Source organism: Melitaea cinxia, chromosome Z (genome assembly GCF_905220565.1).
Source record: "Melitaea cinxia chromosome Z, ilMelCinx1.1, whole genome shotgun sequence".
In the NCBI taxonomy this organism is placed as follows: Eukaryota; Metazoa; Arthropoda; class Insecta; order Lepidoptera; family Nymphalidae; genus Melitaea; species Melitaea cinxia.
The window spans coordinates 20,115,698-20,187,786 of NC_059424.1; the positions used below are offsets into that span (position 1 = coordinate 20,115,698).

General features: G+C 34.0%; 1 protein-coding gene across 1 annotated transcript; it reads left to right on the forward strand.

Annotated features, from left to right (window-relative positions):
• The first annotated feature begins 6,602 nt into the window (after positions 1-6,602).
• Positions 6,603-56,202, forward strand: LOC123668913 (forkhead box protein L2-like). The gene is made up of 10 exons (XM_045602605.1): positions 6,603-6,650; positions 7,588-7,696; positions 32,876-33,026; positions 33,199-33,533; positions 34,272-34,488; positions 41,411-41,558; positions 47,818-47,887; positions 52,793-52,909; positions 54,855-54,989; positions 56,132-56,202. The coding sequence occupies exons 1-10, from the start codon at positions 6,603-6,605 to the stop codon at positions 56,200-56,202; spliced, it is 1,401 nt and encodes a 466-aa protein (XP_045458561.1).
• Positions 56,203-72,089: the final 15,887 nt, after the last annotated feature.

A 72,089-nucleotide genomic window follows, 5' to 3' on the forward strand; every position in this document is an offset into this window, starting at 1 on the left:
TCTACAAGAAGAAAGAGGTCTATGCCCGGCAGTGGGATGTTACAAGCTAAATCGAAACATTACATCCATGGCTGCTGTTAGAAATTAGACTTATATGATTTACTAGCTGACCCGACAGACGTTGTCCTGCTTTAACTATGAATACTGAATTCGAATTGGGATGATTAAATATTAAAAAAAAAAATTAAAAAAAAAAGTGTTATAACCAATCTTCTGTCAATTCTATGTCAAACGTCATAAGGTTACATTAAAATTAAATTATATTGTCCAAAGCGCTATTTTATACGGTGGGTAAGGATTCTTAAATTTTCTAATTTTCCGCGTAACTTTCTTAATTTTTTCTTTCATAAGAACCTTCTCCTGACAATAACAAACACAACAAAAAAATAATTAGCGAAATCGGTCCAGCCGTTCAGGCGTGATGGCGTGACCAAGCGAAACAGGGATACTATTTACTATATACATTATACCACGTATATAGATTATACCACGTATAATTTTCAAGTTTCATTTGAATATATGTATAGAAAACTTTTATTATGTATATTAGTTGATATTTCATTCGAATAAAATTAATTATTTTAATTAGATTAGACGTGAAACAATTTTGTGTTGTTATGACATCTATACTAACGTTGGTATCTCGTGTATACCAACATTTAGAAAAACATTTTATTATTCATTTCCAATATAAAATAAATAACAAACGCTTCACAATCAATGGTCCCCAGTAGGATATTCTTTTATGTCGGGGTCCGGAAACATAAACAATAGACAAGCACAAACGCCCAGACCACGACAAACATCTATATGGCCAATACAAATGTCTGTCGTGAGCGGGGATCGAACCAACAACGGCCAGCCAGCCAGTCTTGCGACCGCTGCGCTAACGCGTCGTAATAATTATCTATACTTGTTATAGAACAGTTTCAAATCCTTTTCTGTATATTAAAGACACGCTGAAATTATTTTTCAGTCAAATTAAAAATCGAAAATAAAAAATTGTTTTATTCAAATTAGCCTCATATCATACATACAAATCACCTTTGAATCGTTGTCTTACAAATTAAAATTACTATCACGATCACAATTCAGCCTGTAATATCCCACAGCTTAGTCATAGTTATAGGCGATTGCAGTTCAATCCACCACGCTGCTCCATTGCAGGTTGGCGGATATATTTCCCTACTATGAGTAACGATCGCTATCAGGTGATTACGATAACAACTGGGCTTAACGTGCTCTTCGAGGTACGGTGGGGAGACCTACAAGGACAATCTTCCAAACTGGAAAGCAATATTTGTACAAATACAAGTATAGATCCCGAGCGGGAATCGCAGCGGTAATCATATATAGCGATAGCGATCGTTACTCATGATAGAGAATATATCAGCTAACTCGCAACTCGCTTTGTGGACCAAGTTCCGATCCGATCCGATTCTTCTAAATTGAGAAAGAGTTATATGAGCAGCAGGGAGATATTGCAAGCTGAATCGTGAATTGAATATTTTTAATCGAATCTATGCACGATTTGAGTTTATGTTACTTGCTTGGATATTTTTTAGGTCGATTCGACCAAGATTAAAAATTTAATTAAAAAAAAAAAAACAAAATTGTATATATATTTTTTAATTTTTATAATGAAAATAAAGAACCTTGTTTTAAATTTTTCAATTTGACTACAGACTTTGACAATCAACAAAAGAGTATAATTAATATACGTGTGTGTGTGTGTGTGTCAAATACATGGTAGTGTGTGTAATGTTTTTGTTATTGATTTAATATATTTGTATGCATAATTAAAAAAAAATAGTATTCTGCAATTCTTTTCTATATAAACTATAAGTGTGAATTTCATACTCCTCCGTCCGCGCAATTTACCTAAAAAGGGATACAAAGTTATGCTTCACGTATTAATCTTATATATAAAATTCTCGTGTCACAATGTTAGCTAAAATACTCCTCCGAAAGGGCTGGACCGACTTTTATGAAATTATGTGTGCATGTCGGGTAGGGCTGAGAATCGGCCAACATCTATTTTTCATACCCCTAAGTTATAAGGGGGGAGGGTTAAGTAATAACATACATGGCAAAACATCGTTTGCGGGGTCAGCTTGTATATATAATTATAGCATTGTAGCTTATATATACAAGTTATTTGGTTTGTTATTATAGAAATTACGTACATCATAAGTCCTCTGTATTAGGTCCAAAAAACTTGAAACCCGATAACAACACAAAGTTTTGAGCGTACGGTTTAGTTTAAGTTGGTTTTTCTGATATAGATTTGATGATTGGATAGATTTGGTGAGAGAACTAATATGTAAATAACCTAATATGTAGTTTCCGATACTTGCTTATCTACAAGAATTGTGATGATTTTTACTTTGCCAATTCCTGTCAATAGAATGTAAATTCGAAATAACTATATATTCATATATAATACGATGTTTCTTCTCAATAGAGATAAAGATACATAAACATAGGTAAAGCCATTTAACATAACAAACAATCATTATAATATAGTCTTTCTTTTTCGTATTTATGTCTGTAATATCCCACTGCTGGGCATAGGCCTCTATGCCTATATAAGACAAGGGTCAGAGTATATATTCTCTACTATTAGTAACGATCGCTATCAGATGTACATGATAACAAGCGGGACCGACCGCTTAACGTGCTCTCCGAGGCACTGTGGGTAGATCCACGCACGGCACACGCACCAATCACCAATTACACCAGAGTGGTCATCATCATTTCAGCCTATTACAGTCCACCGCTGGACATAGGCCTCCACAAGTTCGCGCCAAAAATGGAGTAAACCTATGTGTTTTGACCATAGTCACCATAGTCATGCTGGGTTATTAAAAATAAATTCAGTAGTTTTTCAGATATTCTTTTTTAAATTTAATTACGTTTTTACCGCTTCACGACTAAGAGACGAAGCGAATGTTTCTTAACACAGACATATATTTTTGCTATCACCATATAACGCCATTACACAATTTATATGACATAAAAGCTTGTAGCGAAATTCATCTACGTAGATAAACAAGTAAATTAAATAACTTTATCTAATTGATTTTAATTTTTATAACTTTTAAACTAAGTAAACACTAGTACTTGAATCTCGCAACATATTTTTTATTATGTAAATTTTATAATGACGTCATATGTTGATAGTAAAAGTTTTAAAGAAAAAGCTTATTTTATTATTTTTAGCGTATTTAAAAAAAGTTCTTTTTTCAAGATTTCTACTTTAATTTATTTTATCAGTGCACATAAAAAAAAAAAAGAAAAAATACAATTATCTTGCCAAAAATCATCTTTATATAGATTAGAAAAATCGTCCGACGACGTCGAAAATTTTTCACAGCGGTATTTTCTCTTGTGTCATGATGCAGCGTTTATATATGGTCGAATTCGTTTTGAATCGATCTCGCTCTGATATAAATGATTCTTAAATTTTATCTCTTTCGCCCTAATAGCCGCCTGACAAACATGTATCAGCGGTTAATAGGTGCGCGAGCGCAGCTGTTGCGTACAAATCAGTTCCGATATAGCTGACTCTGTCAAAAAGCTAACACTTTGCTCCGTGGGGGAAGCGCGGAGCGATCCGGCTTTACTTCTGTACGTTGATCTGTCCGAAGTTATCTTGACAAACTTCATTATTTATTTACGTAACACTAGATGATCAGGCAAAACTTTTTTTGCCACATTTTTTTTCTTTGAAAAAAAATATACACCTCGCTTGTAGTAATAGAATTTCTTGGAAAGTACAGATTAAGCTTAACAAACTAAACTAACATAGAGTAAAGAGTAATTTCTAAATAAGCACTAATTACTAGGGCGTCAAGTCTATTTTCATTGATATCACAAAAGACTATCAAAAAGAACATAATTAATACATCATTCATCATCATCATAATCATCACTTCAGCCAATTACAGTTCACTGTTGGACATAGGCCTCCCCAAGTTCGCGCCAAAAATGGCATGAACTCGTGTGTGTTGCCCATAGTCACCACGCTGGGCAGGCGGGTTGGTGACCGCAGGGCTGGATTTGTCGCACCGAAGACACTGCTGCCTCTCTTCGACCTGTGTATTTCAAAGCCAGCTGTGTTAAGTTACAATGTGGTAGTCATTATTGGCCTTAGTCGGTCTATTGCAGGCGATTTAGGTAGTGTCAGACAGACACTGTGTCGTCTAGGACACTCTTCAGGAAAACGCAGAGTTGTCTAAGCTCTGTGCCACTCTCCGACCTCACTGGCTAGGCCCACAGGAACGACGAGTCAATACGTGTGAAGCCAGTTCGGCTGCAGGAGTCTTTAGCATTTTAGTGCTATGTCACGAATGCTTGACGGAGACCCCATACCGGGTTTCAAATTAAGTTTTCCTTCTCCAGGACCCTGATAATATTGTTATGGTTTATCCCTTGGTCGCCTTTTACGACCCCTACGGGAAGAAAGAGTGTAGTGCTATTCTACTCGGCCGACACCACACGGCATAATGTGGTAGTGGAACTGTATTATCCCTTCGTCGCCTCATACGACACCCACGGGAAGAGAGGGGGTGGGTGTATTCTTTAATGCCGTAGCCACACAGCTAATTAATTAATACTTTCAAATAACAACAATTTCTTTTCGTAATATCCGCTTACGTAAATACGTACGTATCTCTTTGTCCATACAAAAACATTCGCTGTTTACGTTTCTGTCATTTAAATTGACAAGAAAATTAAAAAGATTTCATTCATTTCAAAGAATTATATTTTCCCATCGTATTTTAAGGATTAACTTTATTGATTGACAATACAGTTCAAGGGTAGCCATTTAATAGATTAAGTATTACATTTTGTGTACAAATTATACTGTATTGATGACGTTCGATATCTTCATAAAATAAACTTTTACTTATTTTGCAATTAACAAACGCTCTGGTGTAGTTGTGGGTAGGTATTTTTTTTGTACAAATATTTCTTTTCGCTATTAAATGATTAGTGTAAACAAGTAATATGCGTTAAATGGTGTCTCTGACGTAAAATTATCCACTTCGTTTTCTCATCACGCGAATAATCGACATGTTTATTTTAGTCTAACTTGACTTTTATTGATTAATTTATTTTTTAAATACTATATAAATATACGTAACACTATCTTAAAATGTAACGACGCTAAGCAAAAAGGAATTTTAAAATAGATATAATTCTCCGATTGGAAATTAAAGTTAAAATTATAAAAAAGTAAAACCTCTTTTGAACCGACTTACAACACTGGCCGAAAACAATTAATCATGCTAGCGAAGAAAAAAGAAAAAATAAAATAAAAAGAATACGTAAATCAGTATTAATTAATCGCTGACGCGGCCGCTAGTCTTTTTAACATTGGGCGGTGTTGCAAGAACATTACGCAGAGGGTCGACTGTCGTTCATTCAAGATTGGAGAAAGCATCCCACGTATTTAAAAATAGATATCACTGTATATTTATTATCTATTCAACATTCGATTTAATATTAACATGAGAAAAATATCGAGGGCACGTGTTTGTTTGATGCCGGCTTATTTTGTGTTATTTGAAATGTACGAATTTGGTTCTAAGGATACTTTGACGCTATTTAACCGACTTCAAAAATATTTTTGTTGAAAAAGAGATATCCTAAGTGTAGTACCATGATAAGGATAGCAGGATCTGATGATGGGATCCCAGAGAAATCGATGGTAACCCTCGAAAATCCGCATAACTTTTTACTGGGTGTACCGATTTTGACGATTTTTAATATAATCGAAAGCCGATGTTTATCATGTGATCTGATTACAACTTTTAGAGTAATCTTTGATAATGCGTAATTACTTGACTATTTTTTCGTCTATCTACGTTGTATTACTTGTCGATGTAATAGAAGTCGTTTTTTTTTCGTTCGCCAGCAAACACAGTTATTATTTACCTATCTTGATTTCTATTGAGATTTCGGAATATTAAAAGAAATACTAGCTTTGACGCCCACTTAATTTTATTAATATAAAGCTGTCGTAACCTTTATATTTTCTTCACCTTACTATAAATACCTATTACAAAAACTGCACGTAACTATAAATATCTTACTTTTAGGCAAAGTTCTATCTGACTACTGATATAGCTAACTTGGTTTGTCATCGATTAAAACTCAATGTTCCTTAGTCGATTAACAAATATGTGTAAAAATTTCAACTAAATTATTTTATTTTTAAAAATGAAATAAAAAAATATATTTTCAAAAAGAATTCTAGATTTCAGCAGATCTGACTATGATTTCTCTTTTAATCAAAACCCACGTGTTCTTTATTTATTTATTATTTTATCAAAATAATTAAAAGATTAGAAGATAAAATGTTTTTACTAAATAGGGGTGAAGAATCGTTTATACCGCTCAGTCATTAAACAAAAAAGTCTATATTAGTAATTCTTGTTCGTTTTCTTCAAGATCGAATGTCGATTACAAATAATTACACATGCTTGCGGAATTTTTTCTTTTTTTTTTTGAAATGTTTTATTCTAATGCCATTATTATATTTGTTTTAATTGTTTTAAAAATAATATAAAAACGTATGTACACGGTTGTACATCATGAGACTTTACAGAAAGAATTTTCAAACACAAAATAAGTTTGTATTGGTATTTAACATTCCTTGGACAATATTTTTTATAATTAGAATCTTGTTTTACTATTTTAATTTCTGAAAGCATTCTTTCTGAGATGGTCATAATTCTTTGTTTCAAAATTTGTGTCTTTCAACAATTTTCTGATATCAGGTCCCGTGAATACTCCTTCTTTGAACTTACCAGATAAAAGTGTTGTCATCTGGGGGCTTAACAAATTGCGTGATTAAACCAAATTTGATGTAAAGTGGTCTAAGCAATACTGTACGGAGATATTTCAAAGTCGGGTTGATGACATTTTTTACTTCAACTTTTTTTTTTTTTTTCATGTCACTAGTTAGGCAAACAAGCGTACGGCTCACCTGATGGTAAGCGATTACCGTAGCTTATAGACACCTGCAACACCAGAAGCATCGCAAGCGCGTTGCCGGCCCAATCCCCAATCCCCCCAGGAGCTCTAGTCACCTTACTCACCAACAGGAACACAATACTGCTTGAAAACAGTATTATTTTGCTGTGATCTTCTGTAAGGTCAAGGTACTACCCCAGTCAGGCTGCTCCATATTTTGAGCAGGAAATTCCTGCTGTGCCCTACCTCAGTTCAAACTTCCAATTTTCCTCAACTTCCAATTTTGTTTTATTATCTCATTTACAAATATAGATTGATAAGGTTTTATACCCTAGAAAATGTATAAAAATGCTAATTAACCGCTATAAAGTTTTTTACCATAGGTAAACTGTGTATGGAAAATTTATTTCAACGTATGCTAATATAAATAAAATTAAAAAAAAATATATATATATTTGCAATAAAGAGATAAATATATATATTTCCATACAAAATTTTTACAAAAAAAAAAACTGTTTTATCGCAGACAAATGTTATAATGAAAACCTATTTGTAACCTATTTGTTATACATGTTATAATGTAAACCTATTTCACTTGTACAGGAGCTGTCAATTCACGCTGTCTCAACGCACGATCTTTTGAAGCCAAAGGATGAGCCAACTTATAGTTTGGCGGCAAACAACATGTGTACGGTTACCCTGCCGCAATCAGGTATGTCCTATATAATTTGTAACTATTGGGAATCGAAGGTTGGAGGTTGGTTGCTGGAACTTGTTGGTAATTGGGTGACTGGTAAATATAGTTTAAAAGGTTAAGTGATTATATGGGCACTGCGAATATATAATTGGAATATTGGTGTATTTGACGATAGACTATTTGGTGAGTGTAAAAAAGTTACGTGGTTTGGCTTTGGTGCGTTTGTTTGTCTTGATGATTGTAAATACTCAGTGACATTATATTTCTATACTTTCTTCGGCTCTGTAGTATGAGTATTAGAAGTACATTTGTACTTCTATGTGACGTAAATCAAAATTCTCCTCGTTTATTGAATTCGTAAAAAACTGAACTTAACCCTCAAAAGTACTAATCGTTTTTAACAATTTTGGTGTTTATTAAGTATGCTAAAGGGATTTAATACCGTAGACAAAAAGGTCTAAGATTAGGAAATCTCGTAGCCCCAAGACAAAAGTAACAAGCGCCTGCACGGTATCGCCTTACCATAAAGGAAACGTCTAATTATGTCTGACTAACTTATCCTCGCGGCGTTTGTTACATTTACGTTTAATAGCAATATTATATTCGCCAATCAATTAGTGATATACTGTTTCGAGGGATATTAGAAAAAAAACTCTGGCAATAGATCGACTACAAAAAGATTCCTCTTAGTATTTGTGGAAATGTTAGTAGTACCTATAAAACTACTTATCTATAAATATCTTTTAGTATAATTTGAATTTTGTATTACAAATGTCTAAAATGTTTTGGTATTTATCCATTACCAACAATTTAGGGCTTAAAATATTAATAGATAATTCTTTGCTAGCAAATGACCAATGGACAAGAAAACGCATTATTAAGGGTAACTCAAAGTATTCTTGCCAGATATCGATCAAATTTAAATGGGAACACACGGTAAGCACTAACTTTTGATTAACAAAAAATAATAATCTAAATCGGTACCCAGTAACAAGTTATTTATATTTATCCACATAAAAAGACAGTCGAATTGAGAATCTTCACTTATTTTTGAAGTAAGTTAAAAATCTTATATATAAAATCGTCGTGTCACAGTGTTAGTTAAAATACTCCTCCGAAACGGATGGATAGATTTTTAAGAAATTTTATGTGTTTATTGTGTAGTTCTGAGAATCGGTCAACATCTATTTTTCATACCCTCAAGCTATAAGGGGGGGGGGGGATTAAGGGGGGTTAATAATAAATATGGCAAAACAACGTTTGCGGGGTCGATTGGTAATTAAATATAATTGATTATGACGTTCTATTTTATTCTGACTACAGAATTCTAGTCGAAAAAAAAAACATTTCAAATTATGACATATTGCAAAGCGATATTAGTTTAGTCGTATTGACTTTAATTTTTGAACTATTGACAAAGTGTTCAACGCCATTCCCTTTGTAATCAGTTTCGACTAAATAAAAACAGAGCAAATAGCAATGTTGATTATATATATAAAGTTATATATAAAACCTGCCCAGGTACGTATTGCACTACTATGCATAGTGTTCCGAATAAAGAAAGAAGAATAATAAATGATAATAATAATAAAAAAACACTTCACACTCAACAGCCTCCACTTGGATTTTCGCCTGTCTCGGAGATCCGGAAACACATATATACACAATCACAAAACGCCCTGACCACGACTAAAATCTCTATGACCAATACACTCGACTCGACGACTCGAAACTCGAGACCGCTAGTGCAAGCCACATTCTAATATTTAAAACTTCATATAATGTAATAGTGTTAGGTATATATTTAAAAATGCGATACCCGGTTGTTATATACGAGTTATACATGTATATGACACCTAATAGTGGCCAATTAGTGGTAGTTAATTTATTCAATAAGTCGCGGTGGAGTATGGAGTGAGACCCTTACTGTTCCTTATCTTATAGGTCCTTTTAATCTTGTCTGGAGAAAGAGGCCTTTGCCCAGCTGTGGGTAATTACAGGCTAAATCATCGATCACCATCATAAAAAAGAATTCTGCTTCTCACAGTCTACTTTTAGCTGCGCAGTGCTGAGTTCCATCTGCAGATCCCCTTAAATTAATTCACAAAGCGGTCAAACTCCAAAAATAGCAATTAAGTGCAAGTCAGACCGGACGGCAGTAATGATCGCGCAATTTACCCCGGGTATCAAACCGACTATTTCTGCCCTGAAACCTATCAATGAGTTTCCGGCAGTTGACACATATTGGCAATCAAAATCGAAGTCAATGAACAATACACGGTCGTAAATAATGTTTCAAGTTCGCTCTATTCAGCGCTTTTATTGCTTGAGATTTTGAGTTATTACTACACTTGGTTTTGTTCGTTATTATTTTCCACTTATTGATTAAGCAAAACTAGTTGATCTGGAAAATTTCGTACCCCTATAATTTTTGTCGAATGGATTTATTTTTAATTAAAAAAATATTATATACCTTACCTGACAGTCACGAATAAAAAGAAAATATCTGTCCACTTTAGTGTACTATTTGAAAAGTGATTCGTGTTTTATACATTTCAGTGGTTTGTTTTATACGTATGATGTGTTTCTCCTTTTATACTGTGTATAAACATATTTCTGACATTGTAAAAATACTTGAATATTTCTAATTTTAAAATTAATTTAAAACTAAATGAAGTTTAGAATTTATTACCAAAGACATTTTAGTGATTTTGTGAAATCTTAGGTACTATAGTTTTCTAAATATCGATACTAAGTCTTATTCAATATGGATAAAACCTAAATTGGAGCTCCCCTAAAACAATCTGTACTTGTACTTATACCCTCCGAGGTCAAGAACGAACTCCTAGACTACGAAACAAAGACTCGTAAAGATAAAAAGTGTGTGCGTGGGTGAGTGTTTGGGTTGGGAGTTTCTGTGTGTGTGTGTGTGTGTGTGTTGAAAAATATATCAATCTCTTTAACAAAAGAGACATTGTGCGACTTTTTTTATTCGACTAGGTTGGCAAACAAGTGCACGGCCAATCTGATGGTTACTGTATCTTATATACGTCTGCAACAGCCAGAAACATCGCAAGAGCGTTGTTGACCCTACCGCTGACCATCTCCAGGAGCTCCAGCTACCTTACTCACCACAAGAACACAAGACTACTTGATGGAAGTTCTATTTAGCTTTGATGCTATGTACGTTGAGAGTTTAGTCTCAGGGCAACCAGCGTTACTGATCCACACGCTTTCCTTCCCCACATTTTTCATACCACGGGCCATGTATCATTTTGAAGTAAAAATTCTTTACGCACGCTTGACTTGAGGAGCCGATGAATGCATGACGAGAGCGTTACGAAAAGTGTGATCAATAGAGCAAGAGAGAGAGGTGCGAGCATACATTTTGTTTCTCTCTTTTTCTCATAGCCAGTTTACGTTTCGTATATCTAAGACGCAGCGCAGGCCTAATGTGCAGAAGTTTTACTTTAGTCGTATGGTTCAAAGCATCTCGTTTTCTTTAAGGAGTAAACACCAAAAATATCCGCTTTCAGCGGAACATGAACACGTGATCGTCAATGTTAAAGATATCATCAAATGGAACATATTAAATGACAAAATCGCATATAATTATGAAGTGTCTTTGTTTATATTAACCGACACCTTTTAAGGCATAGTGACATCATATGATAGTTCATACCTTTGGCCTGACGCGCTAGAAAACCTCTTTAAAGTCTTGATATCTATTATTATAAAACTGTACGTATAATACTTTATATTTTAAACAGCTAGCTTTCATTTGTTTTTTTATTGTTTTATATAACTTTCATACACGGTCGTTTGACCTTACGGTAAGGGGCTAGTTTTGTTTATAAGGTAATTTACACGTATGAATATAATTGTATGCCTCCTGTATCTAGTGATCGTCTGTTCAGTAATCATGAGATGTTCGAAATGTTTTTATGAGTATATAAATAATCTTAAGCCCGATATACAATACTTAAATAAAATTTTTAGGTTTATCGCTGTAATTATTATTCGTGCAAATATGTTATATCCACACTAAAATTATAAAATAAAACTTATAATCTAGACCACAATACAAAATACCGTTGTTGATATTTATGACATTTTATTATAAAACTAAACCTTTTTTTTTCAATTTATTAGCCAATACATAACAAATACATTATACTTTGCAATTCAAGTACCACGAAAATCTCGCGGGTTTATCTGGGCACAGAGAGTCACTCAGTTAATTCCCTTTGTTTTTGTAAAAAATATTATTTAAAACGTGATTTGTTTTTTTTTGGTACTCTTATATAATATTTCTTGCAGTTATCTGGGCAGTTCGTTAACATATCCAGGTATTACATAGTCGTCAGTTCTCTTTCCATACTTATTGTTAGTTTTTGGTAAGTGATATTTAAGGTTAACCTAAGCAAGTGATGTAATTATTAACTTAGGTAAAACTCAAATATAAATAACGCAAATACTCTGGCCATAAAGCAATATAAACAATTTAATTTTAATTACTATTATGTATGTAAGTTTTAGGTTAACATTTGTCAAGACCTAATGGTCTATCATCTATATATAAATATCATCGATATAAAAAGTTAAAGAAAATTTAATCAGACGATATCGGAGTTGTACAATAATTAAAAGTTGTAAATGTTAATATACTTTATCGATAAAATCAGTTGTACGAGTACATACAGGATCGTTAAATACAAGCGAACACAAACGAAAAATTTATGTTATGCAACTTGTACAAAAGGTAAAAAGATTTTCATTGTAAAATGGAATACTTGGATTTGATAAATCATACATTGATGCATCTCGGGATTTTTTTCGGAATACTCTTAAATTATTAACATATGAAAGAGTGATGAATATTATAATTTCGTTTGCAGTATTCATTTATTTATGGGAAAGTGTTCTAAGTGAAGATTATATACGAAAAAGTTTTTGTTAACTATGTAATTATGAATGAAACAAAATATTGTAAGTCTTGAATGTTGTACGTAATTAAAAAAAAAGTGACTACGCGTTGGCGCAACGGTCACAGCACTGTTTTGTGGTTGTTGCGCTAGCGTTTGTAGTTTCGATCCCGGCCACATGACAAACATTTTGTATTGGCTCTACAGATTTGCCGTGGTCTGAGTTTTGTGCGGTCCTTGTGGGTCATAAGTATATGTCTGTGTTAAAAAAAATCACTACGTCTTATAGTTATGAAACAGTAAAAACGTAATTAAAGAGAAAAATTCAATTTATTAATTATATTTATGGCAGATTAAGCTCGAATCCTTCTTCTACATGGGGTAAAGAGGCCTATGCCCAGCAATGGAATATTACAGGCTGTAGCGAAATAAAATGTCTACGTTTCTTTCTGTATGACTGAGTTAGGTTTTAATTAAAATTGTTATTTACTTATAGAGGAAAACTTAAAACATGTCTGGGTTTTAAAACTTTTCTACAAAATGGATGTGTTGACGCGAAATTAAGATGTTTTAATGCCTTTATCTTTAATTTAAAATGAATTTGTTAGTAATTGAAAAGTAAATGACTGTGAAACCTAATGGATATCACTACAACGAAACACAAAATAGATATCATACCAATCAATCTAATCAAATCTATACAAATAAATAAAATTGGAATGTCTGTTTGTAATATTAAAATAGCCGCTTTTTACTAAATGCTCATACACGGTACATATACCAAAATAACATTTTTTAAAATTTTTGTCTGTCTGTCTGTCTGCATGTCTGTTTGTACCGGATTATCTCTGAAACGGCTGGACCGATTTTGACGGGACTTTTACAGGCAGATAGCTGATGTGATAAGGAGTAATTTAGATTACTTTTATTTTATTTTATAACTGCGAACTGAATAATATTTTTTTTTGTTAAATTCCACGCGGGCGAAGTCGCGAGCACAGCTAGTAATAAATAATAGGTTAATTACTAAAGACGTAATATTTGAACGACAATATTTTTTTAGTGCTAATGCAGTATTTCTGCAATTTATAAGACTATTTCTTTAAACAATCGTGCAAACCAACAGACTCCTCAACTTTACTGTATGATTATAAAAAATTAAACGTATGTACGTGTTTATGTTCCGTGCAATATAGGGCATGCCATACTACAGTTTACACATTAATCGATTTAACATCGATTGTAATCGATTAGACGCGTAGCGATTATTCGTTTACGATCGCTTTATCATTGCTTCCTAATCGCGAGCGAATTTGCGGAACATCAGGTGTGAAGTTTTATTTGTTGATTGTATCTTACAAAAAATTATGAATGCAAATTGAGGTAGGGCTAGGTAATTGAGGTAAGGAAGTACCCTCAATCTTGGAGAAGATAACAGCTATAGCTCTGCTCTCAAGTATTGTATTCCTAGGCTTAGTAAGGTAACCAGGCCTCTTGGGGAGAGTCGGGGCTTGGGTCAGCGACGCGCTTGAGATCCTTCCATGGTGTTGTAGGTGTCTAAAAAAAGGCGTGTTTGCCACCGTAGTCGTATTTAAAATTAAATCCAAACCTTGACTTTGTAAGGACTTGCAAATATTAGAACGTAATAATATTGGAACTTTAAAAATTATCGGAAATATTTGAACGTCTTCAATAGCAGAAATCTGCCCAGCTGTAGGGTGGTTTATAGTAATACGTTGTTAAAATGTTCTTCGTTTTAAGCTGGACGTTTTATTTGGTAGCTAATGATAACTGGATACACGTAAAACTTACCATAGAAGTGTTGGCTTAATAGTCTTTTAGAAAAAAAAATACTGCTCGTTTGTTTGTTTTTTCTCTTTGGCCCAATAAGACAAGTTCTCGAACGTTGTTTAATATTATTCTGATTTTCAACTATTTCTAATTAATTCTGAATTATTAAATAATTAAAAAAAACTTAGTAAGTTCATGTGGTAGAATTTAGCACCACTCAAATTGTTCTCGTGGATATCGTAAGAGGCGACCGAGGGAAAATTCCAAAGGACGGGCAGCAGTGTCTCTTGAGTATTATACTATCAACTGCAGTTACTGACACGCAGTGCTAAACGCGGTGACTACGGCAAAACGCTCTATAATAGGCACGAATATACCGGGTCGACCCCGCTATCGCTGCACCAGCTTCCATGATCACGGCCGGATAGGGGTACTAAGAATGTCCAGGCAGATACGGCTGTCGAAGAATTAATCGACCTCTGCACCTAGGAAAAAACACCACAAGGACACTGAGGACCGACGAGAAAATACATGAATTGGAAGAAGAGATAGACAATTTAAAGTGAAGCATTATAGGATTATCCGAAGTCACATCGGAATCCTTGAATCCTGTAACTTGATCTATCACCGGGTTAGTGTGTTAATTCTCTTGATAATTAAAATAGTGTATCTTTCTATAACTATTCTATCAGAATAAATATAATGAAAAATGATATAAATAATAAATATGTATTATTTAAAATGCGCGAAAGAAAGAAAAGTAAACGAAAAATCGTAAATGAAAAAAAAAAACAGAAACAAAATTATAACGATACATGAGTGCAGTGATTACAAAAATATAAATAAAGTAAAAATATAATTGGGGGTCGGGTCTCAACGGCAAAATTCCGGCTGCAATTCAATGTCTGCCTTTACTGAAGTTTAAAAAAAAATATTAAGCAAATTTTATATAAGCCTATATAACAGCAATGAATACCCCAATGATAAAAAGGCATAGGATTAAATAAAGCTCGACCAGGCTGTGTCTATGACCCGCCCTGTAAATAGATATACTTACAATTAATATTGTGACAAGGTATTAGTACGATTGGCAGTCTCGAGTTCGTCCTATATGACTTTAAATTTTAAAAGAGTACCGTAATTTTTTTCGTCCAGCTTTTGTTGTCTCTCGGCCTACACACTATTACATTATTTAAAAAAAACCGAGGATATAACAGAAACGTAATGTCTACCGAGAGATTAGGATTTTGAGTTAATTAAATATTGTGTCTAAGTTAAGGTTGCTGGATAGCACTAGATGTCCATTACCTTAGTTTATAATTACCTTATGTTTATATGTATTTTTTTATTGATAGAAGTTTTGCTACCCACCTTTCTTTTAATAATTTTGCTGTTTTTTTTGGAAATGTAATTTATTTGATGTTCGTTAAGTGTTACTTTATGACGAAATAAATATTTTCATTTCTAAATTTCAACGTACTTGTGATGCTTCTAGACGTTGACGTTGTGGGCGTCTATAAGCTACGGTAATCATTTGCCATCAGGTGTAAGCTTGTTTTAGATAGATGTATATAAAAAAATATGATCTTCAATCGTGGCAAATATTTTTAATCCATACTATATCTATTTTCCATATCTATCTATTATTCTTATTTTACATTATCTATATTTATCTTTGTTTCAGTTATATTTTCCCGAGTGTAAGGCGTTTATTCCTAGACTTTGGTAGTAATAATTATGCCTGAAAGAGATTTTTATCGGTTTGGTTGAAAACATCATTTTTCAAATCTCATAGGAGAGGATAAATTTCACCGCGATTGATGTCACAAAATCCTCTAATAATAAAATTAGCATTTTTACTTTTGTAACCGACTTTTATAATAACTACTCCTCATTTAAATACAAGTGTCACAATTGTATACACATTTGGAATCCCATAGAATTCATACTGCAACGTTTAGGTCAATATTGCAAGGTGAACTGTCAGGACAGGATTAATTTACCTTGAAATAAATTATAGTATTCGAAACGGGTCCTCTAGTTAGTCTCGTCTAGTACTGGCTTGGACCAGTTCAATCAAGTTTATTCCAGTGTAATCCGACCGAACCAAACCGAATAACTACCGAAAACTCTTTGCTAGATATTCAGTGTGGTTTTTCGATTTGAAACCAGCGAACCGATTATTCCTATATTCAAGTTTGATGCGGTTATTAATACGTTTATTTTGTAATTTTTGTGTGATAGATGTTAAAAATATCATTTATGTTTAACTTGTAACTAGCGCGTACTTACGACTTTGTACGTTAGTTTTTGTTTAGAAATCATGATGAAAAATGTAAAGCCTTAACAGTTAGTATAACTATGAATATATTGTATCCGTTTAAAAAATGATGAAATCAAAAATTTGTTAATATTTGAGAATGAAAGGGACGTCTGAAATTTTTTATCTTTTTCGACCGCGCCTCATTTTCATTAAAGCAGGTACATTTAGGAAATTTGCGTGGAGATAATAAAGGAACTGGCTTAATTGTTAATATGCCTTCAACATCGTCGTTAAAGTTCTAATACCACGGATGTAAAAATGACCATTTTTCAGGATAGCGAAACTCTGTTTAATTTTATATAGACACGTTATTGAACGTTTATCAATAGAATATATAAATTAGGCGTTTCCATTTTTCTAGGAAATATACAATTTGCAAAATTTCAGATATATTATTAACGTGTTGAAACTTTAATAATGATGTTTATTTTTACCGACCTCAAAAAGGAGAGGATGTTCCTCAATTCAACCGTATATATATATATATATATACTTATATATTTTTATGTATGCTCGGAGATAACTTCGGCGTTTATGAACCGATTTTGATAATTCCTTTTTTGTTGTAAAAGAGATATCCCAAGAGTCCTGATGATGGGAGGATTTCCCAGAGAAATCCAGGAAACGCTCGAAAATCGTAGAGACGACTAGTGCGCTTGTTAATTTTGTTCGTCTACTTACGTTTGTATTACTTGTCGATGTAATTGTAGTCGGGTTTTTTCGTTTGCGAGCAAACACAATTATTATTAAGCCTAATCTTGAAAGTCTCGGTCACACTACATTGTAACGATTATATGTGGATATTCTTTATTGCAGTTAAAATTTTTGTACAGTTATTCATATACTGTGTGGTTACAGCAGAAAACGGCTATATTATTTCTCTTCCCGTGGGTGTTGTAAGAGCCCATTAAGGGATAGCACAGTTCCACTACCACTTCGGAACTTAAAAAGCCGACCTATGGCGGAATAACAGTCCGACTGCTTGCTTTAAGTACACATGCCGAAGACGGGCAGCAGCGTCTTCGGTGCGACAAAGCCAGCCCTGCAGTCACCAACTCGCCTGCCCAGTGTGGTGACTATGGGCAAAACACATGAGTTCAAGCCCTTTTTGGCGTGGACTTGGGGAGGCCCATGTCCAGCAGTGGACTGCGATAGGCTGAAGTGAGTGATTGACTGAACTCGACATTTTTTTTTTTACTTTAGTAGTCACAATGTCACAGCCTTTTTTACTTTATATTAAACAAAAAATATTAAACTTATTACCTACTAATAGCATTAAAAACTTAGGAAATTTATACAAAATGCTTATTATGGCTATGTCCTGCAGGGGACTGCTATAGGCTGAAATGTTCATATACAAATTTAGTTAGCAACGGTGGACATATCTCTAGAAGAGATCTCTTCCAGCCAACCTGTGATAGTGAGACTAATGTTACACAGCAGGCTAAGAAAGTGTAGTAATGTAAACAATATGCAGATTCTTAAAAAATAAAAAGCTAATTAAATAATATTCATAATATATACATTTATTTTATTAGGTTCAAAAGAGGCGTCGTCGTCTTTGATTGGTATACGTATGAATACTTCACTTTTTTTCAAGTGGTTATCTAACACTTATAGCCTTAACTAGAACTTAGCGATATAAAGCTCAATTGTTTGAAAGAACAATCGGCCTTTGTACTGCTATCGGTACTATTTGCGAAGTAGGCGCAATCTTGAAATCATATGAAATATGATTTAATGTCGTTCAACATCTGTTCAATTCTTTCGTAACAGATGAATTTACTTTTTTCTCTTTTGCTTTATGTAAGTGGTTTTATGTGACTTATATAATGGAGTACATTGTTTGACGTATCTACTTTTTAACCGATTTCAAAAAGGAGGAGGTTTTTCAATTCGACCGTATATATATTTTTTATGTGTGTTCGCGGATAACTTCGTCGTTTATGAATCGAGTATGATGATTATTTTTTTGTTAGAACGGAGATATGCCAAAGGTGGTACCATGATAAGGAAACCAGGATCTGATGATGGAATCCTAGAGAAATCGAGGGGAATCTTTGAAAATTTTAGTGTTTTTGTTAATTTTTTTCGTTTACTTACGTTGTATTACTTGTCGATGTAATTGAAGTCGGTTTTTTCGTTTGCCAGCAAACACAATTATTAACGTAACGATTTTTGTAAAAAAAAAAGTGATGAAAAATCGAATATTTCATTACTAATAACTGGACAGTAAAGAATAGTCAACCAAATGTTTGCATTTTCTACAGGTTTCATACTGTCAGTAGGTAATAAATTTATTTCTTAAGCTCGTAGGTGCGTTTTTTAATGATATTAATGATTTTCAATTTTGAATCTAATATAGCCAGGAATTTTCAGTTACCACTTTCGCGATTATTTTTCTACTATACTAAAATAACTAAAAAACATTTTTTATTCATTAAGCAAATGGGTGGAAACGTCTCTAGTTCGGATTTTCTACTAATTGCTATAGAAAACGTCAACAGCGAATCCAAGCAATTAGTCGTCTGTTTTGGGTTGAAAATCTCCGCTTATTACAAGTGTTTTGTATGTATTCATAAAAATGTTACTCGTGATGTTGTTCTTTGTGCTTTCTGACCCCCGACACCGAATTTTTATCGTAATGGGGTCCAATCGATATGAGTTGAGCTGATTTTTTAAATGTAATTTTTTTTGGACCCGTTCGAAGGTGGATGAAACTTTACAAAAAACGTAAATCTCAGAGTTCTTTATTAGTGATAACACGAGCGCAAGATGTGCAAAATGTTGATTTACGCAATTAAGCACTAGTAATATTGCATTGCCAAACAAGGTTAGATATATCCGGGTGTATTCAGCTAACCGGGTAATATTAGCTGATATATCAGACTAATTCTCGAAACGGTTTCTAGGTGAGCGAACCCCTAAGCGGAGCACCCTACCCTGTCGCTAATTGAGTATCGCATTTCTATCTCGATGCCGTAAATAAGAAATGATTTTTTTTTTTGTATACAACTGGTTCACGCCAAAAATGGCAAAAATGACGTGAACTCACGTGTTTTGCCCATAGTCACCACGCTGGGCAGGCGGTTTGGTGACCGTAGAGCTGGCTTTGGCGCACCGAAGACGCTGCTCTCCGTCTTCGGCCTGTGTATTTCAAAGCCAGCAGTTGGATGGTTATCCCGCCATCGGTTGGCTTTTTAAGTTCCAAGGTGGTAGTGGAACTGTGTTGTCCCTTAGTCGCCTTTTACGACACCCACGGGAAGAGAGGGAATTGGCTATATTCTTTGATGCCGTAACCACACAACACAACAGCAAACAATTGTTCGGTTCACCTTTATTATCGTAGCTTACAAATGCTTGCAACACTAGCAGTATCGCAAGCGCGTTCCGGCCTTACACCCCAATCCTCCCCAGGAGCTCGGTCACCTTACTCACCACAGGTACATAAGGCTACTCGAGAGCAATATTATTTAGCTGTGATTTTATGTAAAGTCGAGGTACTTCCCCAGTGGCTCCCCGCCGGGCTGCTCCAGATTTTAAGTAGGATATTTCCTGCTGTAGGCACAGCATCTTACCTCACGTAGATTTTATCGTTATCAAAAATTTAGTTTATTTTTTTTGCGATGGTACAATGGATACTACTGGCTATTGCCGCTAAGGTTTCAGATTCAAGGTATCAATCCCTTATCCCGTCCCGTCCGGGCGCGTGTCTGCGTTTTTGAATCTCAGGTTTGATTATTATACTAGGAGCGCATGGTCATTAGGGGGCTATTTTTTATTATTTAGTAATCTATATATTAATATGTGAAGCTATAGAGAAGGAGTGCAGAATGCTAATATATATATTTTTAATTATATAGGTATATATACTACCATCTATTTGACACAGACATGCATTTGTTTAATGTTCAAACTTATAATTTTAATTATTTATGGACAAATTTCGACCACTGGGTGACCACTAGTAAATGGTAAATTGATATTACTACAGTTTTACTACAGTTTGTATTGTGTTTATGTTTTCGTATCCCCAATTTGATTGAGTTAAAGATTTAATCCTACTAGGGGATCATGATCGTAAAGAGGTCATTTGTTTATCAATCGATTTAAGCGGTGTGGTAATCTAAACATATTTCCTAATAAAAACTTTACTGGAAGGACCAACAGTATTATGTAAGTAAACCATAATTATGTCATATAAGTGTCGATGATTCTCACATCGCACCCGTAACATACACGAACAAGACTAAAAGTACGTATTACCAGAGCCTGGGTAATTCTCGCCGAACTAACATTTCACAATTGTTATTTGTTATTAATTTCGCGAACGATATGGCTGTAATGTTTTATAAATACGCATTGTTCATAGCATACAATGCCCGCTCGAACACGATACCGACTTAACGCTGTCTGACGCATTCTTTGCGTGCACTGCTCACATTTTTTTATATAGAACACTTTAATTATTAATTTTAAACAAGAATGAAATTAAAATTTAAATTAAATTATCGCCTTACAATCAACGATCACTAGCATTATTTCCTTTGTCAGGGGTCCGGAAACACGCAATACACAAACACAAACATCTCTTAACACCAACCTGCAGTGAAGCAGCTTGATGGATTCAGCTGTGACCCTTCTCCTATACTGAGAAAGAGGCATATCCCACGAGGCTGAATCTACTTACCAATTGTTGGTTGGATCCAATTGTAATTGCTGATAATCAATTAAATAATCCATTTGAAGTTTTAAAGTTAAACTATTGTAAATATCAAGCCTATAGTAAACGCATATAGACATATTGCCATTTCATAAATTCTTAAGGATTTTTTCGGGTGAGGGCTGTACTAATTTAAGCCATTTTATCTATATCTATACATCTATACCAACAGCGACTGATCAAGAGTTCTGACCGCCCTAGGCTAGTTATGAGGACGCGCTCCCACCAGGTGTGTTACGGACGGCCTAAAAAGTAGTAAGTAGGTAGAGTAGTAGTGTGAAAATTTTAACATGGTTCGTACTACCTATAAAAGTTTTCAGATCGATCTGCAAGTGAAACTAACGCCGTCCTTTAATCTGCATGACATTCAACCTTAGGGTGGCAAACCATATTTTAGCTGGACCGTACATAAAGGCAAAGTACCTCACGTATTATAAGACCAAAATCATGACAAGTGACTGCAGGCTACCAAGTAGAAAACCAAATCCATGTCGTGTTTGGCCGCATGACTTGTATTGGCTTAGCCTTTATAGACAATTTAGTTGCCATTGCCATTGACTATGAGCGTGGTCATCTAATGTGTGAAGTTGCTTCGACTTGAGTATTTTTAAATATTTACACTAGTTATTGTTAAAAAAAATAGGAGAGACATCATACAGGTGAAACATTTTTGCAATTTATTAATGATTTACTTGAAAATTATAGTCATTGAGTATAATTATTATTGGATTATAGTATATCCTCGTCATTCCGCGTCAAGGCTATATCAGCTATATCTTCAGCTGCTTGGGACGACATGTTATCATTTAGTGTGTCGTGTGGTGCCGCCCGAGTAGAATAGCATCACCCCCTCTCTTCCCGTGGGGGTCGTAAAAGGCGACTGAGGGATAAAACAGGCTCAAAATCATCAGGGTCCTGAGAAGGAAAACTATATTTGAAACTCGGAATGGGGTCTCCATCAAGCATTCGTGGCATAGCTCTAAAATGCGAAAGACCCCTGCAGCCGAACTGGCAAAATCAAAATCAAAATTAGCTTTATTCAAACAGCTCCAAGAGCACTTTCGAATCGTCATGGCTCCATTAGTATCGACTCGTCGTTCCTGTGGGCCTAGCCCGTGAGGTCGAGAGGGTGGCGCAGAGCTTAGGCAACTCTGCGTTTTCCTGAAGAGTGTCCTAGGCGACATAGTGTCTGTCTGACACTGTCTAAATCGTCTACAATAGACGAACTAAGACCAATGATAGTGTATAATAATATAATAGTTAGCCGCTGCAGTTGGTAACACTCATTGTCAAAAAAAATCTTAATATTATCTCTACATTCGGGAACATGTATGAAATATTAAAGCTTTTTATTAACTGGAAACCCTTTGGGGTTCTGGCAGAAATAGAATGCTCGGCCTAGGTGTCAGATTTTAAAAACTACGCCTAATGGTTGCATTCTTCTGCAAAGGTTTCTTCTAAAACAGAATATATGCAAGAGTGTGATATGACTGACGGACGAACGACGGTTTCGAATGAGATAAGACAAATAAATTAAGCACGGCAAAGTATACTATTAGCCATACCGGGGAGTCCCCGCACACCATAGATGTGTTTCATTGCGCATAGCAAGCTGCGCTGAGTGCCTAGTGCGAGTTTTGTTCACAGAAACGCGTTTATATTACGTAAAGATTATTTTGTATGGGAATTTAAACAGTGCAGCTTAGACGATAAAGAATAGAATATGATACAATCGATATAGAGTCATCTAGCGGCAAACGCGAGAACTAGGTTGGAATCCCGAATTTCCCATATAAAATGAAGTTAAAATTTACGCCCGTTATTGCGTGCCGGATTAAACAAAACTCGCACTAGGCACTCTGTTGCCAGCTTGATCACTAACCAATTCGAGTAACAAGTCTGTGTTTGTTTTACCCGTGCTTTTTAACCGACTTCCAAAAAAGGAGGAGGTTCTCAATTCGACTGTATTTTTTTTTTTTTTTTTTTTTTTTTTTTTTTTTTTTTTTTTTTTTTTTTATGTATGTTACATCAGAACTTTTGACCAGGTAGACCGATTTCGACAAATTTTGTTTTAATCGAAAGGTGGTGTGTGCCGATTGGTCCCATTTAAATTTATTTGAGATCTAACAACTACTTTTCGAATTATATCTAATAATGCGTTTTTACTTGACGCTTTTTTCGTCGACCTACGTTGTATTATACCACATAACTTTCTACTGGGTGTACCGATTTTGATAATTCTTTTTTTGTTGGAAAGGGGATATCCCTAGTTTGGTACCATGATAAGGAAACCAGGATCTGATGATGGGATCCCAGAGAAATCGAGAGAAACTCTTGAAAATCCGCAATAACTTTTTACTGGGTGTATCGATTTTGATAATTTTTACTTTAATCGAAAGCTGATGTTTATCATGTGGTCACATATAAATTTTATCGAGATCTGATTACTACTTTTTGATTAATCTTTGATAACGCGTATTTACTTGACATTATTTTCGTCACCTTACGTTGTATTATACCTCATAACTTTTTACTGGGTGCACCGATTTTGACGTTTTTTATATAAATTAAAAGCTACTATTCGTCACGTGGTCCCATTCAAATTTAATTGAGATTTGATTAGTAATTTGTGAGTTATATCTAATATTGCGTATTTAGTTGACGGTTTTTTCGTCACCCTACGTTGTATTATACGTTATATCTTTTTACTGGGTGCACTGATTTTGATCTTTTTTGTATAAATCAAAAGCTAATACTTGTCATGTCGTCCGTTTTAAATATGATTGAGATATAATGAGCAATTTTTGAGTAATCTTTGATGACACGTATTTACATGACGATGTTAAGACGACTGTGGTCATGTTCAATACTTTGCCACAACGCCATCTATCAAAATGTAATGAAATTACTTCGTTCACTATCGATCAAATTACAATATTCCACTAGAGTAGAGAGTAGCAGTTTATTCGTTATAAATATATTTGAGCTTTTAATTTTTGAGTTATCGCTAATACTGGGTATTTACTTGGCTATTTTACGTCGACTAACGTTATATTAACCTCATTACTATTTTACTGGGTGGACCGATATCGATGATTCTTTTTTTAATCGATAGGTGGTGCTTGTCATGTGGTCCCATTTAAATATAATTGAGATTTGACTCGAACTTTTTGAGCTATATCTGATATGGCGTATTTACTTGACTGTTTTTGGAGTTTTCTCCTTAAGAATCGATTTTCATTTAAGGCCCCGGAATGAAAAAATTGAACAGTAAAATCTACTGAACGAATGACCTTGTTAGAGATGGCGTTCAGACGTTTTCTAATAACGCAATTAGGTTCCGATAGATGGCGTTATTGCATTCATTTATTTACAATTTGATATAGTAATAATATATTTCTTAGACTAGTAAGCCTTTTTGTGCCTATTTAGACAGTTGATCTGAAGGGGTAAACTCCAGTCGTGCACCGGAGCTGTGTGAAAACATGAACATTACATATTTTTAATAAAAAAGACATAAACCGTAATTCAATATAAATCCGCTTGAACTAAAAAACCCGCCGTAATAAGCGATGTCAGCGCTTCGCGCGAATCGACGACGGGCCTTTTATGAAATTTCTGCCTACAATCGCTAACAAAATGTTAGAAATAACAGTAGAACATTATATAATTCTACAATTTTATAATGTCGCGTTATATGGAATACGAACAAAGTATTACTATTTTTTCGTCGATCTACGTTGTATTACTCTTCGATGTAATTGAAGTCGGTTTTTTTTTCGTTTGCGAGCAAACACAATTATAAAATGTATTGTTAAAATCAAGGGATTTCAATAGACCAGTGCTATTAGCCTTTGAAATTGGTATAAAGAGAAAAAAAATATAGTAGGATGAAACCCATTGGAAAAGGAAGAGGATACAACGAAAATGAAAGGAAAAATAAATTACGGGCGATCTGAGGTCGGGAAATGGTGGAAAGAAAATATTTACCATAGTAATGTATATTTTTTTACACCATTAAATGTAAAGATTTCAAAAAACAAAAAACCCACTTACCTTTTTAAAAAGGCTGATATTTTGATGTGAAAATTTTCAATTGAAAATGTGTGTGCTTTTTCGATATTGAGGTCAAAATAAGGTAAAAAAATAAATACTTTAAATCAAAAAAATTACAGAGTGTTTGGAAAATAAAAAGGTAAGTTTTTACCAAAATTTGTTAAAAAAAAGAATTTTGTAAAAGATAAAAATAAAAAACAAAACAAAAATGGGTTTTTTTAATTTTTCACATGAATTTTGAGGTTATGTGAAAAAGTGTAAATACGAAAGTTGTAGATCTTTTTACTACCTACAAATTTGCCATTGAACTTTTTTTATAGGACTTGTAGTTTAGCCGGAAATCGAAATAAACGTTTTTTACCCTTAAACCCCTCCCTACCACTTCCCGACCTCGGATCGCCCGTAATTTATTTTTCCTTTCATTTGCGTTGTATATCCTTTCTTTTACAATGGGTTTCATTCTACTATAATTTTTTTTTTGGTTTCAAAAGCTAAAAGCACTGGTCTACTAGCGTATTGGATTTAAATGTTTTGTCTCGGTCAAGTTGAAATATGTAGGATAGACGCAATGCTAGATTAGTGCATGCGAAGATACGATTTCAGCGCGCCCCCCCGATGCAGTCTAATTAGCCTAAGGGTTAATCAGGCCCTGCATACCAATAAATAAAATTGCAGTGTCTGTTTGTAATATTAAAATAACCCCTTACTTACTAACTAAACTAAATACTAACTTACTAAATGCATATTATGGATGCATACACGGTACATATATATACCAAAATAATTGTGTTTGCCGCCAACGAAAAACACCGACTTCAATCACATCGACAAGTAATACAACGTAAGTAGACGAAAAAAATTAACAAACGCAATAGTCATTCCTACGATTTTCGAGGGTTTCCCTTGATTTATCTGGGATTCCATCATCTGTCCTGGTTTCCTTATCATGGTACCACACTTGGAATATCTCCTTTCCAACGAAAAAAGAATTATCTAAATCGGTTCATAAACGACGAAGTTATCCCCGAACTACATATACGGTCGAATTGAGTAATAAATACTCCGCAAGTCAAACGCGCGTAAAGAGGTTTTATTTTAATAGAATAAATAATACTAATCGACTTACATACATACACAAACACAGCTCACTCATACAAAAACGAATAAATCAAAGTTAATTTTCCAATACAGTATTTGACATTTAATAAAGTTATTTACAAACAAGTTAATACAACAAACGTTCAATACGTAAGTATGTTAATTACTTAAACTGAATGATTCCATTAATTTAGTAACACGTCTATTTACTATAAACGGAAATTTCGATTTGCAAATTCCTAGCTTCGATAATTTTGCGAGGGTAATATCAGGTGGTCGATCTGTAGGTCTGCTCGCCTCCGTTATATAGGGAATACGTATGTTGAGCTATCCGTCAACAACGTTGAATAATCCGTTGTAACGACGTGTCTAATACATTTAAAACAGTAATTCTTATATATATTATACACACATACACACACACACACACATATATATACGGTTCTAACGATTTTTAGAAAATTTATATATAAAATATCATTAGAATACAAAGGTAAATTTCGCATCCATTTACAAGGTCATAATAGTTTAGGTGGGAAATCGGGCCCTGAAACCAGAAGGCATTGATTTTTTTTGTTTGGTTTTATAAATTGATAAAATTATGTGATCTATCTAAATGATTGTGAATTTTGAGCGAATGCAAAAAAAAAAACAGTTTAGTGCAGTCAGTCAGTTCTAAACTAATGCCCGGCAAATATTTTATATTTATTTATATAGATATCTTCGCTTCAGCCTGTAATATCCCACTGCTGGACATAGCGCTCTTTCTCCGTGTAGGAGAAGGATCAAAGCTTAATCCATCACGCTGATCTACTGTGGGTCGACGTATATATTGCATACTGCACCACGTTGCTCTACTGAGGGTTGGCGTATATATTCCCTACTATGAGTAACGATCGCTATCAGGTATACATGATAACAACTGGGACCGATAACTAAACGTGGTTTCCAAGGCACGGTGGGGAGATCCACAAGGATTAAAAACCAGATCGGAAATAAATATTGTATATATATTAAACACAAATATCAACTCCGCGCGGGAATCGAACCCGTGACCGTCGGTGTTTCGGCGTCGCCGACACGTCACACGCACCATTACACCATAGCGGTCGTCAATTTTCTTTATATTAATAGAAAAAAAAACGCTACACATACATAATCTAATCTAATACATAAAATTCTCGTGTCGCGGTGTTTGTAGTTAAACTCCTTTGAAACGGCTTGACCGATTCTCATGAAATTTTGTGTGCATATTGGGTAGGTCTGAGAATCGGCCAACATCTATTTTTCATACCCCTAAATGTTAAGGGTAGTCCACCCCTAATGTTTTTTTAATTTTTAGATAAATTATTTTTTATTTGATTATGATTTGACATTAAAAATACATACCATAAATTGTTACCCTTCTTCTACTTACCCCTATTTACATTTACATTTCATTGCCCGTTTAGCGGCAACACAACGTTTTCCAGGTCAGCTAGTTATGTATATTTTGTATAAACACGTTAGTGAAACAGACTCTGTCAGTGTGGTGCTTGCGCACTTTAATGAAAACGAAAAAAAAAAAAAAAAGAATATCGTTACAGCCTACCCGTAAAGTAACATTTAACCCACACACAGCGTTCAAAGCGTAAGGATAATGATATAAATAAAATATTATGTGTACGTTCATTATACATGATGTCCACGAATGATGTTAACCCCTGTATGCCTTACTATCACTTATTAATTCTGTTGTAGCATGAGACGCAATTCGGCATGCGTTTTATCTTACAAGGGTTCAATGATTGATCGGTGATTTTCGGTATCTGTTTCAGTCTGGACGTTCTGACGGCTTTTGTCGCATTTAGACCTGACATTGACGAACGTATGTTCAAGTCGTACCTGTGAACCAGTGAATCATATTCGATGTAGTTCATTGAGACCAGTTTAATTTGAACTGTACGTATATTTGACGATGATTGTAAACACCGCGATAGCGAAAGGGTCTCAGTAACTGACTTTTACTCTAGCGGTCATGTGTTTGATCAAAAATATTTGTGTAGGCCATATATAGACCGTGTTTGTGGTGGTCGTTTGTGCGTGTATGTTGAGTTTTCAGAGCTCTGACATGACATATGTTATTACATTCTGTGACTCGGAACTGCAAAAATACAGTAAAAGGATTTTTTCATTAATTGACTAGCCCGTTGGCGCAGTTTGTAGAGCTTCCTGCTCCACGGTTAACGAGATTGCTAACCGCCTGAATCTGGGTGTAATATTTATATTTATCTAATTATGTATTATTTCTATGCTACACCAGTCGGTTGCTACCTATAAAACCTAAACATTAAGGCTTAAACTGTCATTTTCATACGAACTGTTATCTCTGGTAAGCTATTCCTCCCTCTCGTCGATTGATCGCTTCGAAGCTGATCGATCGCTTTGAAGGATAAGATTGCTTACCGTCGACAAGTTTATTGGGTCAGTAAAATGAATGATAGATAGATATTTCTGTCTCTAGTAGGATAAGCCAGAGACAGACTGAATATTGGGTTCGGCCGTTAGTTGCTTACCACAGGCACGTGACCGTGTGTGTATGTAATAAGAAATTTATGAGATTATTTTTTAAGCCCGCATCGACATATTCAGAGTACCGTATCAAGACGCATGTGAAAATTGGAACTCTTAACTTTAACATTTAGAGGTCGTCAAAGATTTCTATGTTATGTATAAATAACATGGGATTTATTGACGTGGTAACGTCTTATAAATCGATGAACACCGGCTGCACGCACGAAAGATCGTCACGTTCGCCTGAGCCTGAGCGTGCAAGCGAGAGCGCGGAACAAGCGATAGAGAGGCACGATCGGTCTAAGTGTTGACTTGTGATACATTCTCGCGCGACGTCAGAGCTAGAAGTTCGAAATAACTCAGTGATAATAATTCACTTCAATTCATAAAATTAAGAAATTTTTCATCAATATTTTTTTATGACGTTACCACGTAAAACTATCGTCTGTAAACCGAATTTATAGACAGCCATTTTTTTTTTTCAATATTATAGTTCACAAACCAATCAACGGATTCCTTTGCGCGATACAGGTTTTTGTAAAAAATTGAACGCTCAACGAAAAATGTTTCTTAGATTTTACGATGAACCGACGCGTTTAAAAGTTACCTATTCAAGGATAATGGTTTTTGTTGTCTTTATTATTATTAAACAAAATTAGGTTGTCACCGACCGCTCCTGTGTAATTGTACGTGTGCCGTGTCGGCGGCGCCTAAATACCGACGGTGTTCGATTCCCGCTCGGAGTGTATATTTGTGTTCATACCGATATTTATTTGCAGTCTGGTTGTTAGTCCTTGTGTCTCCCCACCGTGCCTCGGAGAGCACGTTATACGATTGTTATCATGTACTTACACCTGATAGCGATCGTTACTCATAATATGGAATATATCCGCCAACCCGCATTGAAGCAGCGTGGTGGATTAATCTTCACCTACATGGGGAAAGAGGCCTATGCCCAGCAATGGGATATTTCAGGCTGAAGCTTTCATTGTCAAAACATCGTCATGCCTTCGATAGTTATTGTGTTATTTGGAATAACTTTAATTTATCGTTTTACATAATTGCTATTTACAAATAATCTGAAATATGAAAGCTTTCGTTGGAATAATTTTTGTATTTATTTTAAATAATTAATTCATATTTACGCTTCTATATGATGATTGATTTAATAAGAAATAGCTGTTTGTGATATAGCCATTCAAGTATTACGTAACGTAAATTCTAAAAAATTTTGAGCATCCTACTCCTCTATGTAATGCACCGTTTATCTGTAAACAAGACGCTCCTCATCTCCCCAATTGCGTAGGCACACTCCATAATAATAAGACAAAAAACATTAATGACAAAGTGAATAAATTACCAAAAAGATTTACATATTATAAAATGTATATAGTTTGTAAGACCATATAATAATAATAATGATAAACACTTAACATATAACAATAATTGTACACTACAAAGAAACGTTACAAAAAAAGTAATACATACGAAGAAAGATGTAGAGAGGCGGTCTTTTAGGTCGGTTTCCTTTTTTTTTACTACGTAAAAGTGTTTGATTATATGTATGCAAGAAGTAATAAATAAATAAATAAAAATATGTACATATACAACATATAATACATACATACACATAATTTACACATATACATATATAAATCAAATCAAATCAAATCAAATCAAAAATAGCTTTATTCAATTTAAATTTTAATTATACACATAATTATACATTTATACATACACTACATATTCATTACTTCATACATATACTATATATGTATACTACATAAACAAATACTACGTAATATATTGCGGAGATGATACTTAAGAGTTATTTAGTGACAAAAAATGAGCCTTTAAATATTTTTTAAAACAGAACCATATGTAGGTATTGTACACGCATCACTTCAGCCTATTGCCATCCACTGCTGGACCTGGATGGACAGGAGGGCCTCCACAAGTTCGCGCCAAAAAATGGTGCAAACTCATGTGTTTTACCTATAGTCACCACGCTGAGCATGCTGGTTAGTGACCGCAGGGCTGGCTTTGTCTCACCGAAGACGCTGTTGCCCGTCTTCGGCCTGTGTATTTCAAAGCCAGCAGTTAATGGTTATTCCGCCATCGGTCAGCTTTTTAAGTTCCAAGCTGGTTTTGAAACTGTGTTCTCCCTTAGTCGCCTCTTACAACACCCACGGGAAGAGAGGGGGTGGCTATATTCTTTACTGTCGTAGCCACACATTAGGTGTACACATATCTTATATTGATTTTAGAACTGATTTTCAAAAAAGTTGGAGGTTCTTAATGCGATTGTATATGTTACCTTAAAATACATGAGTTCATGCCATTTTTGGCGCTAACTTGTGGAGGCCTTTGAACAGCAGTGGACTGTATTAGGCTGAAGTCAGCCCTAACCCCCGGCCGTTTGATCTCCCTGCCGGGGCGTAATCCTCCACCCGCTTATATTTATATATGTAAGTATAAGTAAATTTACTTTATTATCTATATAAGTAGTTATTATAATATATGTATCTATTATGTATTGGGCGGGCGGAGTGACTTTCAGTGAAATAATAATATTCTTTATTTAAGTAACCGGTGACTCATTTTGGTTAGCAAACAATATTTCTTACATACTATGTTAAGTATTTGATTTATTACAATTTAATTAAACCAATCAATCACTCAATCAATGGATAACGCCTATTCCCTTTTTTTCGTCTCACGCTGTATTACTTGTCGATGTAATTGAAATCGGCTTTTTTTTTCGTTTGCTAGCAAACACAATTATTTTAAGTTCTCTTAATAGAACATTACGAGTATAAACAAAATTGCCAACATTTGAGATATTTGTTTGCATTGCAAAACAGAAGCAATAAATTTGTATATTACACACCAAATCTTAATTATAGACCCATATACAATGATAAGTGTTATAGTTACCAGGGGCAAAAATGTTTAGGTTAGCGGCTACGAACAATACTAAGCGACGTATTCCAAGAAAACCGTATTCGGAATCACGTACGCGTGGTATCGACAAAATCTCGAGTATTAAATGTTAATGTTACAATAACAACGTTCTAGACAAAACGTTCGAAACGTTGTTGGTAATTTGTGATTGAGATTAGCTACTTATACTCGTATTAGGTACCTCGTTCTGGTTCATTTGTTGTAGTTGGTCATTCGATGTTTTTATTTGTCTATATAAATAAAATGAATCCCTGAAATATATGAACGAATGTATCAAATTAGATAATTCATTTTTGAAGTAAATCCCCCTTACGCACGCTTGACTTGGGAAGTGAGCTGGTGAATGCATGACGAGAGTTTACGAAAAGTGTGATCCAGCAAGGTGAACCGAAGTTGAGAGGGAGATACAAGTTAGTGAAGATAGAAAGAGAGAGAGCTACGTTTCTTATATTACTGCAAGAGCAACCAAAGCAGTTCTACTTCAGTCCTCTGGTCTCAAGCACACTCGTTTTGTTCCGTTTCCTTTTTGCAGGATATGTAATTTAGCATATAAAAAACAGGTTCTATTAGTTTAGTTTATTTATTTTATTTATTTATTTAACAATTTTTATACGTACAGGATTATACACAATATTTTGTCATGGAGACTCACGTATAATGGGTGTGCTTATCCCTGTAAGAGATTTCTTTTATATTTGTGTGAAAAGAAATGTATATATGTACTAGGGATCGGTATAGTAATGTAGTATTTTATTTCACAGGATCATCGCCGTACGACGCTCGTCTCTGCCTTCAAGGTGGTCCTGACACATCTGATAATTCTATCATAAAAAGCGATGAGGAACTATCAAGGGTATATCAGTCCCTGTCCTTGCCACCTATTTCGAGGGACGACGCAACCAACTCAAATAGGTAATGTAATTTTTACGATATTCAATAATTATTGCGAACGTGGTTTACTGTGTGATATGTGATACCCCAATTATTTGCACCTGCGAAATCATTATTGTTCATTTGCCATAATTATAAATCCAAAGTTGACAGTAGCGTGTGCATTTAGTTAATAATCGGGAATTATTTACAGCAGTGATACAAAGAGCAAAGCAAAGACACCAACCCCGGCCAGTCCAGAAAACACTTCAGAAATGAAACCTCAGTCCACGACGCCAACATCGCAGGTTCTGACTAAGCCACCCTACTCCTACGTGGCTCTTATCACAATGGCTATACAGAATAGCCAGACCAAGCGTGCGACCCTAAGTGAGATATACGCTTACATCACGAAAGAATTCCCCTTCTTCGAAAAGAACAAGAAGGGCTGGCAAAATTCTATTCGACACAATTTAAGTTTAAACGAATGCTTCATTAAAGTTCCAAGAGAAGGTGGAGGGGAACGAAAAGGCAATTATTGGATTCTTAGTGAGTTAAGATTTATTTAAATTGTGTGTGAGAGTGATTCTCAATCTTTAATATATTATATTAATATATTATATCTTAGTTATATTATTTACAGACTTAAAAACGGTTCATGAACAAAACAATATTTATTTTGTTGCTTATAAACGTGATTTTAAAGATTGAGAATGGCTACTTTAGCAGTAGTTATTTTTATATGGGAATTATGGATAATATTTAATATCTATACATAGCGAAGATTTATTCTACCATTATTAATATCAAATATTTATAGAAGTGAAGGTAATTTAAGTTATAAAACTGTTTGCGAACGTGGCAACATTATAAATCTTAATTTCTATGAATGCGATGCGATGAGCTTGCGAAAAATTTCCGCGATAGGCTTGCGAGAATAAAGACAATATTTTAATAACTTTTGTTCCTAAGGATTAAGTTATTTTAACATTGTTATTTTCCGATTTCAAACAAATATTTTTTTTAATTGTTGCTGCTAGTTTTATATTTATCATGAGATATTGATTTCTGCGAAATTTATTGCTTTCACCTGTGCTGTAAACTCAGTTAATGAAGGTGATCAGAATTCTGAAAGCGGTTAGGTGCATTCAACGAGATCGGTTTTCTAAGAATATTGAGCTTTTTCTTTTATTATCCCGCAAAATCACCTAACCGGTTTCGGCTGAAACCAGAAATACGGTTCAAAAGCACAATGCTTCAGTTTTTATGAACCTAGATCTCTTTTAGATCCGCAATGCGAGGATATGTTCGAGAACGGAAATTTTAAGAGGCGGCGTAGGATGAAGAGGCCCTTTCGAACTGCTCCCTATCCCAAGCCGCTGTTTGGAGATGGATACGTGACGCACGTAGGGCAGCATCCACACATGCAGTCCATCCCATTAGGACACAGGAACTACTTCGGATCGACCTCTCCATATCCACCGTCGTATCCTCGTTATGATACGTAAGTAATTTTTCTGATATTCAATCTTCTATATATATGCGCTGTCCTATACCCAAAGGTTGTCTGGAAGAAATCGCTCTTTTAGCGATAAGACCGCCTTTGTACATCTTCCTCCAATTATACTACTTTTGTTTGTATCTTTCAATGGTGTGCAATAAAGAATATTATAATAATAATAATTATTATTACTTATTAACTTAACTCATACTTAACTTATTTATAAAAAAATCAAGAGATTTTCATTGAGGTAGGGCATAGGAATATCTGCACAAAATATGATTCAGCCGGACTGGGGAAATGCCTCAAACTAAAAAAAGATTACAGCGAAATAATATTGCTCTCATGTGCCCTCAGTAGGTTCATCTGGTGAGTAAGGTATCACACTTAAAGAGGGTCAGGTTAGAGTTGCTCCTGGAATTGCAGGTGCTTTAGGCTACGGTACCAACTTGCCATCATCATCGTACTTGTACGTCTGTTCTGGAACGATATTAAATGGCGTTTTTGTTCTAATTTTAACTCTTATAGACCAAGGTCAATTAGATAAGGCAAGGTAAGTTCTGTTTCTGGGTTAGACAATAAAGAGAACTAAATATTGCCCTTAATATAATTTCTACACTGATCATTTTAAAATCTATATAAAAAAGTTTGTTTGTGAATTCTTTAGTAAGCATTCGAGTCCACTGTTTTGATTCCAATATTATTTTCCAAATCATTTCCCTAAGAATTATGTTTCATAAGGTTTTCAAATAATTTTACATCTTTACATCCTATTAAGCGTTTTGTTTGGCCAAAAAAGTTAATATTGTGAGGGATCTATTACAAGTTTTACTGTCTGTCTTCAAATGTATTTCATATGTAATAATTTCGATATATTTTTACAATTTGCTATCAAATATCTTGTTTTGTCAGAGAAACATTAGGTGTTCTTAGATTTATATGGCTCTTACCACGATTGAAGTCTTTGGAGAGCAGTTCTGTGATGAATTACAAGGCCACCAGAATTTTGTAAGTAAAAGATCGTTTTGAGTAATATTGGAATAGATCAGGATTTGATCTTTGTTTTTTGAAATCTTCGATAAATATGCCCTTAGTAAACACGTTGTCTTTCATTCATAAAATAACGTTATCAGACCCTATCGAGGATAAACAATTACCGGGGATTTCAGTTAAAAAAAATGTGGCATTCACTGAAATTTTAATGAAATTCGTAAATCTATCCGTAATACTCGTACAAAAAATTGTTTTCAATCGAAATATTTAATTTACATAATAAGAAAAAACTAATTATTCGTACTAGGAGTGGATAAATTAAAAATGAATAAATAAATAAATCTCTTTAACAGTTTCGATTTACTATTATTTATTTAATTATCGAACGAAGAAACTCAACTCAACAAACTCATAATTACAAGAAGCAAAAGGAAACCACTGAGATTTGTGCACAATGCTTTACGAGTTTACATTTTGTAGCGGCAAAAAATCATAGTAAATGAAAACCTAACTGAGGTCGGGCACAGCAGGAAATATCCTGCTCAAAATCTGGAGTAGGCCGACTGGGGAAGTACCTCGATCTTACAGAAGATGACAGCAAAGTAATACTGCTTTTAAGCAGTGTTGTGTTCCTGTGGTGAGATAGGTTAGGTTAGGATTGGGGGCAGGGACAGTCCCCACGGAGGAGAAGTCTGGCCTTTTCGCCGAGGCCAGCCTGTCGCTGGAGGGATCCTGTTGCCTGCAGATCCGGGACCCTGCAATTAAAGCGGCTGAAGGCTCCCGCAGGGGTTGTGGTCGGTAGTGCACTCCCAAGTGCTGAAGCCGACATTCGGTCTAGGAATGCCTACCCGGGCATCCTGGATATCACCCGTAAATGGGTTACCCTGCGATATCAAAGAAAAAAAAAAGGTTTGGGGGCAGGGTCGAAAACGCGCTTGCAATGCTTTTGATGTTGCAACAGTTGCATTGCATTGCAAAACTGTCGCATTCAGTTGGTATTTAATAAACGATTAGACGTGAATACTTACATGCGACGTACTTTCATCAATAACATTTTAAATGACAGTAAATTTTGAGAAAGGCATTTCATAGGCTATTACCAATATTTTAGCCATAATCTCGGTTAACTAACATTTAGTTTTATCTGTGAAGATTTTTAAGTTACACCGGTATCGAACAGATAACCGTGCCTGCTCTATGCTCTCATGCATATCCAAACTTACTCTAATCTATTATCGGTTTATAGTTCATCATCATTATTACAGCCTATCAAAGTCCACTGCTGGACTCATAAGTTTACGCCAAAAATAGCGTGAACTCATGTGTTTTGCCCATAGTCACCACGCTGGGCAGGCGGGTTGGTGACCGCAGTGCTGGCTTTGTCGCACCGAAGACGCTGCTGCCCGCCTTCGGCCTGTGTATTTCAAAGCCAGCAGTTGGATGGTTATCCCGCCACCGGTCGGCTTTTTAAGTTCCAATGTGGTAGTTGAACTGTGTTATCCCTTAGTCGCCTCTTACGACACCCACGGGAAGAGAGGGGGTGGCTAAATTCTTTAGTACCGTAGCCACACAGTACTGGTTTATAGTTACTTACAAATTTTTCTTACGGATATCCAATGGTTTAGATTACAAAGCTTCTTAACATAAATACTTAATATCTACCTTCTTGGAAATATTCTTATCGCTTATCAATGTTTTTTATGTATTTTCATATGTATTATGTAACTGACGGAGATATTTCGATCAGGTATATAACCTTATTTTTAATAAGGTCATTCCGACACTTGGCAACCGATTGCCAACACGTGACCGATAACCGTTGCACGGAGGTCAAATAATGCAAAACTATGGCTTATCAACGACTTTAGAGAAACTTTTAAGATAATAATTATCGATATATAGGTACGTCATATATTTTCAGATTTTTTTTTGTTCTTAGTGTCATTGTTTTTCTTCTCTAAATACTGAAGTGGGAAAACTAAGGACCCTGTCCATTTCTTATTAAATATCTTGTTTTAAATATGTAATCTTTTTTTTATTAAACCAGATCGGCAAACAATAAGCGATTACCGTAGCTTTTAGACGTCTGAAATACCAGCAACCGCGTTGCCGACCCAATTCCCCCCAGGAGCTCTGGTTACCTTACCTACAGGAACACCAACACAACACTGCTTGAAAACAGTATTATTTAGCTGTAGTCTTCTGTAAGGTCGAGGTATTTCCCCAGTCGGATTGCTCCATTGTTGAGCTGGAAATTTCCTGCTGTGCCCTACCTCAGTTGAAACTAGGGAGCATAAAATTTTCATATTTAAAGACATCATACAAAATAAACTTAGATCGTTTGCATTTACTTAGGGAAAAAGAATATTAAGGTATTTATTAAAACGATAGAAAACAAACAAATATTATATTATTAGTTGTTATTATGTTAATAACCATGCTATATGCTAGCTTCATACTATAAATAAAGACATTCTGTAGTATATTTAGTATCAGCATTGCACCCGCGCGAAGCCGGGGCGGGTCGCTAGTATTTTATAATCATTAACATCTCTTTCAGCGCGGCTTATCTAGTGTTATATAAAAATATAAATACAGTTCTTTCGTGAAATATAGTATATAGATAATGATTATAATATTATTGGGTAACGTTCAGTTAGCGTGACTTAATCTCATTGGTCGAGACACATGTAGGCGGAGTTAACACAGCTTTTCTTATATTAATCTAGCGTAAGGCTTCTCGCGATTCGAAACTAAGGGACCCGATTCACTAGATGCTTGAAGTATTAACCCTGTGAGTTACTTTTCGATGGGATTTATCAGCAAAATTAAAACAAGGATATAAACAATTAGCAAATGTATTAAAACAAGGATATAAAAAATTAACTAATATATAGTATAAACAAGTGTCGCACATTTTTTTTATGCAAAGCTTTGTAATCATACAAATCGTTGTAATCAAACACTATTCAAAACCATTGGAATTAAATTAAATTAAAAAAAAAAAAAAAACATAAAATCAATTCGATTCTTTATTTAAAAATAATATCGATTATTATTAAGTGTTTATAACAACCACAGAAGGCTTTAAGGTAATCGCCGAGGCTTGCTTGATAAGCCTATGGATAAACACACTGCATGCTATATATACTATGCTAGTCTTATATCTATGCATATCTTTATGTAGAGTATTACGTTAATACTATAATTATTTCATATTATATTGATTATATTATGTTATTACAATAACTTTTACTATTTATAGTTTTACTACTACATGTTTAAATAAAGGCAATGGATTTTTTTTGTCGTTAATCGTAAATAAGTTGCAGGTTCTAGTGATAAAAAAATATTGATAAATTAACCTTACATGTTCGAAAATGGGTGAGAAATTTTCATTTATCATCGTTGAAACGCAGAAAACAATGTACTTATATGTAATCCTGTTGCAGCTTTCATTAATAGCTCTTGTAAACACTAAAAGCTTCTACGGCTTACATAACAGGAAATACGCTATTCAATAAGGTATTCTCTAGTTTCAGATTTGAGTTACAATTTGTTTGGGTATACACGTGATCGATTCTTTCTATTCCAGAAATCTATTACTAGAACTAGCTCAGTATGTAAAGTTAAATTCTCAATTTATCATCGATTTGCTTTCCTTTTTTTAAAGTTGGGAAATTTTGTATCAAGTAACGACAAGTTTGTGATCAAACAAGAAATTTAACTTCATTTATTTTCCTGCCTATGTGACGGATACGTACATCTCATAAGTTTAAAACAAGGGCCTAACTCTTGTATATTATAGCTTTATATTTCACAGCTTATTTACTACCGATCATCCAAATAAATTATTATTTACTAGCTCTTACCCGCTGCTTCACTCGCATTGAATTTTTTTTCAGTAAAAAGTATCCTATATTACTTCCAATACTTCCAAGAATATGTGTACAAAGTTGATCGGTTAAGTAGTTTTCGCGTGAAAGCGTAACAAACAAACTTACATTCACATTTATAATATTAGTAGGGATTTGTGAAATTGACTATACAAATTCTATACTTTTTTTAAAGGTTTTATGGAGTCTGTTAATCTTATATATAAAATTTTCGTATCACAATGTTAGTTACAATACTCCCCCAAAACGGCTGGATCGATTTTTATGAAATTTTGTTTGCAAATCGGGTAGGTCTGGGAATCGGCTAATATCTATTTTTCACATCCCTAAGTTATAACGTGGGGTATTAAGGGGGTTAATAACATGTATGTTAAAACAAGGTTTGTGGAGTCAGTTAGTAATAATATATAAATCGAAACAAGTGGTGATAATCTTCAAACATTATACTCTTAAAAATAAAATAGAAAATTATTCTATTTTATTTTTAATCATAATAATAAATAATGAATATATCGACTAGCCCGTTGGCGCAGTTTGTAGTGCTGCTGCTTTCTGTGCCGCGGGTTGCGGGTTCGATTCCCGCCTGAGTCTGGTTGTAATATTTGTATTTATATATTTATATATGTATTATTTCTATGTATATTTATAAAACGAAAATAGTCAGAACAGTCGGCTGTTACCTGTAACACAAACATTAAGTTACTTACCATAGGAACAGACGACCGTGTGTGTATGTTATAAGATATTTATTTATTATTTATTATTATTATTATTATTTTAATGAACTATGATTCTAATATACAACATGAAAATGTCAATAAATTCGATGTTAATTTTGAATTCTTCTCATCAGCTTTAACGAATTGACTACTGAGTGCCTTGTGCGAGTTTTGTTTAGTCCGTCTCGCAATGACGGGCGTAAATTTTAATTTCATTTTGTACGGGAAATTCGGGATTTTAACCTAGTTCTCGCGTCTGCCGCTAGATGACTCTGTATCGATTGTATCGTATTCTATTCTTTATCGTCTAGGCTGCACTGTTTAAATTCCCATACAAAATAATTTTCACGTATAAACGCGTTTCTGTTATGTTTCTGTGAACAAAACTCGCACTACGCACTTCGACTTTCAAGCTGTAGAGCTCTGTTTCATAGCCTGCGTTATAAACAAATGTGTAAGCGGCTAGTTTCAAAAAGTAGGTACTCTATGTTTCGTGACTTGTAGCATTCTTAGAAAGTGACAAAATACAGATTTTTTTTTTATTACAGTGGAAGTAATAAGAAGTAAAGCCACGGCTTTATACAACAACAAAAAAAAACCGTCAAAAGGCGGAAAAAATTTATATTTGTCAACTTTTGGGTTAAGAAAGTTATGCTAATAAAACGAAAATAAAATGCACTAATCATTACTGTTTAAACGTGTAGTATTATCGTTCTGTTTATTTATTTATATTGATAGGTATAATAATTATGCACATAGTTTATAGGTACGAATAATAACATTTAAAAAAAACACAAAGGTTGGTTGGTAATGCAAAGAAATAAAAATTCAGCGTCAGTCGCTCAGCACCAATACAAATAGTCACAAACGGTGTCGAAATTGATCTGTCATAATTATACGAAATACGTCCTAATTATGCAAAGCTATATAGTGGGATTTATGATAAATGTCAATTCACCGAATTAACACAAGATTTATACAGTGTACTGAGGTAGGGCATAGCAGGAATTTCCTGCTCAAAATATGGAGCAGCCCGACTGGGGTAGTACCTCGACCTTACAGATCACAGCTAAATAATACTGTTTTCAAGCAGTATTGTGTTCCTGTTGGTGAGTAAGGTGACCAGAGCTCCTGGGGGGATTGGGGATTGGGTCGGCAACGCGCTTGCGATGCTTCTGGTGTTGCAGGCGTCTATAAGCTACGGTAATCGCTTACCATCAGGTGAGCCGTACGCTTGTTTGCCGACCTAGTGACATATAAAAAAGTGTAACACCGTTAAAAGGCTTCAAATCTTAGACGTACATATTAATTCATCAGGTCCTGGCTGACTCAGCCCACAGGGGGGCTGGGCTACTCCAGCAGCTGTGCCATGGGTCGAAGCCCACCAGGCTGTTCCCCGCATAGCGCACTATCCCACCAGACGTCCCCAGTCAACCCCTTTGCATCACACCAGATTCAGGGACAGGTAAGAACGTTGTTCCTACTTTGTAGGTACTATTCTGTGTTATTTTTGTATGCAAAAACAAGAAAAATAAAAAAGGTGACCTTTTGAGACGAGCAATTTCTTCAAGAAAATTAAAAAAAAAATAGTAAGTGTACTGAAACAAAATAAATAGGTATAAAAAGGAGTGTGCTTTAGAATACGTAAATGTAGTTTCATGTTATTATCGCGCTGTTGAGTACACAGCGTATGTGTAGACACTTGATATTGATCTATTGAGATATTGACTACTCATAGTAAGGAATATATTTATTATTTGGGGCACTCCACGCGAAGCGCACAGCCAAAAATGATGATATTTCCGATTTTAACAATTTTCGTATATGTTATACCTATATATGCCCTCAATCCATATTAATCAATACTAATATTAAAAATGTAACGGGTCGCTATCCGTACATTTAAGATATATGAGAAAATATATTATTGAGACCTTTATCAACCCAAATAGCACCAAAAACAATGATTTTCAGAACTTTGTATGTTTGTCTGTGCGTTTGTTCAAGCTTATCTCAGAAACGACTTATCCGATTTAGATGTAGTTTTAACTTAGCTTAACATTTGGTGTTTGTTTCATGTCAATCGGTTCATTAAATAAAAAAGTTATGCCAATTTAAATAATCACGTTGAACATGTAAAGTCACTATAGAGTTATAGACGTCGCGGTCAAAGTCGCAGGTACAGCTAGTGTGTAATATTATTAGAGTATATTGTTTAATTAACGAGTTATTAAAAATAAATAAATAAATCTTTATTGTGATCATTACAAAGCTCATTTTATCAAGTAAACACTTTTCTATCGAATCAAAAGATACAACAAAAATAATTGTTTGCTCTCAAACGAAAAAGTATATATAAGCGTTGTCAAATATTACTAAAAAAGTAGTCACCAGATGTTGATCAAGTTTGATTGGGACCACAAGAGTTACATCAGCTATCGATTAAAACAAGAATCAAACATTAAAATTGGTAGACCCAATATATGGTAGTTATGCGGTATAATACAAAGTTATATATTAGATGGTACATTATTAGATATAGCTCGAAAAGCACTTTTCAGATCTTAATTAAATTTAAATGGAACCACATGACGCACTCCACTTTTCAATTTAAAAAAATCATCGAAATCGGTCCACTCAATTCAAAGGTTCTGAAGTAACATACATTAAAAAATACAATGGAATTGAGAACCTCCCCTTTTTTGGAATTCGGTAAATAAAATAAAACCGGCAGTTCACACCACGACATCCGCTTTCGTTATCTGAATTAGTCTTTAAAAAATATAAACGTGATTGTCAATGTTTAAGTGACAAAAAATGTTCAAGGTCACTCTTACACACAGACTAATATGTGATAGCATGATTAAAAATTACATTGTTTAGACAATACAAGCGTGAATAGTTCATTTAATTACACGCCGTACGATATCAAATATCAAACGCTTATTATTTTTATGACTGTAATCAAAACGAGATTAAAAATTTTATTTGCGTATCAACACGCCATAAAATAGTCGTGCTTGCAAATTGGTACAATGACTCTTTCGACAAATTCTTAATTCTGCACCGTTTGCATTTAGTATCGTATTGCGGCTCAGAATATATTTGAAATGATATTCATCTCCTGTCGCTGATAAAATTAGGTATTTATCAATTGATGGCAGATTTATTAAATTACAGTATACTTTAGTTTGGTGCTTGGGACGTACTTTATATAGAATTTAAAAGATCACTAGTTATCAAATTACAATATAACTACATATATTTGATTAGCCCGTTGGCGCAGTTTGTAGTGACAATGCTTTCTGCTCCGAGGGTTGTGGGTTCGATTCCCACCCCGAGTCTGGGTGTAATATAAATATTTATTTATTTATTTATATATATATATTATTTATAAGTACGTTTATCGAAGAAAAAAAAAATATATATATATATATATATATATATGTAGCTATACCAGTCGGCTGTTACCTATAACACAAGCATTAAGTTGCTTACTTTAGGGATAGACGTCCATGTGTGTATTTTGTAGATAGATATTTATTAATTATTATTATTCTTATTATATAGAGACGTATCAATTGATACGTCAATTACCAGAGATAATACACAGCAAATGTTTCATGAGTCTGACTTTACTTTATTAAGAATATTATGAAATTCATAACATCATGCCTGTTTCTAACCTTTTACGACGTCATTATTTTTTATCCATCGTTTATTTTGACTGTTATAGTTAAATAACTAAGTAAAGGTTAATTTGAACCTTTAATAAAATAATATTTGTATGTGCTATCTACTTTGGATAGAAATCCAAACCGGAAAGCAATATTTGTACAAGTACAAGTATAAAAAATCCAGAGCGGGATTTGAACCCGCAAACCGTCGGTTTTTGAGGCGACTACTTGCACCACCACACCAGAGCAGTTGTTTTAATGATTAATATTTAAATTGTTATTTAATAGCTAAAACCTCGTCCTTTTTGAACTCGGTTAAATATAGGAAAGTCATCAATTAATTAGGCTAATAGAGATAAAATTGGGTTAAATGTATGCAGATAAATATTCTCAATTAAGCTAGTTTATCATATTAATATAAATGTCGGCTTCAATGTTAATTCCATTCGAATATGTTATGTAGAATTTTTTTTTTTTTTAAATCCAGTCGCACAGTCGGCTATTCAAATTACGACACCACATGAGCAAAGTGTTTACAAATATTATGTATTAAAATGAAATAACTTTTTCGGATTTTATCGCGGTTTATTAAGTATTTTTTAGATGCCCGACGTTTCGGATACTTTACAGCAACCGTGGTCACGACTTAGTCCTCGACGTCGGGCATCCAAAAAACCTAATAAACCGTTATAAAATCCGAAAAAGTTGTTTAATTATAATGAGTGAAATTCGCGTAAACATTAGAAAACAATTATGTATTAAGATTTTGTCGTCGTATTAGCTCCTTGTATGCATATTTTAGCCTTGTGAGTAAATATTGCAGGTTTTTACTTAAAATATTGATATAATTTGTAACAAATCACTAATTTTTAAACATTTTATTTTTAAATAAAAAAAAAGTAAAGTACGAAGTAAAAGATCTTACATATATGCGTATTATTTTTGGTAGTGTAAATTTTTAATATCTTCAAAGTCGTTATCTCTGTGAATACTATGTTGCTTGTAATGAGAGCAACAATAATTAAATTATGAATACGACTGTATACAATTATTACATATGAATAAATTCTACAGACAGTTTTGTCTTTGCGACTGACGCGGCTTGAATGGAACCTTTTACTTGTTGCAACTCGTAATCGAGTGTTATGAAACGCGCTACAATCGAAATTACCGTTGTACTTAACTGCTGACGCTACATTTTTGACGTGTCAACAATATCAATTTTCAAATGTTTATATGCGGTGTTCATATTTGAACTAGTTGATGTAGTATCTGTAACGGCATTGACATTGTTTAGCTGTAAATTATCCACTTAATTGTTTGGTTAAGGTTTTATTTAATTTTACACGATCCATATAATTTATAAAAAAATCTAATACCTATATAAAATTCTCGTGTCGCGCTGTTTGTAGTTAAACTCCTCCGAAACGGCTTGACCGATTCTCATGAAATTTTGTGTGCATATTGGGTAAGTCTGAGAATCGAACAACATCTATTTTTCATCCCCCTAAATGTTAAGGGCTGCCCACTCACATTTTTTTTTAATTTTTAGTTAAATTATTTATTCTTTATTTTCTTATGATTTGGCGTTGAAAAATACATACAACCCTAAATTTTCACCCTTCTACTAACCGTTATTTTTAAATAGCGTTTAGCGGCAAGACAACGTTTGCCGAGTCAACTAGTATTATTTATATAAGAAATCTTTTCTATATTTATATCGTTTTTGGAGTTACTTATTAATAAAGGTTATAAAGTTCCGTGGTAAGTATGAATAATATTACGTTAATATTTCTTAAGGATTAAGCTCAAGTCAGATGTCGGAGCTGACACAAACACTTGTTTTTATGATCATACTATCTGTCACCCGCGACTTCATAGCGATAGCCTGTCTCATCTCATCTCTTATCTATCTCGTTCAGCCTATATTTACGTAAGCAAGTTTATGATGAACTACACGTTCAAAGGTTATATATTTCGATTTTTATGTTGTTTAAGACTTAATACTATTTTTTATTATTATTAATATTTAAAATTAACACCCACGGCCTCTAAAACGCCTATTGTTAAACATCATGCATTATAATTATGCTTATCCTCACACACACACACACACACACATACGCACATATATATATATATATATATATATATATATTATGCTCATCCTACAGGCGATTTATTACTGAAACTACAGATCGACAGTCCCGTGACTGCCTAGTAAAGCTAGTGGTTCGACGCTGACGGGATTTTTTTGTTACATTATCTTTATTTTATTTTTTCTCCGTACATTTTTTATTTTTGCACTATGAGCGTATATTGTTTTTATAGCTTGTTTTGTGTTTTTATTAATGTATACATTTATATAATATATAATTATTTATTTCTATATATAGGTATATACTTAAACCTTACCTACACGTTAGTGTTATTGCTATGTATGACTTAATACTGTTATGGCGAGTGTAATTTAAAACTAATCGACCTTGGCATATAAATATTAAAAAAAAATTAGTAGTAAATGTAACAAAAAATATCAATAAAATTTAAAAATTCCTTAATAAATTCAAAAGAAGACTATATTTTAAATTTCATTCCCCTACTGAAGCGACAAGTGCAGGATTTAGATATTAGTTCCCAGTGCAATACCAAAAGTAGAAACGCAACAGGACGGGACAGAGTTATACCGATTGAGATAATTGACTGGATTTTGACTGGGCTCAAACGAGATATGCTATCAAAGCAAGCGATGGCTTTAGATAGATATAAGTTAATATAGTAACGATATCTCGTTTGCCATCAATATAAAGATACTTTGTTACGTATTTTTACATATAAAAAAGTATAAGCATTATATAATATTTTTTTTTATGTGCTTAGTATGTATTTTTAATTATTGAGAAAAAAATTTTGCGATGAAAAAGCATTGAAGTGAAAACCATTTTTATCATTTTGTTAAAAAAATTAAGAAATATTCATAAAATTCTATAAGTATATATTTTTTTTATATGTGACTTATTAAATGTCTTTGAAATTAAGAAATTAAGAATGGGTTCTAAATCGGTTTTTATAAAGGCGATACTTCGACGTATTGGCGTAGTAACTTCGAGACGATACTTCGGGGTATTGGTCACGGCGCAAGAACCCTGTCAATGACGAACACATGAAATAGTCGTAGCTACGTATATTTTTCGTTATAACGGCGCTATTTCAACTCGTGTGTTGTGTTTTCAGATCCCAAATCTAGAATTAGGTTAGAGTTTAGGTGTTGATTTATAAATATACATGTATTAGTATATATAAATAAAATGTATGGAATGCAAATAGATAAAAAATAAGTATGAAATTTCCAATAGAAATATAATCAAATTATGTTTTTGTTATACAGTCAATTATTTCGACTTTAGCCTTAAACCAATTAAAATTGATAACGTAACAGTTTTATTTTCAACAAAAATCTATTTCATTGATGAAATAACAAATTTCGCGTTCAAAGTGAACACAATTTTTTATTAGTTTCTTTATAAAAACTAAGTCTGCCTAATTGAAATTTCAATATCGTGTTTGTTATCAGACAATAAGAAAATCACTTCAAATTACGTCAAAGAGTATTAAAATGAATTATCATCAACATAGGTATCACTTCAGCATAATACAGTCCACAGCTGGAAATAGGCCTCCAAAAGTTCGCGTTAAAAATGGCGTGAACTCATGTGACAGACAATATCATATAATCACTACATAGTATAAAACAAAGTCGTTTCCCGCTGTTTGTATGCTTAGATCTTTAAAACTACGCAACGGATTTGATGCGGTTTTCTTTTGTAAATAGAGTGATTCTAGAGGAAGGTTGTCACCGAGCATAGGTCCCTTTTTCATGTAGGAAAAGGATGTAGGAGTGTAGCTACGTTATAGTTTGTAATTAATTTTGTTATCACATAAACGCCATACAAAAACATATAAACATGTATTGGAAATTGGAAAGCGGTGTTTTTAATATTAAAACTAGTTCCGTTTAATATCTCAAATATTTCTCTTTTGTTTCAGCTTCAAAGTCCGCTACAGTCAATGCAGCCAATGGCGATGAATAGTTACAACGCAATAAATGTGCCCTTAGGTAAGAGTCCTGAATAATATTTTTATATTTTTACTGACGTAGGTAGGTACGCGTGAAAGACCGAGTGCAAGTCAAAGAATTTCTATTGTGGACGACAATTTAGAGGCTCATGTGATCTCCAAAATTCGATGCCATATTTCAATATCCTATTATCGATATTATATATAATTTATTCTTCTAATATATAAAATTCTCGTGTCACAGTTTTCGTTGCCATACTCCTCCGAAACGGCTTGACCGATTTTGATGAAATTTTTTGTGCTTCTCCGGTATCTATGAGAATTGGCCAACATCTATTTTTCATCCCCCTAAGTTATAGGGAGGGGGAGGGATTAAGGGGGTTAATAACATATATGGCAAAACAACGTTTGCGGGGTCAGCTAGTTTATATATAAAATTTTCGTGTCACAATGTTACCGTACTCCTCCGAAATGGCTGGACCGATTTTTATGAAATTTTGTGTGCATATCAGGTAAGTCTGAGATTTGGCCGTTACCTTTTTTTAATACCCCTAAGTTATAAGGGCGAGGGGAATGAAGAGAGTTAATAACATATATGGAAGAACAACGTTTGCGGTGTTAACTAGCTATTTATATATTATTTTATATTGGTATAAGTAGAGTACTGAAATTAAAAAAAAAGATTAGTTTTGAGACTAATTTTCTGGATGAATATAAATAATTTTTTTATTAATTTCTGTAGACAAAACAAAGTTGGCCTATTTGCCGCCCACTATAATTTTCCGCCCTATACTCCAGCCTACTCAGCCTTCTAGTAAATCCGCCGTCGTACTGCGAATAGGTTTATATAAGAACACTAATAATTTCGCCTGCAAAGAATGAAGAATACAAAAACGTGATCACGCCGAGCTAGTAGGCGATGGAAATTACAATATTCGATAAATTTTAAAGAAATATACGAAAAGGTAGTGATTTAGTTAAAAATGATTTAACTAGGACAACGCATATGTCGACATTTCAGTAATCAGTACTCTTTTTTAATATTATTATTTACAACTAATTTATATCTCCAAATGCATTTCTTTTCTAATATTATAAATATATATAACAACCTGGATCAATTGGAGCAGCGTGGTGGATTCAGCTCTGATCCTTCAACAGCGAAAACCAACAGCGTTTCAGTTTATAGATACTATAACCAAATTACAAAAAAAAAAATAAGGCCAATAACAGGTTTCCCTTTATAATATTTATAAGTATAGTTACATTGTTGCACTTGGACCGATGGGATGGCGCGCTTACAATAGTCACAGCTATGGATCAATTTTTTATTATTGTTCAATAAATTTATTCGAGTATTATATATAAAGTACAGCGTGTTTGTCGATGTTTCAATATGTATAATATATAATAATGTTTTTTATAATATAATAAAAAGTTATTTTAATATCATTATATTTATTATAATCATTAGATAATTAAATAGGTATTAGGCAGACATATTATGTGTGTCATCACATAGTGTATTGTGTGGATTTGGAGTTGACGCCCTAGCCCTACGATGTCAATATCTTGGGATCGGTACATGACCACTAGCTTTAGCTTGCAATAATGGTTATTATCTCGATAGCTAAAGATTCAAAAATGTTTAGCGAGAGTCGCGCACATTTATTTACTTTTAGTTTTTAGTTTTAAGGTTAGTTTATTTCTAAAATTAGCTTTAGAGAATGCAAATAAATCTATATCGGTGAATGATTCATTAAAGATGCGTGGTAATCTAGTCAGTGCAGAATTGGCAGAGTATTTTCTGCTACTACAAGGAACAGACAACAGAGGCGTATGACGCGTACGACGTTAGGTGCACAATATGACAGTGTACTTACTAGCAGTGTACTTATACAAAAAACACATATCTAAGACATTGCGGCATTCCTCGAGGGATAATATGTTATTTCGGTGGCAATCTTCAATGTAAGATTTAGAGAACTGTTGACTGCGATAGAGAATGTGTTTTAAAAACCATTTTTGGACCCCTTCAAGTCGGTCCTTAATAAATATTATACATTGGTGACCAGATAGGACTTGCATATTCGAGAACACTGCGAACGTACGCGAAGTATATAGTTTTGATGGCCTTAATGAAAAATACTTACAAATCCGAATTACAAAACCCAAACTCCTTAATGCCTATATGGGGAAAGAGGCCTTTGCCCAGCAGTGGGATATTAAAGGCTGTAGCGTACTATAAATAAAAATGTCAGAGTTATCATGTTTTATAATATCTGTAATAAATAATAATTATGAATCAAACAATAGAATAACACTGATTGGATTGTTTAGAGGATTGCATATCAAAGACGGACTTCGTAATCCGAGACGCTTGTTACAAGTAATTTGTAGCCAGCAATCAAGTTCACTCTTGTTAAGATCTATATTCGAATATGCTCTAATGATGTAGCGCGTAACTGTAATATGAATTTACACAGTGTTATATCTATATAAATACAAGCTAATCCCACAAACGTTGTTTTATCATATAAGCTATAAATCGCCTTAATCCCCCCATCCCTGATAACTTAGGAGTATGGAAAATAGATGATGTCTGATTCTCAGAGCTACCCGATATGCACACAAAATTTCATAAAAATCGGTCCAGCAGTTTCGGAGGAGTATGATAACTAAGATTGTGACACGAGAATCTTATATGAAAGGTGTAGATATTAGGTGTGTTGATGGATTTTGTGGTTTACAAAGTGACGAAAACCGGTAAACAGGTAAAAGTTGTTACTACCATAAATAAAGAAATATATAAAAAATAGACAGATAATTCACGAAACTATAGACTATAGCACAATAAATGTATAACAATATAAGTCAAACATTTAAATCATTGTTACATACACTTTCAAATAAATTGTAATAATATAGTAATGTTGAAAACGGCTAACGTAAAATATGATCTCCCATGAAAGAAAATCCATATACATGAGAATGATTTAGGCTCTAAGTTCAAAGTTTCTTTTCCGATATTACGTTACTAGTAGTGCGGATCGAAGGTCGTCACGACAGTGAAGAGTTACTGCTGTTAACTAACATTCTTATAAGAATATGTATCACTTATATCTTCTTAACTGACTTCCAAAAAAAGGAGAAGGTTCTCAATTCGACTGTATTTTTTTTTATGTATGTTACATCAGAACTTTTGACCGTGTGGACCGATTTCGACAAAAAATTTTTTAATCGAAAGGTGATGTGTGTCAATTGGTCCCATTTAAATTTATTTGAGATCTAACAACTACTTTTTGAGTTATTTCTAATAATGCGTTTTTACTTGACGCTTTTTTCGTCGACCTACGTCGTATTATACCGCATAAATTTCTACTAGATGTACCGATTTTGATATTTCTTTTTAAGAAACCAGGATCTGATGATGTGATCCCAGACAAATCGAGGGTAACTCTTGAAAATCCGCAATAACTTTTTACTGGGTGTACCGATTTTGATAATTCTTTTTTTGTTGGAAAAAAGATATCCTTAGTTTAGTACCATGATAAGGAAACCAGGATCTGATGATGGAATCCTAGAGAAATCAAATGAAACTCTTGAAAATTCGCAATAACTTTTTACTGGGTGTACCGATTTTATTAATTTTTACTTTAATTGAAAGCTGATGTTTGTGATGTGGTTACATATAAATTTTATTGAGATCTGATAACTACTTTTTGAGTTTTCTTTGATAACGCGTAGTTACTAGACTATTTTTTTGTCGATCTACGTTGTATTACACGTCGATGTAATTGAAGTCGGTTTTTTTTCGTTTGCGAGCAAACACAATTATTAGTAACTCATAACGCTAAGCGTATGCACAGCGATGCAGGTGATCACAGCTACATTATACTAATTATAATACTCAAGTAGTGTTTGCGTTCCTTCGGTGAGTAAGGTGACCATATCTCACTCACCACAGGAACACAGGGGCTCTTGGGGACGGTCGGGCCATGCAACGTGCTCGCGTAATTGGTTTGCCAGGTGTCTATAGGCTACGATGGCTTACCACCAGGTAGACCGTAGGTTTTGTTGTGGCCAGATTCAATAAACAAGCACAAGCGCCCAGACCACGACAGACATCTAATGGCCAACAGAAATCATCTGTAGTGAGCGAGGATCGAACCCTGGACCGCAAGCGTAATGTCTAGTGGTGTGACCGCTGCGCCAACGTAGTAAACACAGGGTTGGCGCTAGCGGCCATGAGATGTGTTACATTACACTAATTTGTATTGTTTAATTCATCGGGCTTGACAAACATAACGATGTACGCCGATTTTTATAAACTTGTATGATACTATTCGGCTTATGTATATCAGACTTGAATTTATAACTGTTAGTTATTTTCCGCAATGGAGACGCTTTATTCTTTTTGACCCGTTTATTCAAAGTTAAGTAAATTATGTATCCTCATATATTTTTCAATTTACCGTAATTAGATGACTAATAATTATTTACGTATTTGGAAAACAGGAACCCAAAATGCCCATGCCTTTGTTACACATGCATTATAATTATATTAATATACCACAGGCGATTTGTCATACAAACTACAGATCGACAGTCCTGTGACTGCCTATTAAAACTAGGATGTGGTCCGACGCTGACTTTTTTTTTTTTAAATACTCTTTGATCACTTATTATTAATTCATTCATAATTTCTGAAAGTTTTATTCATTTCGATTCAATAGATCAAATTCAATAGAATAGCTTATGTTTAAAAACCGAAAGTGAAAATCGTATAGCCAACGCAGGCTGCACCGCGGCGAAAGTTTAGAATTGTAATCTAAAGAAAACACGCCTTTAAATGCAGTCGGACTGAAATATTGTACAATAAAACTGTGTGTAGTGACAAAAAAAGTGAAAAGTGTAATGTAAGACTCGATCAACCTTATTACAGACGGATCTTCAAGCCCAGGCTCCGGTTACGCTGCCACTGGAGGCTTTTCGCCAAATCGTCATCACGACATTGTGACGTCGTCAGATGCAGTTTCGCGGTTCTCCTTCTGGCCTGAAGGTAGGTGATTGATAATATCCACATCCAATTCCTAGTTTATATATGACTAGTCGAACCTTGCGCGCGTTGTTACGTTTTTTCTTTTTTTGGTCGTACCATATCAGAAACATTTGTGGGCTCATTCACAACACTTTGCTGAAGATCATGAGATGATCAAATGCACAGTTTACGATTCTATAAAGGACGTACGGTCAAACATTAATTTTTGTATATATGAATACAACAACATGAGTTCAATAAGAATTTAGTATACTTTTTACCAAAAACCAGCATAAATACTAAATTCGACACAGTTAATACATTTGTGCATTTTACTTCCATGATTTATTCATTCTTACAATTTAATACTATTCCATCATCTGATAAGAATCATCATCATCATCATCACTTCAGCCTAATACAGTCCACTGCTGGACATAGGCCTCTCTCTACAAGTTCGCGCCAAAAATGCCATGAACTCATGTGTTTTGTCCATAGTCACCACGCTGAACAAGCGGGTTGGTGACCGCAGGGCTGGCTCTGTCGCACCGAAGATGCTGCTGCCCGTCTTCGGCCTATGTATTTCAAAGCCAGCAGTTGGATGGTTATCCCACCGTAGGTCGGCTGTTTAAGTTCCAAGGTGGTAGTGGAACTGTGTTATCCCTTAGTCGCCTCTTACGACACCCACGGGAAGACAGGGTGTGGCTATATTTTTACTGCCGTAACCACACAGTAATAAGAATGTGTTTGCAAAAAAATTCCTAAATTATAATGTAAAAACAATTTGCCGATAATGTGACGTAGGTAGGTACATATTCCTTTTGCTGTTAAGGCCTATACTTAACTTTTGAGATTCAAGGGTCCATATGTCTGTAAGCTGCAAGAGATTTAAATATTTAAATTTAAATCAATAGTCTACACTTAATGATCCTCAGTTGGTTAAAAAACCAACAATTATAACTAGAAATGCCCAGAACACAACAAATGGTTTGGTCAAAACCAACCGACAAAGTCAATAGTCAAAACCGATAAAAAAAACAAAACACAATTTCCTTCAATTTACAAAATTACATGATGAGTGAAATCTAATATATAAAATTCTCGTCTCGCGGTGTTTGTAGTTAAACTCCTCCGAAACGGCTTGACCGATTCTTATGAAATTTTGTGTGCATATAGGGTAGATCTGAGAATCGAATAACATCTATTTTTCATCCCCCTAAATGTTAAGGGTAGTCCATCCCAATTTTTTTTTTAATTTTTAGATAAATTATTTATTATTTATTTGATTATGATTTGGCGTTGAAAAATACATACAGCCCTAAATTTTCACCCTTCTACCATCAACCCCTATTTTTAAATAGCGTTTAAATTTTGCACACTATAGTTTATATAGAGAAGGAGTGCAAAATGTTATTTTTTTTTTAATTATGCATAAAAAATACGTTAAATCAATAAATAAACCTTACACATACTACTATGTATTTAACACACACGCATATTGTTATTCTAAAGACACTTATACCAAAAATAATTGTCTTTATCAAAATAAATTTTGGTTGACGTTATAAAACTATTTTGTATACGAACCACTTGAACTGGCCGTTAGCGACATCTATCCGCCGTGAATACATATTGTCTACTTTTTTACACCGTACGATTTTTCGTCACTTCGATATGAACCACGCAATGATAATAGATTTTAAAATTACCAATAGGTAGCGCTTTATCTACTGAAATATTTCGTAAAGAAAATTAAAGTAGCGGAAAAAATGTTTCTGTACACAAGCAAATTTTTTACTTGTCGAGTATATGTCTGCCTTTATATAATGTACAGTAAAATAAAAATTAAAATCTAATCTGCCTCTTATTATATCGAACTACCTACATTTTGTTCATTATAGCAAATAACTATTTTCTTAGTCTTTATTCTTAAAAAGTTTTTATAATTAGTAATTACTGTTTTCAGGAGGCTCTCCAAGTCCGAACGCCGGGTATGTGTCGACGAGTAGTTTCTCTCCACGTCGCCATGATGCGGTCACGTCTTCGGATACAGCTGGTCGATTTGCGTTTTGGCCTGAAGGTTATTTTACTACTAATTCCTGTTTTATGTTTAGAACACTCTGTCGATTAACGTCAAAACTATTTAATAAGGAAGATTCGGCATCCCATAGGAATTACCAGAAGCCATTTAAAAAAAAAAACAATGAAATAAAAAAAATGAAATTATCAATATTAATTACATTACTCTTTTGTTGAAATTGGAACTCTAATAGAAAAATAAATGAGTAGCTGTTCAGATTTTCGTCCCTCATCGTCTCCACAATACAAAAATGTGTAAAAAATATTCTAGTCAAGCTTAGCTACGTTTGTTTTGGTTTTTTAACCAACTTTCAATAAAGGAGGTGGGTCTTAATTCGATCATACTTTCTTATGTATGTTACCTCAGAACTTTTGACTGGGTGGACCGATATAGATGTTTTTTTTTTTTAAATCGATAGGTGGTGCGTGTCATGTGGTCCTATTAAAATTTAATTGAGATCTGATAAGTTCTTTCCGAGTAATATCTTATAATGCGTTCTTACTTGACTATTTCGACGACCTACACTGTATTATATCGACTGTGCGTGTCCCGAATTTGATGATTATTGTTTTAATCGAAAGCTTATGCTTGTGTGTAATTTGAGCAAAATCTAATGATTACTTTTATAAAACAAATATTTTATCCGGGTCAAATGGCATGGGCAACTAAGAGCCCGTGGGTATTATTATAAATTAAAAAAAAAAAGAGTGTGTGCTTAAGACCGAACGACAGAAGTGAAAACTTCATTGTGAATATATTAAACACAGCAGAAGAGCAGCTGTCTGTATCTTTCTCGCTCGGGTACACTCGGCGGTTCCGAGTTCACCCGATCGAACCTTTCACCTTAAAGCGTGACGGATCAGCCTAGCTTACTACCTACGAACAAAATGTGTTGCGGTGCAGAAGTATTAACTTCAAAAAAATTATTACATTTTGAGTAATTTTTGATAATGCTAATTTACTTGACTATTTTTCGTCTATTTATGTCAATATAACTATTACAATATAATATATATTACTATATATTTTATATATTAAATATATCAATATACTACTACAACACAATTATTATTATTAATTTTCGTATATAAGTTCAGTGTTAATGCTAATTTTACATCAAACTATTGTAAACTTTTCTGATAATAATTTGTGTTACATTCCAGTTGGCGTTAAAGAAGAATCGTCGTCGAGCATATTGTCCAACGCGACATCGTACTCGAAGTGCTTCATGTAAAACTGATGAAAATTGTCAAAGAAAATGATTACTTAATTCTTCTTTAAATAACTGTTAGTGAACAGCTTATAAAGTCCAATAAAACGAGCATTTGAATCAATATTGTTTAATAATATATCGAGTGTATCATTAAATTGACAGATAAATTCTGGGATAAATTGATTGCTGGATTGCCAACAAAGAAAAATTTACAAAATAATTGTTGACTATTAAATTACAGTTTTGAGTGAAGATTACAGTTTTGTATTTGGTTAAGTTGATTTAATTCAGTTTTTCATAAAAACAAACCACTTTTGAAGTAAAATATAAATCTCTTTCGTTAGAAGAAGTTAGCCACCAGGTAACCCCTTCGCCTATACAGCCCTGTCGATTGTCAGTGTACGCTAGAAGCGTATAAAGTTTTGATGTTCAAATCTACCTCTAGTAGGTACGTGTTATTTCATTTAAAAGTTAGTGTTAATTTATTTTATTTTTTTGTTCCATATATTGTAACCAAAACTCGTGCCATTTTTTTATGTCGTAGGCTTGTGTTTTTTCTTTTTATAGTTCGCTGTTACTAAATTTGTTTTGGACATAGGTATTGCACTAAAATGACTTTAGAAACTTATCAAGTTACTGAAATGTAAATTTAAATGCTCGTTAGACTGGAGTGATGCTATATGTACTCGTAATATGTTGTTGGTGTTACACGTAAGGTAGGTTTAAACTTCACGATCAGAGCTAGCCTTAAAAGTTTCATAACTGTATTAGCAAATGACCTAATTATAGTTACGATGTTTGGAAATTTTTACAATTATACTTTGAGATATGTCTTTTGGATGATTTAATTATTACTAATTTATTGCGAAAATTGAAACGATATTTGTGAGATTGTTGTGGGAAAATTGTGCGATAGTTGTTAAGACATCCAGAAATTCGATTTTGTTATTACAAAGATAACTATGTTATAATAAATTTAAGGAACTAATTGGTTGAAAATAAAGTAGAACCATTGAAAAGCTAGTTATAATAATCCCGAATTATCGTTTGTTTAGTTTATTCTAAGGTTAGCTCTGATTGAGAGTAGACCCAATAAAAAGTTTAAAACTATAATCGGATCCTTCAAATCATCCCACCGGTTTTACTATCGAGGGGCACATTTATAATATAGCACGAAATTAAAATAATTTTCGGTATAAGACGGAAACAGGGTCGCTCGTGAGAAGTTTTAAATAGTTCTTAATAAACAATTTTTGAATCTCTTCATGTACTAGTGTAAATGTATACAACCAATGGCGAACTTATTTTTATTTAAAAAGTTAAAAGTTGCAATTTCGAGTCGATTTTGACAAATCAAAAGTTATATTTATATAATTTAAATAAAATTATACAATAAAAAAAACTGTTTACCATTTGTACAAATTAATTAGAATTTTAAAAGAATTTACATAATCGTGATATGGTTACTCTATGGGACCTTCTCTGTCTTATGAGCTTTGTATATATATTATTTATAGTATTTTTAATGTTGCGTTCTGAAGTATGATCTTGTACTACACAGTGGTAATGTTATCTGACCGACGTGGACAAGACAATAATAAATTGGTCTCGTTAACAGAACACATGACTTCCGTGCCAACCAATGATGCCCAACTTTGGAACACTTAAAAACTTTTTCACAGTATTAAGATTTATACGTGCAACACTATTTTGTAATAGTAATAATAAATTCGCTGCGTGGCAACCGGCGTCACCGCGTGGCAACCGGCGTAGAATAGTGCCACCCCATCTCATGCCGTGGGTATCGTAAGAGGCGATAGAGGGAAAAACCACTAGAGGGTGGGCAGCAACGCCTTCTAAATACATGGTTACAACTGCGATCGCCAACCCGCCTGGCAAGCGTGGCGATTACGCCAAATCCCCCTATATGGCAAACACGTCAAAAAATTGTCGCCTAGTCTCCGGCGGCCCCGCTAGTCATGGCTACGGTGGCGGCCACGGTAACGGCGGGGCAGGGGGCCATAATCTCCGGCAGAAGCCAGGCCACCACACCCAACGACGATACTTGGCCCTGGCAACATATAACGCTAGAACGCTGCGGACCGACGCGAAGCTCATTGAGCTGGAAGAAGCTCTCAGCAGGTTGAGCTGCGATATAATAGGGTTATCTATAGTCCGAGGAGAGAGAGAGGACTCGATGACCCTCAAATCTGGCAACCTCCTGTACTATCGGGAGGGCGACCAACAGTCCCAGGGTGGTGTCGGGTTCCTCGTCCGCAAGTCTCTCGTCAACAGTATCAACGTCGTCAGGAGCGTGTCGACCAGGGTGCCGTACCTTATACTCAGAATATCCAAGCGCTATTCGCTGAAGGTCATACAGGTTTACGCACTGACCTCGACACATCCAGATGACAAAGTGGAAGCTATGTATGAGGAAGTCTCTACAGCCATACACAGCTGTAAATGCAACTACACTGTTGTGATGGGAGACTTCAACGCGAAGCTGGGTAGACGATGCGGTGATTAGTTGAGAGTGGGGCAATTTGGATACGGGCGACGGAACTCCCAGGGTTGGCTGCTGGAAGACTTCATGGAGAAGGAGGGACTCTTTATGATGAACTCCTTCTATTCAGGAAGCCGGACGTGCAAATGGACCTGGTTGAGTCCCGACGGCACTGTCAGGAACGAGTTAGACTTTATCATGTCTACTAACAAGCACATATTTAATGAGGTCTCAGTGATCAATGCTGTGAAAACAGGAAGTGAACACCGACTTGTCCGAGGCACATTGTATATCGATGTCAAGCTTAAGAGGAGTGGGCTGATAAGGTCTGCGCTCCGATCTGTGCCTGCTCAGATTCAAAACCCCGAGAGCTTTCTTCTCGAACTCCAAAGTCGCTTTGAAAGCCTGGCCGACTGTGTAGATGTGGACGAGCTTAACGACGGGATGGTGGAAATTGTCCGCGCGGTGGGGTCTAAGTTTCTCAAGACCCGCCGCCAAAAAACAAAGAAGATCTCCGACCACACACTCCGACTCATGGCAGAAAGGCATGGCATGCAGCTGCAGTCCTCGTCAGATGCTACCCGTTTCCGCCAGTTGAATAGACAGATCTCCAAGTCCTTGACAAGCGATCTTCGCCACTTTAATACTGAACGTATTGAAGAGGCCATAGAGCGGAACAAAGGCTCGAAAATGTTCGCACGAGATCTGTCTATTGGACAAAACCAATTAGCGCAGTTGAGAGCCGACGATAGCAGCGTCATCTCGTCAAAGCCTGAAATCCTGAGGGAGATCGAAAGCTTCTACGGGCAGTTATACACTGTACTGTCGATTTGTGCTGTATCTCTGTGGTGAGTAAGGTGCAAGAACTCTTAGCAATGCGCAGTTTTGACGACGAGGATAGGTCAGGAACGTGCCTAGGATTCTCCTAGTGTTTCAGGCATTCACGTGTAGTTCACCTTGCCGGTATAAAATCAAACCAGTCACCCTAGTTTTGTTGATGGCCCACATGTGATTGAGTATCAGATTCAAGTTTCCATTTATCATGAAAAGGTACTGGATCATATTTTCGAATGTAGATAAACTATATATATATATTAATCCGTATACATATTACCTCTCGTGGTTTCGGTCGATCTCTCATAAATCAAATGATCAAGCATTCCTCATATATTAATATATAATACCTACATATATATTATTATTTGCTGAATTTATTATTCTTTACTATTAGGAAAGTTAATATTAGTTAATTTCGTCAATTATAAGGCTTATGTAGTATGCGTCAATTTCTAGGTGTCGAAGTTATAAATGTACGTAGAGTTTTGTTATTTATAATTAGGTAAATTAATATTTGGACTATAAGTGGTTATTTTTTTTTTTGTATACTTCATGTAGATACGTTTGTCTTATCCAGTTTTTATTGTTTTATATAATTGTGTTATTAAATATATAATCTTATGTACCTACGTTAAATTATTATTGGCATAATCGAATAGTTTCTTTCTTACTCTACATGAGTAAAAAAGTTACACAAAAAGTTTTTTGACAGTACTTTTGGACTAAGTCCAGTAATATATAACTTCGTCCAAAAAAAAAAAAAACAGTGTAGTTATGTATTTTTAGGTGCGGCGATTGTTGGTGTAATGATAAACTGAATACGATTGATTCGACACAACGCGTTCAATGTCGCGACTGTCGTATAATGAAAATGTTTAATCAAATTTGTCGTAATATGCAGATGCGACTATCTTAACGTGAATGGAGTATTTTAATCTTTTGAATTCTTGATGTTGTTGTCGTTTAAATAGATGCGGACAATAAATTTGAGTGTATCAATGTCTTCAGTGTTATAGATTAAATAGCTATAACTAAGTCAATGTGATTTTTGTTGTTCTGTCAAGATTTTTTTACTGTAAGTCTGTTGATCAGCTTATTAAAAATATGTGCGCTAATGTTATTCAAGATAATCAATAAAGTGAATCGAAAAATAAACATACTTATTTTTGTTAATTTACATTCTTAACACAAAAACTGTTTTCTTAAATTGAAGCACAATTAACTATTATTTATATTATTCACCTATTGGGTTAAACAAAAGGTAATGAAAAGATTTTCGTTTTTTTTTTTTTTTATCAATTTATCTCATACTTTTGGACGCCAAATGGTCGAATTTTACCATAATTAATTTAAATTATAAGTTTGAACATTATTAAGGTTCTTTTTCGAAGACTATCTATATAATATTATATAAAAATTTCGTGTCACGATATATGTTCCAGATAAAATCTGAAACTACTGAACTAATTTTAATCAAAATTTTGTAAGCATCTGTAATTTGATCTTACTTGGGAGATAGAGTAGTTTTTATCTCAATTGGACCCGGTAAGTGGCGCTGCTATTGGTATGTAACTCCGAAATTACTGAACCAATTTTTATCAAGTTTTCCTTAGGTCGTCAGACCACCTGGTTGGTGGATTAGTCCAAAAATCGCTTAGTCTTGATGTTTTGTAAATAAATTTAGATATATAGTACAAAAAGATATCTTAGATGTTTAGTACAAAAATATATTTTTTTATAGACAAAACATTGGATCCTGACAGTAAAATGTTCTAATAAACAAATTAGCTAGCCTGTTAGCGCAGTCAATAATGAGTGTACTTTTCGCTCCAGTTCCAGGATATGGGGTTTGACGACAGGCATACCATGGCACATCTTGCTTAAAATCTCTTTGGTGACTACTTGTGTCGGAATGCCCAAAGGGAGCCGACGACTGGATGTCACGGTTGTGGCGCGGCGGTGGACTCGGCTCAGCACACCCTCGAGGTGTGCCCGAGATGGGCAGTGCGAGTTTGGTCGGTATTGCACCCCCAAGTGCTGAAGCCGACATATGGTCTAGGACCGCCTACTCGGGCGTCCTGGATATCACCCGTAAAAGGGTTCCCCTGCGATAACACAAAAAAAAACTTGCTCAAAATCTGAATCCCTTGAATCTTACAGAAGATTACAGCTAAATAAAACTATTCGTAAGTGGTGTTGTTTTTTTTTGATGAATAAAATTTTGTGTGTCAGCTTCGATACGCTATTGTGATATTTAAAAATTAAAATATTCTATTAAATATATCAAATTATAATAAATTACGCTTCAGCTTGTAATCTCACTGGTGGGCATTGGTATCTTTCCCCATGTAGGAGAAGGATCAGAGCTTAATCCACCACGTTGCTCCAATGCCGGTTGGCGAATCTATTCCCTACTATGAGTAACGATCGTTGTCAGGTGTACATGATAACAACCGGACCAACGGCTTAACGTGCTCTCCGAGGCACGATGCGGAGACCCACAAGGACTGCACAAACACATACACCCAGACCCACCCAGAACATCTGTATGACTATTTTGTCATGTGCGAGGATCGAACCCGCAACCGCCAGCGCAAAAGCCACAAACCAGTGCTGTGACTGTTGCGCTAACGCGTCGTCGTATATAATTAATAAAAATTTATAAAACTCTAAAATCAAAAAGTAAATTGACGCTTGTTATTCGTATCCGTACAATAAATGCTGGTAGGTAAAAGCTTTACCAAAGCTTAAAACTGTGCAAGATATAGGTATTACAGGCTAACAGCTGTCATTATTATTTAGTGCTAGTTTTAGCTGTAGCAAGCGTCAGTCTCAACGTAACCGCTGTTTCGTTGTTTCACAGGATTTTTTTCATACGCCTTTTATCGTTTCTTAGGTGAGTACATTACAATCCTTACTTCATTTTATAAATGCGAAAGTAACTATGTCTGTCTGTCGCGCTTTCACGCCAAAACTACTCAAGGGTACTAAAATAACAATAGGAAATAAAAGATGGAAGTTTGTGTGGAAATATGTAAAGTTTATATGAATGTTTTATAAGTTTGCGACAAGAGACAAAATATTAGAGCTAATCTGTGTCCAAAATAAACCAAAAGATATACATATCTAAAAAATTCTATCCAAAGTCACTATAAAAAAAGTAACTAATATATGTATATCAGCCGGTTGTGACCTAAAAGCAAAGGCCCCCAATCCCATCGCAAAGCGTATGTTGTAGATTATAAATGCAAAATGACATTTGGTCAATATTAAATCTCCACGTTCGAGAGATGTCCGTGACCTATGTAATATGTAACTAGCTTCATCTTTTACAATATTAAATCTATTTTTAAAATTTTCCCTTTGAAGAGCTCCGCGATATTACTGTTTACCAACTTATTTACTTAGTCCAAAGGCACCAGATGTATTTCGAAGTTGTACTTTTGTATTGTTAACTTTAATATTTTCTTGATGTACGATTACTGAAATATGTGTTATGATATTTAAATAACCATATTGACGCGTAGAGAGTGAAATCATACAAATTAAAATAGAACCACGTAGTTTACTTCAGTGAAATTTTTTAGTAAATTAAAGATTTGTTATTAAAGTTTAAAGTGATGTGTCTTCACCCCTCCTCCATCCACCATGTCCAAAACAATTCTTATATGTTATAATTTAGTAGCTATCAGCATTAGGCGACTACGCTCGACCACAGAAGAGGATTGAGCTGACGTGGAGATGAAATTATTTTTCAAAGAATTTTAAAAATGTGGAATACTTGTATGTATATAATAGAATACTTTTTGTATCTTCCGAAGAAAATTTCAAATATTTTGGTACATGTAGGTATTGCTCAAGTAATAGTCAAAATAATAGTCGAGTTCTTTTTAAACACAAAAAAAAAATACTGTAAATCCTTATAAATTATCTCAAATAGAGTACAATGAGTCATGTACAAAACAGGTGCACGCGACTGGCATTAAATAAAAATCGAACACAGTACACGTCATTTCTATGCTATGAGTCACATCATCATCACTTCAGCCTATTACAATCCACTGCTGGACACAGGCCTCCATGAGATTGCCCCAAAAATGGCGTGAAATCATGTGTTTTGCCCATAGTCACCACGTAATCCAATATTATGTCAATCAACCACTGCCTCTATTGGAAATTCTATTTGGTATATGTTATTTAAATTAATGCATTACCTTCGAATGCACTTTGTACATCTATATATTTAATACGTGAAGCAAATAATTTGTACCCCTTTTTACGAAAATATCGTGGACGGAGGAGTATGAAATTTCAGACAATTATAGTTTGTAAAGAGAAAGAATGCAGAGTGCTAATATTTTTTTACAATTATGCATAAAAAAAACATTAAATCAATAAATAAATAAAAAACATAACATACACCACCATGTATTCAACACACACACACTCATACACACATTATCATAGAAGTACAGTATTTGACAACATAACCTTGATAATGTTCAAACTACAATTTAAATTAATTATAGTCGAATTTTGACCATTATCTCTTTAACGCGAATAAAGCTATTTATTATTTTTACTCTGCAGTGTCTGCAGCTTGGTTTGTTATAAGACTTACATTGACTTAGAACCTTCGTAGCAGACAATATCCAAAATTTTCTTATTGCGATAGTATCAGACGTTCTAAGGCTGCCCATTGTTGTTTGTAAGCTTCACATTCAACTAGAATATTTTACAAAGGATATTTTATAAGAACTGCGACTTACTTCAACGAGTTTACGAGCGAGATTCTTTGTGAACTAGTTTTACTAATATTTTTCTGACACAATGCCGTGTTGAGATTTTTCTCACCTGGATTTATATAAATTTTATATTTATATAATTATACTGATAATATTCACTGAGGTAGGGCACAGCAGGAATTTCCTGCTCAAAATATGGAGTAGCCCGACTGGGGTAGTACCTGGAACTTACAGGAGATCATAGCAAAATAATACTATTTTCAAGCAGTATTGTGTTCCTGTTGGTGAGTAAGGTGACCAGGGCTCCTGGGGGGATTTGGCGATGCTTCTGGCGTTGCAGGTGTCTATAAGCTACGGTAATCGCTTACCATCAGGTGAGCCGTACGCTTGTTTGCCGACCTAGTGACAAAAAAAAATATCTATGAATAAAATGAATCGTAAAATGTGTTTGTAAGCGTATAAACTCAACAACGTCTGGACCAATTTTACCAATTCTTTTTTTTAATGTTCGTTGAAGCCCAAGGATGGTTTTTACGGCGAGAAAAATTTGAATAATTTCCGTGAAAACCCTAAAAACAGCCCTTTTATTTTTCCCATACAAACGTTTTCTAACTAAAATGTAGAGTCAATTTGAACTTTATAGCTATTCAATAAAGTTCATGTTAAATAATATATTAGGGCGCATTTTACGTACTTTATTAATGATTAAATTGATTTTATTTGTAAACTGCTTTTTAATTTAATTTACATACAGTAATAATGGTATTAACTAGCTATTTCACATTACTCATTATATTGTTGCGGGAAACAATGGAAAATTCCTGTTTTTAAACTATCGACTCGAAATTTGGTACGAATCTCCTATATGTGATGTAGAAATAATCGATGGGCGTATTTTAGGATAACTATATGCCCAATAAGGATTACGGGGGTGGGCGTCAACAATGAAAATTTTAAATGTATGTAACTCCGAAACTACTGAATCAATGTTTATCAATTTTTTTAAGCATCTGTAATTTGGTCCATTTTGGGAGATAGAGTAGTTTTTATCTCAATTGGACTCGGTAGGTGGCGCTTCTATCAATATGTAGCTTAAATTTGATCGAGACCTAATTACTACTTTTTGAGTTATCTTTGATAACGCATATACACTTAACTATTTTTGTATTACATCTCATAACTTTTTACTGGGTGCACCAATTTTGATGTTTCTTTTATAAATCAAAAGCTAATTCTTGTCATGTGGTTCCATTTAAATATGATAGAGATATAATAAGCAAGTTTTGAGTAATCTTTAATAACGCGTATATATGAAAAGGCGCAACGCCACGCCACGCCAAAACTATCTATCCGACTTCATTAAGATTACTTCCGTGAAGAATCGATCTAAAGATCCATTTACTATAACGTAGTGAGCTGTATTATCCACTAGGGTTGCAGTTTATTCTTTTTTAATAATTTCAATGATTCTTGTTTTAGTCGAAAGCGGATGCTTGTCTTGTGGTTAAATTTGATCGAGTACTGATGACTATTATTGAGTAATCTTTGATAGCGCATATTTACTTAACTATTCTAGGTACTTACGTTGCATTACATGTCGATGTAATTGAAGTCGTTTTTTTTTTGTTTGCGAGCAAACACAATTATTATAATCGAAAGGTGGTGCTTTTTATGTGGTCCTATTTAAATTTAAGATATCTGACAGGTACTTTTCGAGCTATACCTAATATTGCATATTTACTCGATTATTTTTTCCTTGACCTATGTTGTTCTACTTGTCAATGCAACTGAAGTCGGTTTTTTTTTCGTTCGCGAGCAAACAATATTATTTAATACCAACATAGGCTCTTCTCTAGCAGTGTCAAATCTAAAATTTTCATAGATCTTCAATTGGACAGTGTTTAAATTACGAAACCTTTTCTTAAAGACGAAAATACTCGTCAAAAACTGACTGCTTCTAGCTTCTTATATCTCTTTTTCAAGCTATTTATATCTTTAAGAATCCAGTCTTCACCCAGTACTTTTAAATGACTATATTACTTAAAAATGTTGTAATATTCATTTTTGTTAGTGATAACTGGTTTCTTTTCTATTTCTTTCTCCAGAAAAATATCATTATGTCTTTAAAGTGTAGTGTTGAGTCATTTGAATGGTAGTATTGCAGCATGTGTATGATGTAACTGTTTTTATTCTACTGATACGATACTCATATTGGATTCCGTTAAAAAAAATATAATTGTGTTTGCTCGCAAACGAAAAAAGCCGACTTCAATTTCATCGACGAGTAATACAACGTAGATCGACGAAAAATAGTCAAAATCGGTACACCCAGTAAAAAGTTATTGCGGATTTTCGAGAGTTTCCCTCGATTTTTCTGAGATCCCATCATCAGATCCTGCTTTCCTTATCATGGTACTAAACTAAGGATATTCCCTTTTTAACAAAAAAAGAATTGTCAAAATCGGTATATCCAGTAGAAAGTTATGCGGTATAATACAACGTAGGTCGACGAAAAAAGCGTCAAGTAAAAACGCATTATTAGATATAACTCGAAAAGTAGTTGTTAGATCTCAAATCAATTTAAATGGGACCAATTGACACACACCACCTTTCGATTAAAAAAAAATTGTCGAAATCGGTCCACCCGGTCAAAAGTTCTGATGTAACATACATAAAAAAATAAAAATAAAAAAAATACAGCCGAATTGAGAACCTCCTCCTTTTTTGGAAGTCGATTAATAAAGCATAAAACAATGGAGTTAAAATAAAGTAATAAACACTATGTATATGTAGATATCTCGTTTTGAAAAGTTTAATCGGAACTATCATAACTGTAAATTGTAAATATCCTTTTTTGTTATGAAATCAATTCGACCTTAGCGTAGCTACATTTTATGGGTCGAAATATCCCCTTTTGAAACTAAAACTCATATTCGATGTTACTTTACTTGGAGAATATTCCGTTTTTATTAGGTTTTAAGTGACGAAATTATGTGATTTAGCATTAAGAACAAGACTGTATACTCTGTTAAAAAAATACAAATATGTAAAAATCCCCTTTTGTAAAGACACTCCTCATTTAATTTTTAAAAATACATATATGTAAAAATTACCAATTAAAAATAAACTCACGTATTTTACATTTAATGTGACTTCAAGAGTGATCTGTATCAAGGCTGTTTACTAATATTTTTTTAAGACTAAGTCGGCAAACGAGCATACGGCCTAACTGTCAGTAAACGGTTACCGTAGCGTACTCTATGCCGTAGTGTATAGACGCTTGCAACACCAGAAGCGTCGCAAGCGCGTTGCAGACCCCATCCCTAAAGCCTTCTCAGGTACTCTGACCCCCTTACTCACCACAGGAAAACAACACTATTGAAAGCAGTATTATTTAACTGTGATTTTCTGTATGATTACTTTCCCAAACGGGTTGCTCCATCTTTTGAACAAAATATATCCCGTTGTATGTCCGTCGTCCGTGTCGTTGTATGTCGTCGTGTGTATTTTAATAAATTTTGTGGTCTGTCATAGTGCAGAGTAGTTGGAGCCGTAGAGTATACGCAGCGTGCTTTGAATCTAGAACCCACACTACCTTGAAGATGATGTATGTATAAGCCCTTTTACCATACAAAGAAAATGTCCGTGTCCAGGAGTTGCGTTGGCGTCGTTGTGGCAGGTTTTTATATGCAGAGTCAGTTCATATATATATATATATATATATATATATAATGACGACATGTTGGCGCATGGGTCTCAGAACTGGTAGCTTTTGCTTTTGTTTGTAGCGTACATAATAAACATTTGTATTGTTCATACATATGTTTGCCGTGTTCTGGGTGTTTGTGCAGTCCATGTGGGTCTTCCCACCGTGCCTCGGAGAATACGTAAAGCCATCGGTCCCGGTTGTTATCATGTACCTGATAGCTATCGTTATTCATAGTAGTCAATATATCAGCCAAACCGCATTGAAGCAGTGTGGTGGATTAAGCTCTGATCCTTCTCCTACATGAGGACAGAGGCCTATGCCCAGCAGTAGGATATTACAGGCTGAAGTGATGTATAATTTTTCTTTCTTTTAATTATTGTCACTATTGAAAAAAAAGTTATTCTAAGTCATTATTTCATTCTATTCATTTGTCTCATCAATATATGTACATTTTTTTTAAATTAATATTGTACTATACATATTTGAATATCTTCAAGTTTAATTTTGATTCAAAGCTTTAGGTAAATATAAAATTATTATCTAATTACAATACGTTTTGCTATTACCTTTAACTTCATTAGTCTTATCAAAGAAATCCATTTAAATTTTTATAATCGTGATGTCTAATATATAAAATTCTCGTGTCGCGGTGTTTGTAGTTAAACTCCTCCGAAACGGCTTAGCCGATTCTCATGAAATTTTGTGTGCATATCGGGTAGGTCTGAGAATCGAATAACATCTATTTTTCATACCCCTAAGTTGTAGGGGGGGGGGGGTTAAGGGGCTACATAAGATATATGGCAAAACAACGTTGGCGGGGTTAGCTAGTTTTTTTTTTACAAATAAAAAACTATATTTTAGAAAAATATAAACAAAATATATAAAAGTGATACAAATATTATTGAGTTAAATATCTAAATAATGATATGCATTTTTTGTATTTGTTTGTTGAATTAGAATTCTAAAATTGACTTCCACAGTTAGTAAATTATTATATTTACATGTTGAAAAGTAATGTTACAAAGTCGAAACTTTCTTTTATTAATTAATTATCATTAAGTTTAATTTTAGTTATTATATTAAAAAAAGTTTGTTTCAATAAAAGTCTAATTTGGGTTTTTAGGGTTTATTTTAGACATTAAATTTCTACAGTCTACGATTACATCATTGATATAATTTAAAACATCAATATTCAGAAAATATTTTAACATTCTTAGATAGATTAAATATTTTTATTTACGTCGCAGTCAGCAAGCCTTAATTCTACTTACAACCAATGAACGAGCCGTGTTACTAAACACGCCGTATGGCCTGATAATATAAATTAAGAATGGGATTCAACTTTTTATATAAACAGTCTAACAAATGATTTAGTTTGGTAACAGTTATCATTAATCGATTTATCTTTCGTATTTTTTTGGGTTAATTAATGGGATTCAAAGACATTATTTGAGTTTGAGGGTTAGGGGTATGAGTAAGAAAAGAAAATTCACGTTGTGAGGGTAGGTAAATAACAAAATTACACAAATGAAGTGTCCGTAATTGTTTTTGGTGCGTAATTTTGAGGTCATTCCGAAAAGTCGAAAAATTATATTTTAAGCTATTGCATAGCTTCTATCGCGGGCCTTGAGCGCGGGGACCGAATCCAGAAATTCCGTAACGAAAAAAACCTCACGCTCCCCACTTCGACGGGCACGGAGGTGTGGCTTGAAGGCCGTGCATCGTCTAACGTCGTTTCAGTTCGGCAGTCTTCGACACGGTGTTGTGTGCGTGCGTTAAGTCGCAAACTTATGTTTCTTATTTCAGTTATCATAAACCTATAGTTTCAATGATAAATATTCCTGAATAACCAACAGCTACTGTAAGATAATAAAACCCACATGTATTGTAAAATAATAAAAATATTTTAAACAATATTAACTTTTTATTTATTTAATAAAAGAAAAAAAAATGTTTTCTTATCGGTCACCACGCTCAAAAAGTGTAACTTGAATTAATATCAAAGAAAAAGAAATACTGCATAAATAAAATAGATACATAATTATAATTGCATAAGTTTATACAAAATGCTATGCAATAGCTTTTTTGGGAGATATTTCTAAGTAGATATTAAATTTTCATTATTTTTAACGTTTTTTGTAATCGCTTAAAGAACAACCAAAGTATTCTAGGAAAATTTCAATCGTCCATCTGAAAAGTTTTTACGGATTCAGAGATCTCTGAAAGGCGGGCTTAGTGACAGGCGGATGGATACCTGGACGGACGTTCAGGATTAGAGGATTTTTTTGAAAAACTAAATAAAGAATAAATTGAAATCACAGTTTGCTTTTTCGATTTTAGCCAGTTCGATAATGTTACAAATCCTAATCACTGACCTATATTATAGAACAGTTGGTTGTCACGGCAATGAACAACGTCGTTTAGTAACAAAGCTAGACAATTACTAAAAGTACAAACTGAGACTGCGACATACGTGAAAATTTAATTAATTTATAATTTATAATATAGAATAGCTTTAATACCTCATTGATACCGTTTAAGACATGAAATACTAATTTATATAATTTCAATAAATCTAAAGTTTTTTTTTGGCATAATTTATACAAAAAGTTTGCAGTTTTCAAAAAAAAAATACAATTAAAAATAACTTGAAACAGTAAGTATGAAGACGTTACTAAAGCTATACAGTAATATTATTCAATACATTTAAATATGGGGAATCTTATAAGATTTCCGCCATATTTGTGCTTAGCGCTATATCATGAAAACATTCAACATTTAGATATTTTAAATGTGATGAAATGTTTTTTTTTTGTTGTTTTTTACTTTTTTGTTACATTAAATTCTAAATACTTTATGATTTCAAATTGATCTTACTTGAGATTAAAATTACGTCAAGAAATGACTTTCGATTGACGATCGATTAAATATTATTATACTCGTACTACGAAATATTCTTATAAATAGTTTTTTGTTTTTTTTTCAATTTTTTTGTTTTTTTTTTTGTTTTTTTTCTTACTATTACTATAAATTGCAAAAGATATATTAATCGTTAATTAAGTTGTAGTCGGATTTAAAAAAAAATGTGATGACGACAGAAATCATCACGAAATGAGATCTATTAACAGAATCATTCTAGTTTTTAAATTAATTTAATAAATTTACAAGCTTTGGCATTCATTATTAATAATATATAAACTCACCACTAACTAGACGACAATCTAGAATCGTCGATTAAGCATTTTGCTTTAAATTTCTAAAATCTTACTTGCATAGATCAAATATTTGTCATTTTGCGACGTTTCATAGATAGGATTCAGTAAAACTAAGTTAAAGTTCCCATTTAACAGATAGGCCATCATTATATCTAGAGTAAATAGACACATAGAATTATAACTTCTAACAATACTAATGTGAGTAGAGTTCACCTACTACTCTCAAACTACTGTTTTCAATTCCGTTGTGCCAGCGTTACTAACTTTTGAAATAAAATCATTAAATTTTTTACAATTATTAATATCTAATATATTTATAATTATATTCTAGTTATAACTATAGTGTCTTGTAAATATGTTCGTAATAGAATACTTATATATTTTGCAATTATTTTTCTAAATGCTTATATAAAATAGAACGAGATGTACTCGTAGTACTATTATTAAAGTTTATTTAAAACCATACACCATAGCCTGTTGTATATAGCTAAAAAGTAAATAATGCGCATCCAGTCACAGACACCAGCCTAAGTTATTACATAACATTGGTATCGTGGAATCTATTTTTAGTACCGAGAAATCTATTTTTAAGTTAGGTCGCGAAGCAGCTATGTATATAGTGGATTGTTCTAATCATAGCAGCTCCGCTAACCAGAGCTGTGGTAGTTAGTGGCGTAGTAGCTTACAGTTGCTCAGTGAGCACCTGTGTTGGAATGATACTACCAAACTTACTAAGAATTATTCAAAAAGTCAATAAAACATATTTTTTTTTAAATATTTCATTGATTTCTCTGATCAAATACCGGTCTACGATCGTGAAGTAATTTTTATAGAAGATTCCGTCCAAGTGCCCTTGGGTTGTATTAAGCTAGCTTGACATATATGTGTGACTAAAGTTT

Coding starts and splice junctions, on each gene's coding strand:
- LOC123668913 (XM_045602605.1), top strand. CDS start 6,603: ATGAGACTTTACAGAAAGAATTTTCAAACACAAAATAAGTTTGTATTG. Junction 6,651..7,587: donor CACAAAATAAGTTTGTATTG/GTATTTAACATT, acceptor TCACTTGTACAG/GAGCTGTCAATTCACGCTGT. Junction 33,027..33,198: donor GACGCAACCAACTCAAATAG/GTAATGTAATTT, acceptor AATTATTTACAG/CAGTGATACAAAGAGCAAAG.